Here is a 72,089-nt window from a genome sequence, read left to right on the forward strand (position 1 = left end):
CTCCGGTAGACCAGGGAATGATTCAACATCTCCAACGTAAGGTTTTTCTTTCGTTATAAAAAAAATCGATTTCGAATCCAAGTGAATGTTTTTATTTTTTAGCAACTCCAATCGCCTCCCTGTGGATCGATCTCTTACAACCACTATTCTTCGAGTAGAACAGGTAAGAGTAAAATTAAATTTAAACTTTATTTGTCGGTTCTAACAACGATCTGTCTAGCGTATTTTTAGTTAGACAGAAAAGGACGAACAATAGACACAAGGGATATTGGAACGTACATCTATATCGATGGCATTATAAGCTACTTTAAAGATTTTTTGTTAAGCCTTGTGATTTTGTATGAAAAGGTTACCAGAGAATTATGATAAAATTTATTATGAGGTTTGATACATGATAAAAGGTTGGGCAATCTATGAATCAAGTTATAATTAGTTAGATTTAGATCTAAATTAAGTACAAGATTGACCATGGAATATTATCATGATTGTGATTATTTGTTATGAACTTAAAAACTCAAAAAAATGATATGGAGGTATACTATGATATTGCTTAATTTTGAAGATAATTTTTAGAGGCAAATTAAGATCCATTTATACAAAGTTGTTTAAGATTTGAGCTAAGAAAGATTTTTATGGTACCCAATTGGAATATTCTTCGAGGTTTGAATCTGTATGTAGATTATGAATGAAACTAGCACATAGAAGAAAAATATGCTGGGTGATTTTGCAAAAAGGTTATTTTCTTATTGAAGAATTGTTTTTATTTTGAGATCATACATTATTTATCTTGGTGGAATCATTAATAATTTTGATTACCATATTTGGATCTAAATAATAGATTTTATTTATGTCTATCGGAGACTATGTGGTGTGTAATAAACTTCAAATCAAAATTTGGACTTACAGGTTGATCTAGGGATTTTTTGCCAATGTCATTGAGATAATGTTGTGAGATTGCTGATGAAATCTAATTTTGCGGGCAAAATTTGAATATTTGAGGCTAGCATGATTATCATAAAAGATTTTTGATAAATACTAAAGATCTTGATGCAAGAAACTCTAGGAGAGATGATTGAGTCAATTTTACTCATATCTATTGATTTAAGGTCTTCTAACTGGGTTGTTGCCCAAGGTGACAACCCAAGAGGGGGGGGTGAATTGGGTTTTTCTAAATTTTTGGTGCTTTAAATATTTTCTTAAATTACTTAAATGAATTAAACTAGAGTAAAGATGAAAGATAATGCAAGAATAAGCATAAGAACAAGCACAACACAAACACAGCGATATATAGTGGTTCGGTGCACCCCAAAGCACCTACGTCCACTCCCCAAGCGTCCCCTTGGAAATTTTACTATAACCCCTCGGATTACAGTAGGATTGTTTTCCGGGCTCACAATCCAAAACCTTTACAATTTGGTTTTCCGGGCTCACCAAAAACCTATGTTGGTTTTACGGGCTTACCAACGAACCTTTGTTCGTTTTACGGGTTCACCAACGAACCTTTGTTGGTTTTACGGGCTCACCAACGAACCTTTACACTTTGGTTTTCCGGGCTCACCAAAAACCTATCCCGTTGGTTTTGCGGGCTAACCAACTAACCTTTACAAGTAGTTTAACAAACAAAAAGAAAGATTTAAACTCCTAAATGAGCAAATGAAACAATATGAACTACAAAGAAGAGTTTAGAGAATATTTATCGCTTTGAAGTGGCTTCTCTCTTCTTTGTCAAGGATGCTTCACTCTTCAAGGGAGGATGGAGCTCTTGATGACTCTTTGAATCTGCTCAACCCCTTTCTTTTGATTCTTGAATGAAGCACTTGGATGAAGCTTGCCTTGCTAGGGTTCTCTCTTGAATGCACTTGATGTATTTTCTCAAAAGCTTGCTTCCTCTGATGAATACTCCCTCTTAAATACTTCTCCAACCTCCAAATAGTCCTTTCTGACCGTTGGATTGAAGAAACTAGCCGTTTATAGCCGTTGGGAGTCCAAAAAGCATTTCTGCACAACTAGCCGTTATGTTCAGCCCGTGTTTGGGTCGGCTCAACCTGTCCTTGGGTCGACCCAACTTTCACTTGGGTCGACTCAAACATTCCTTGGGTCGACCCTCTCAGAAAATACAGAAACTTGAAATTCAGCCTTCCTTTCCTTGGGTCGACCCAACCTTTCTTTGGGTCGACTCAAAGTTCACTTGGGTCGACTCAACTTCTTCTTGGGTCGACCCTCTCAGTAATTCCAGAGAACCATTTTCTGTCTGTCTTTCTGTCTTGCCTTTGGGTCGACCCTCTCAGGGTTTGGGTCGACTCAAGCTTGGGTCGACTCAACCACTGTGTGGGTCGACCCTCTCAGTAAATCCAGAGAGCATTCTTCTGTTGTGTTTTGAGGTTCTTTGGAGGTTGGGTCGACTCATGCTTACCTTGGGTCGACCCAACTCACTGTTCATTTGTGCCATTTTTGCAGGAGTGTGCCAGATGACTTCTTGATGTGCCGGGGTCGACCCAATCAACCTATGGGTCGACTCAAACCACACTTTGCTGCATTCTCAAGGTTAGATTCATCCAAATGAACAAGGCCATTTATCCATTTTCAATTAAACAAATATACTGAGAGTAATGAACTTATAAATGAAGTATCAATTTAACTTATAGCATGCTCTAGATAATTGCTTGTTAATCATCAAAATAACACTATCATCCTCAATCTCCCCCTTTTTGATGATTACAAAATAAAGAGTATAAGCCTATTGATACTTGTCTTTAAAATCAGTTTATAAAAGGGATTAAATTGCTGAATTTCAGCTTTTCATATATAAGAGTGAAGTCTCCCCCTATATCATTTAAATGTTGCCAATTTGACTTTTTGAGTTACTCCCCCTTTCATTTATAATTCATTAAAGATGAAACTCCAAAAATTTGAGATAAAACATGAGTTTCAGATTATGTATCGAGGTGTGAAAGGTGCGTGCCAAATTCTGAAATTATGTGTGCCAAATTCTGAAATTTGATATAAATTTTTGAGTTGATCATTTTCATTGTTGCAAATTGCTCCCTCTTGGATGTATATGCTTTCCTATATGATTTTCTATTTGTTTTACAAATTATTTCTCTTTCTTTCTTTACTTCTCCTCTTATTACTCTTTCTTTACTTCTCCCCCTTTTTGTTACTCTATTTACTCTAAAGATATCTTTACTTCTCCCCTATTACTCTTTCTTTACTTCTCCCCCTTTTTGTTATCATCAAATAGGTACATGGAAAAAGATGCAATAAATACCAAACTTCAAACTTCATTGATCAAAATAGGAACATTTTAGTATATCAAAAGCAAAAGCAAATACAATATTCCTCAATCAAAGTTTAAAGATGCATGATAACCACCAAATACATATGAGAACTAGATACATATCCTAGTCTCTAAACAAGATCGTGAGACTCTCCCGGATCGCTTGGCTACGGCTCTCTCGGGTCCCATTTCTCCAAGATCTTGAAGTAATCTACTGTTTGGAGATGATTGGAGAAGATTTGAGAGTGAAAAATAAGGTTTTCGGAAGAGGACAAAGGGTAAACAGTGCCCTAGATAGCTCACGGGTCCCCATTTTAACAGTGGGATCCCGACGTTGGGTCGACTCAAGAAACTTCTTGGGTCGACTCAACGTTGGGTCGACCCTATTCTGGGTTGGGTTGACCCAAGTGCAGAATTTTTCTTTGCTCTTCCTTTTTGCTTCTAAAAATTTTCCTTGCTTCCAATCCTTATAAATTCTTTCTGGGACAATGATACATGAGTAAGGAATCTATAGATAACAAGTTTGACTCATGTTTCATGGATTTTTAGAAATTGGAGGAATGTATCATGAGACTACTTGCTCCCTTTTATATTTCTTCAATAAAAAGGATCACATATACCTAATTCTCTCCTTAGCGTGCAGAATCTATCTTCACTCAAGGGTTTTGTGAATATGTCGGCTAATTGTTTTTCAGTGCATATATGCTCAATACATATGTTTCCATTTTGCACATGATCCCTAATAAAATCATATCTTATTTCTATGTGTTTGGCTTTAGGAATGAGATATTTAGGATATAAGCCAGAAGTGATCTCTAAATGTAGATTCCAAAGATAGTTTTGAAATCAAGTGTAGATGGAATCTTTTTCAAGTTATTTCAAGGAGTATCAAGAATAATATTCAAAGAAAGCACGAATGAAACTTCAATACCCTTTTTTTTAATATATTAAGTATATAGCAACATGAGAGCAATCTAATTAATTTTTAGAGTAGAGTATAAGAGCAGATAAAAATCAAAACTTATATACTCGAAAAACATAAGATTATGTTGAATCCTTAATTCTTAATGACTTCAAAGTTCTTTCATGATATAAAAGTATTGGAGCATAGATACCAAAATATGAATTTATGCAATGTAGGATACATAAAATTCAGGGCTTTGAAAGTTCTTTGAAAGCTCTCTTAAAGACTTTCTTTTACTCCTTTAAAGATCATATCATCAAAATCAATTAAAATGAATTGGCTCATGATTGAAACACTAAAGTGCAAGCCAATAAGAGCTCATTAGTAGATTCCAAAGTAAATTTCCAATACTAATACAAATGGAATCCTTTTCACTTAGTTTTCAAAACAAGTGATTTACCAATTAAGTACAGATGAAAATCCAACTTTCAAAAGATATTCAATGAGGCACAAAGTTTAATACCACTTTACATTTAGTATTCTTTCTCTCATCTTTAGTTGTGAATTTACATGATTAAGTTCTATATGATCTCTCCCTCTGAAATTTTCTTTCTCCCCCTTAATTAATCATTCCATTTGAGAGTTTTAGAATTTATTCAATAAAATTGTCAATCTCGAAAATATATTTTATTTTCATAAGACTCAAGGTTTGAGATAAGACAACCTTTATAGAACTCATCTCAAGGTATAAACTTATTATATAATTAAGGCAAGTCTTGCAATATAAGGAGGTTCATCAAAATCAATCCATAAAATTCAAGGTATGCATCAAATTAAAGTAACTTTAGGATAAGATACTGAATATCTAAAGCTCCCCCTTAAAAGATGCATTCTTCTTTAATTATTCTTATCTTTTGTTGAATTTCAGATTTTAATGATAAACGTGAATAAACTGAAACTTTATGATATCAAGAATGTAGAGTGATCTAGAATTATTCAAAATTTATAGCAATCACTATTTTTAATCTTTTAAGAACAAGTTATGTTTCCTCTTAATCTTTGAGAAAATGTACTGAAATATTAATCAGAAAATAATTCATTTGAAGCTCAAATTCTTTCAAAAGCATTTACATTTTCTTTCTTTTAAGAATCATGTGAGTGAGCTGAAATATTTCTAAACTTAAGATCATTCACTCTTTTAATAATATATATACATATATATTTTGATAGAAGTCTTTAATAATGTAGGAGAGGAAAAAAAATATATAGATGATCATTGAAGTATATATATTTATAGAACTCAATTTCTTAATCAAAGTTTTTCAGCAATGTATATATGAAGCACAATAAATCTTTTCAATATCAAAATAAAATCACATATTTAAAAATATTTGTTTGCAATCAAGATCATCGAAAGACACATCATTCAGACCAATATTAGTACACTTTGAAGATAAGAAATGATATGTTTCAGATGCGTATCGGGGCAAGCAATCAAGGCATCAGAATTATTCTATTTTTCTTAAGCTATAGTTTTATCTAGGAATTCATATTGAGTTTAAACTTTTATACAAAATCAGATTCTGAATTTCATAAAGATTCTCAAGGAGGCTTTCAAGGTTGTAATTTGAGATATGTATCTTCTCATTTGTTGCTCATCTTAAACTATTAAGATTGAAAACACATATTTCAAAAACATTAGAGCACATCCAGAATCTTTGTAATTCATATTGAATTTTGGTACAAATTGGAGGACATTATGTACTAATGTTAGGCAAGTTGAAAGATAAATTAGAATCAATCCATTTTGCCTAATTTGCAAATTCAAATTATTCTTTTCTTTTATTTTTCAAAATATATTCATTAAAATAAAATGATGTTGTTGTTGGTAATAACATGTTTCAATCAAATTTTATAGGCATGAAGCATTACAAGTTATGTTTAGGAAAGATCTTTGCTATTGAATATTGAAAACACATAATTCAAAACATCATGTCACATGCAGAACATTAAGTCATAACATCATGTATTAAAACATTAAGAGCAAGCATGTCAAGGATCAAAATTAATTTTTTTCAAATAAACTCTCCCTATTTAAATATAATCTTGCACTGATTTCATCCTTAAAGTGTGTTTTCAAGTGATTAAAAATTTGACTTGATTCTTCTTATATACTTTCATTTTTACCTTCTTATGCTCTATACTCTATTTGCTCCCTATCCGGTGGAGTTGGAAGGGGCACGAGGTACTACCACTAGCCTCCCTCTTGTGCCGTCCCTAATATACCCTACACCGAATAGTTGGGTCAAATAGTGCCGGGTACTACCACTAGCCTCCCCATTGGCACCATCCCTATGATGAGCAATATAGAAATGTTAAAATGTTCACTTCAAGCTCTTCCTGTTTAAGTGTAATTAATTACGGATTTTATCCCTTTCACTAGTCTCACAAATGTGCCGAATGTATCATGCTTGTTTTGCTTTTCTTAAAGATTGGAGTATTTGCCTTTACTTAGATTTTACTTCCCTTGAATAATTGTTCATTTTCTTTTCTTTATTTCTCTCTCTTTATGTTATTCTCAAGTAATTTACATGAAAGAGCAGAATAAAGAATTAATCTAATATGCTGCATATAAATGTATATCATGCAAACAGCATTTTCATTATGCCCAATGATTCATAGCTTATCACAAGTTACTTTGAATTAGAGATTTGAGGCATAAACTTGTGTATTTCATGGTTATGCATTATATAGGAAAAAGTAAGCTTCAATTTAATCACACCATGAAACAATTATCACTAGCATGAGAATGAAGCATGATATCAAGATGATCAGCAATTAAAGGTTTAATCATGCTACCATATAATTTCAAACTATTGATTTTGCTCAACTAACTTATAAGAGAAGAGTTTAGATTACCAGTGCATTTAGCATTCTTCAAGCCAAATACCTTTTAGATTCTTTACACCCTTGGCTGAAGAAAATCTCTCTTTTTTTTTGTTTGCAAGGGAATGTTTATTGTATCTTTCATCGAGGTGTCCTTCAAGTTGAAATTTCTTGCTCATAAATCCTGTATCATTAATAAAATCTTTTTCTTTCTTGAAGGAAAGTCATTAGTTTCTTCAAGATACAAAACATTCATACAATATATTTCTTAGCTAGATGACTCAACATAAGATATGACAATAATTGAATATTAAGTCACTTTACTCAAGAGATTGTCTAAGTATAAGCAAGCACAAGTCACTTGGACTAAAGAGATAACTTCATTAAGTAAAATGGTTCAAGGACAAGCATGTGAGGCAATAGGAAGATTCATCAAGATCAAATTATTTTTTTTTTGTTTCCAGAATCAATTTAGCTTAGATTCTATTTGTTTAAAATAATTATCAATGAGACATGCTAGCTGAGTTTTAATCAAATTATCTTAAACAATTGTTTTTATCAAAATTCAGATTGTTACATAGAATCAAAATGATAACTTATATTCTTAATAAAAGATCTAGTTTTAATAAGAATAATATAAATTGATCTTTCTACAACTAGTATCTTTTCATTGAATATTCTATATGCATTGCTTAAAGAGTAATATCCAAAGAAATACTTGTTTTATCAGTTTTGGCATATATTTCATGAATAACTGAAAAACCTGAAGGTATGCAACATTTGATTTTCTGTTTTTCATGAGTTCACATGGGGTTTTCTTTAAAAAATAGATTTAATAGAAACCTTATAATATGACAAGCTGTGATGATAGTATTAATCAACGGCTATCACAAAGCATTGTCCTTACACAACAAAGGTTCTATTTTTATATTTTTATAACCCCTATATGCAATAGTGTTCTTGGTGCAAGCACAATTGTATTCAATACCATTTTCTGTACAAAACTTATCAACAAATTGGTTTTCAAAGCTGTGCCATGAATTTTCACAGTTTGCAGACCTTTTTCATTTGAAACCTTTTGTAAGTTTGTGCCAAAGCAGAAAATATTTCAATTTAAGTGCCAAGAATAAAACCAACATTAGCTTTCAAAAATCATCCATAATTACAAAATTAGAGAGCTTATCTCCTAGGTTCACAATCCTAGAGATCCAAATAAGTTCTTATGGAGAATTTCCAATGGCTAAAAGGTGGAAACAATGTTTTCAAATTTAGAAATGATTCTAGTTTATTTTTCTAGATGACATACATAGCAAACTTTGACCTTGCAAAAATTAATCTAAGTGAACCAATGACAAGGTCTTTTGAGATTAAGTCCATACTAGTATGAGTTGATTTTATACGCCAAAAGTGGTTTCTTTAATCTTGGTATTCATAGTGCATATATTTAAAGGCATACCAAGTATACATTCTCATGTCTATGATCAATAAGATAATACCATTGATAAAAACTCTCAATCAAGCATATAGAGAATTCATAGAGTTATTCTTAATAAATTGATTAATCATTTAGCAACTTATCCAGCAGTAAATAAGGCATACTATAAAATGAAGTGATTTGATTATTTTTTTTAAAAAAAATATTACCTATATCACAAAATTGATTAATACCTCCAATTTATGTTTTAATTAGATACTAAGGCAAAGAGTGATGAGATGCAAGGATTACTAATTTCATTATTCTTTTCATTTCAATTATTTTTCTAAAGTATATTTTAAGTTTCATTCTTTAATATATGTCTAGAGCACCCAATTTCTAAATTAGCATCTTTTGTTGGAGCCTTGAGTGCTAGACACACCTATAGAAAATATTCAGATTTTCAACTTAGGAACCCAAGCTCTTTTGGGTCCTTGTAGGTTAGATATTATTGTTCCTTTTGGAACCCATATTTTCTTAATGGCTATTTTGTCTATAGGCTTGCAGATTTTAGGATTATAAGGAATGTATTTCTGCATACTCTTATTAAATTTAACAAACATCGATTTAATATAAGTAGATGATGGATTTTTAATTTTCTGTTTTTGTTCATTAGGTTCATCAGATAAATTAGAATCCGTTTTAGGATAGATAGTGGAGGATTTAATACATATATCATTAAGGAATTTTTGTGTGTACCAAGATTGATATCCTAATCCAGCCTTTTCAAATTCAGCTCTTTGATTATTTATCATTAAGTTCAGTTTTTCAGAGCTGATAGTAAATTTTTCAACTATAGACTTAAATTTGTTAACTTCTTTGGTTAGCCTTTCATTGTCTTCTGAAAGTAATTTATTATTTTTCTGAGTTATATCATAGCTTTCAGCAAGAGATAGATTTTTCTGATTTAGCTTTTTATTCTTTAAACTAAGTTTCTTATATTCTAAGTATAGATCATAAAAAGCATCATGAAGTTCATCAAATGTAAAATCAGATTGAGTTTCAGCATGTACTTTATCTTGGAATGAGAAATCACTTTGTGTTCCAATACATACCTTATCTTCATGTGCCATAAAGCAAGGATTTTTAATTTCAGTTTGCTGCTCTTCTTCTTCAGAGCTAGTTTCAGATTCACTAAAAATGTTAGTGCATTCATATTTACCTTCAAGCATATTCCAAATTTCCTTAGCAGTTATGGAAGAAGATATGCTATTAAGTTCACTATCATCTAATGCACAGTATAGAATGTTCATAGCTTTTGCATTTTGCTGAGCCATTTTCTTATCATGATCAGTGTTTGTGTGTAGTCCATTGACTATGATACTCCATAAATCATAGTCATGTGCTTGAATGAAAATGCGCATGCGTGCTTTCCAATATGTATAGTTTGTGCCATTAAAAAGTGGAGGTCTATCAATTAATTGTCCCTCTCCTAGAAAACTATCTATTTGAGTTGTCATGATCTTTGGCTCTTGATCTTGAGATCAATAATTAATATTAGAGCACCTTGCTCTGATACCACTTGTTGCCCAAGGTGACAACCCAAGAGGGGGGGGTGAATTGGGTTTTTCTAAATTTTTGGTGCTTTAAATATTTTCTTAAATTACTTGAATGAATTAAACTAGAGTAAAGATGAAAGATAATGCAAGAATAAGCATAAGAACAAGCACAACACAAACACAGCGATATATAGTGGTTCGGTGCACCCTAAAGCACCTACGTCCACTCCCCAAGCGTCCTCTTGAGAATTTTACTATAACCCCTCGGATTACAGTAGGATTGTTTTCCGGGCTCACAATCCAAAACCTTTACAATTTGGTTTTCCGGGCTCACCAAAAACCTATGTTGGTTTTACGGGCTTACCAACGAACCTTTGTTGGTTTTACGGGTTCACCAACGAACCTTTGTTGGTTTTACGGGCTCACCAACGAACCTTTATACTTTGGTTTTCCGGGCTCACCAAAAACCTATCCCGTTGGTTTTGCGGGCTAACCAACTAACCTTTACAAGTAGTTTAACAAACAAAAAGAAAGATTTAAACTCCTAAATGAGCAAATGAAACAATATGAACTACAAAGAAGAGTTTAGAGAATATTTATCGCTTTGAAGTGGCTTCTCTCTTCTTTGTCAAGGATGCTTCACTCTTCAAGGGAGGATGGAGCTCTTGATGACTCTTTGAATCTGCTCAACCCCTTTCTTTTGATTCTTGAATGAAGCACTTGGATGAAGCTTGCCTTGCTAGGGTTCTCTCTTGAATGCACTTGATGTATTTTCTCAAAAGCTTGCTTCCTCTGATGAATACTCCCTCTTAAATACTTCTCCAACCTCCAAATAGTCCTTTCTGACCGTTGGATTGAAGAAACTAGCCGTTTATAGCCGTTGGGAGTCCAAAAAGTATTTCTGCACAACTAGCCGTTATGTTCAGCCCGTGTTTGGGTCGGCTCAACCTGTCCTTGGGTCGACCCAACTTTCACTTGGGTCGACTCAAACATTCCTTGGGTCGACCCTCTCAGAAAATACAGAAACTTGAAATTCAGCCTTCCTTTCCTTGGGTCGACCCAACCTTTCTTTGGGTCGACTCAAAGTTCACTTGGGTCGACTCAACTTCTTCTTGGGTCGACCCTCTCAGTAATTCCAGAGAACCATTTTCTGTCTGTCTTTCTGTCTTGCCTTTGGGTCGACCCTCTCAGGGTTTGGGTCGACTCAAGCTTGGGTCGACTCAACCACTGTGTGGGTCGACCCTCTCAGTAAATCCAGAGAGCATTCTTCTGTTGTGTTTTGAGGTTCTTTGGAGGTTGGGTCGACTCATGCTTACCTTAGGTCGACCCAACTCACTGTTCATTTGTGCCATTTTTGCAGGAGTGTGCCAGATGACTTCTTGATGTGCCGGGGTCGACCCAATCAACCTATGGGTCGACTCAAACCACACTTTGCTGCATTCTCAAGGTTAGATTCATCCAAATGAACAAGGCCATTTATCCATTTTCAATTAAACAAATATACTGAGAGTAATGAACTTATAAATGAAGTATCAATTTAACTTATAGCATGCTCTAGATAATTGCTTGTTAATCATCAAAATAACACTATCATCCTCATTGGTGGAGCATTGAAAAAATTTTTCTGGTTGTTGTTGCTTGTAAAAGTTTGACTTACAATCGTCTAGTTGAGTTGATAAGAGAATTAAGATTCAATTTATTTTAAATTATAGTAATTAGCCTATATAATGGTTTTGAACGTATCAATTGACTCGAGGATTAATCTAGATGGAAGTGCTTGAGAGAAGTTAGAGGATGAGAATCAAAGGTTTCTTTTGAGCTTTACCTAAAAATTGAAATTTTGGATCTCTTTAGTTCATAATACAAGGTCGTATTTTGATAAAAAATTATTAGTAAATTCAAAGAATTTTGGTGGTTTGAATCAGAATATCCAGTGAAAACGTAGTAGTCTGAATTATTTTTCTAAGTTAGCCAGAAGTATTATCTCTTTGATTCGGCAAGTTTTAATAACAAAAGACTTAAACTATTTCCTTGTGTAGTAAAATTTCTTTGATAAACAAAAGAAAAATATTGTAATTTTGGGATGTCGCTGCACTATTTTAGGTTCCACAATTTTATGTCATGCTAAGAAAATTCTTAGCACCATGAAACTAGAATTAATGGACCATTGATTTTTGATCTTCGATCTTGAATATTTTGGTGTAGATCTCTTTCCTCCAAATCTGGAGCTTGCACTTTTGATAGTCAACTTTAAAGACCACGCAATAGCACGTATCTGGTAGGATAGTGATTACGGGTATCGATTTACAGGGATTGAGGTACAGTTATTTTCTTAAAAATAAAAATATTTAAAAGGAAGAGTTTGTGAAGAAAATTGAACTAAGGAATTTAATAAAAAAATGCAATTAAAATGATATCAGTTTGAGGGAACCTAGGGCAAGAAATTCACCACTAACATCGGAACAAGGATTAATTGTATTTTAATTTATTCTTGGATTAACATGCAAATTGGCTACAAGCCTAATAAGCATTTAAATAGAAATTCACAAAAGCAATTTGGGAATAATCCATCTTCAGTTGGCATGAAGTGTCTACCCTAATCTAAGGTGGTAGCACACCACATCTTCCTTAAGCATGGATTATCTTATATTTACTTAGTGATCATGAAGAATACTTGCATAAATTTTATACTTAAAATCACAAACCCTAAGCATGAGGTAAAAAGATATTCAATAAGATCAATTAAGTTCATAGAATTCCAAGAATAAAATAAAAAATACAAGAACCGTTGTCGCCTTTGTTAGGGCTTCATCCAGCCCTAGTGGGGAATTTAAGCTTCCATGCAGTGGTGGATGGCAGCAGCAGCACAGCAGCGGACTCCCATCTCTTTCTTCTCTTCTTCTTGCGATTCCCCTGAGAACAACTCCTTCTTAGCTCTTATGGGAAATCATTCCCAAAATACCCAAAATGTTTCTCTCTCCTTTTATTTCTTCTTCTTCCCGTGGGATTTGTCCTGAGAGAGATGGGTTCATGGGGTCCGTCTCCTCCCCTTTTATAGCTGCAAGCTCCCCCTCCCTCCTCCTCTGTTTCTTCACGTAGGTGGGAGGATAAGGTTGTCAAGGGTTGATCTGATCTGCTGCGTATCTGATCCGGATGCTGGGGAGAGCATGAGCTGTGAGCTAATCGCGGAGTACTCAGACGCCGAAGTTGATCTTGCGAACGGGAAGAAGCTTGAAGTTGGTTAGCAGCGGGATAAGGATGGAATTGATCCGGCAAGAGGTTGGGATACTGAGATTTACTGGGATTGGAGCTTATCCGTGGATGAATGAATCAATCCAAACGGGAAGAAGGCCGTGGACGTGGAGGGAACTTGGACGCGAAACTTCACGCGGAACAGGGGATGCGGGTGAAGCTCACGGCTGGCAGCTGCGAGTTGAAGCTTAGATCGAATCCGTAGGAGGTTGGGATGTCGCCGTTGGCTGGATGTGGATGAGAAGAAATCTGGGAGATTTGGAAGCAGGGGAGATGAAGATGGAGAAGATACGTAGGCTGCTGGGTTCATACGGACGGAAGGGAAGATGACTTGGACCTTATCCGTGGGAGATAAGCATGGCTGGAGATGAAGCTAATCCGAGCTGGATGAAGAGAAGATTGGAAGCAATCGGGAGGACGCTTGGCTTGATTTGGAAGTTGGGAAAGATGCGGAGAGGATGGAACTGGATCGTGGATGCAGGAGATTTCGGAACGTTGCGAAGAAACGAGGAGTGCTCTGTTTGCTGGACACAAGGGATGAGGATGAATCGAATTTGATTTGCGGTTGTGGATAATCTCAATCCGGAACACTAGGTTGATAGTTTCGAAGCAGGGGAAGATGCATTAGGATGCCGTGAAGCTCGGGAAGAAAGCTATCGTGGAGAGGATGGGATCTGAACATCGGCTGAAACGAGATCCTTTGATGCTCACGGGATGGAAAGAGATCTTTGGGTGATGCGGACGAAATCTGGGAGGAGGTGACGTGGAAGATAAACACGGCCGCGAGGGAAATTTGGGAAGAGGTGACCGGCTTGATCCGAAGAAGAGGATGTTGAACCGTGAGCTGGGAGATGCTTTTGCATGCATCACGGGAGGCTACGGACGGCTGGAAACGAGCTCTGAGGATGTTGAGAGGATCTCGGCAGGGAGGAGCTGAGATTTATTTGGGAGAAAGGATTTTAGTTGGAGATGATAAGGAAGAAGAGAATCGTGAGCCCTGATGGTCGGCTGGGAAGTCTTGGGATGACCTTGTTTTTTTTGGACATGGAACAGGGGAGGTCATGACGTGGCTGAGACGTGGTGGAAGAATAGGGAGATGATGTGTAAGACTTGACACGTGGATGGCTTGCACGTGGAATTTTAGGAAGACTTTGAATAGCTAATCGCAGATGTGATAATGATGAGATAGTACAACGTAACGAAGGTTTGAACTCGATTGGATGCGAAAGAAACAGGGGAGTGGGGCTGGACCGGGGTGCGTGTCATTCGGGTTCAGGGATCATACGAAATAAGTTTGACTCGACCTGCATATATTAGATTCAATCAGTAAATAAATAAGTGAAACTCGAATTACTTTTAATAATTTATTAAAATGCAATGATGAAGGTAATACATTTTTTTTAGTTAAATTTACAAAATATGTGAATTAAAATAATGATAAGTACTATGAATAAGATATTAATTTATGCATTATTTAGCACTTATCACACCCCCAAACCTACGTTGTGCTAGTCCTCGAGCAAAATAAAAAACTAACTCACTTTCGCAGGAATCGCGATTGCATTTACCGTATGCAATAAGGCTTTAAACCCCTAGGTGGCCCTAGTGGACGAATTTTGTCTCGTGAGGGTTTCCGGCGCAGATACCCACAAACTGCTGTCTAAAGAATTTATTTTATTGTTTTATACAATCTAATTTCAAATGCATTAGTGCCAAGAATTTCAAAAGCACACAAAGTTTTAATTACTAAGTTAACCCAAATCCTAGGTCAAGATGCAACTTAAGTTGAAGTTATTAAGTTTCCGTCAGGGAGTTATAAGACTTATTTATACTTGGGTGCTCGGTGATATGTGGACCATACACAAGCTAAGGCTTTAGATTCTCCAAAATACTGCTAAAGCTAGTAGGTTCTAAGAATTGGTCAGATAAGAGCTATTCACTGATTCAAAATCATCCTATCTTGCAGGATTTCGAGAGTTGTGGATGTTTACTTTAATACCTTATGGGCTTTATCTGTAATATTTCAGTTTACTCGAATTTTTACAACGACGGCTTTCACACTATCGTTTTTTTCAAGGTCAATATTATTTTCTCTTTCTCTATTTTTTTAATAAATAAATTATGCACTTTTACTCTTGTAATGATTCCTCCGTGTAACGAGCATTCAGTCAACACTCCCACACCAGATGGCATAAGGTGTTGGGCATCAAGACTCCCCTACGGACCTGTGCTCGGGTTCATTATTGCAAGTCCGCTGATCTTTAATGATAGGTAGCCCTTTTCAATGTACCTGACTAAATTCACTTTCTTTTTTTTTTAATAATTTTTTTTAAATAAATATGGGATAATAGTGAATTAGATAGGGATGATTCATCAGGACTCAAAGTTGCTACCAGACTTAACAACATAATGTTGAACCTAACCCTTAGAAGTGCAGGCCATGTGTGTTGTGAAATTCCAAAATAAAAATTATCTTACAACTCACTAAAAGAACTCTTAATGAAAAGAACTCAAATTGTCTTACTCCTGACTAATCATTGGGCTTTTTTAGATTTTATATACTTTGTGTATTTATCATTTCAATTCTAAGGCATAGAAATTAGGTTTTTTTTTTGAAAAACTTATTCAAAAATGCGAAAATGCGAAAAAAATTTTGAATCCTATACCCCTCAACCTAGATCAGACATTGTCCTCAATATTTTTTTAATATTAAATTATTATATTTTTTTTTATTTTTTGTTATTTTATTTTGGACGAAAATATGATGCATATGGAGGATAGAAGCATTGTACCTTAGTTGCATCAGTAATATGAGGACACCTGAAAAAATGCGACAAGAAAATGTGCAAAAATAACCTATGAAAATTGGGTTGCCTCCCAACAAGCGCTAAGTTTAACGTCTTCAGCCAGACGCAGTGCATCCTTAATTATCCCGATAAATAGGATCCATTAAATCAAGGGATTCAATCAACTATCCATCTGCAACACACTCTATGTAAGGTTTCAATCTTTGACCATTGACGTTCAAGACACGATCATCACTAATATTCTGAATTTCTACCGCACCATGAGGAAAAACCTTCCTAACTAAAAAGGGACCATCCCACCTAGAACGAAGTTTACCATGGAAGAGACGCAATTTAGAATTGAATAGCCAAACCTTTTGATTAGGCTCGAAAGACTTACGGTTAATGGATTTGTCATGAAAAGCCTTAATCCTTGCCTTGTAAATTTTGGCATTTTCATATGCCTCATTGCGTAACTCTTCAAGCTCGTTGAGTTGAAGTTTCCGGTTAGAACCAGCTGCTGCCATATCAAAGTTAAACTTTTTAATGGCCCAAAAAGCTCTATGCTCAAGTTCTACCGGTAGGTGGCAAGCTTTACCAAAAATCAGTCGATAGGAAGACATGCCAATAGGAGTCTTATAGGCAGTACGATAAGCCCAGAGAGAATCGTTTAATCTTTGAGACCAATCTTTCCTATTAAGGCGTATTGTTTTCTCTAAGATGTGTTTTATCTCCCTATTGAAAACTTCAACTAGTCCGCTTGTTTGGGGATGGTACGGGGTGGCAACTTTGTGGATGATTGAATACTTGCGAACCAAAGCCTCAAAGGACCGGTTGCAGAAATGTGATCCCCCATCACTAATGATAGCTCGGGGTGTGCCAAAGTGACTAAATATATTTGTTTATAAAAACTTAATCACAACCTTATGATCATTAGTCCTAGTGGCAACAGCTTCTACCCACTTCGAGACATAATCTACCCCGACAAGAATGTACTCGAAACCAAAAGAACACGGAAAAGGGCCCATGAAGTCAATACTCCAGACATCAAAGATTTCTATAATTAAAATGGGGTTAAGTGGCATCATATCTCTACGGATGATTGTGCCCATTCGCTGGCATCGCTCACAAGTCTGGCAAAAATTGTGAGCATCTTTAAACAATGAGGACCAATAAAATCCACTTTGTAAGACTTTAGCTGCAGTTTTTCTACCCCCGAAATGCCCCCGCAGGCTTGGGTATGACAAAAATCAAGAATACTCTAAAATTCACATTCAGGCACACATCGACGGATTACTTGATCAGGACAGTACTTGAACAGATCGGGGTCATCCCAAAAGTAGAACTTAACTTGCGAAAAGAATCGATCCTTGTCCTGCTTGGACCAATGATCGGAAATTTGTCCTATGGCAAGATAGTTTACTATGTTGGCAAACCATGGTGTTTTTTCTTGTTGCACTTCAAACAATTGTTCATCTGGAAAGGAGTCATGACGTGGGGAAGTGCTATGAGAAGGCTCGAGAAGGATTCTAGACAAGTGGTCTGCTACAACATTTGTGGTACCTTTCTTATCATGAATTTCTAGATTAAATTCCTGTAACAACAGGATCCATCGAATTATACGCGGCTTGGTGTCCATCTTTGAAAGAAGGTACCGGAGAGCAGAATGATCAGTAAACACAATAACCTTGGACCCTAAGAGATAGGACCGAAATTTGTCCAAAGCAAATACTACAGCTAGTAATTTTTTCTCAGTAGTAGTGTAGTTCAATTGTGCATCGGAGAGTGTCTTACTAGCGAGTAGATGATATGAGGTAACTTATCTAGTCGTTGCCCTAAAACCGCCCCAATGGTATAGTCAGAAGCATCACACATAAGTTCAAATGGAAGGGTCCAATTGGGAGGTTGTATGACAGGTGCTGTAGACAACTTAGATCGGAGTTTTCAAAGGCCTCTTTACATGCTTCATCAAAGACAAAGGGTGTATCCTTGGCAAGGAGATTGCACAAGGGCCTAGAGATTTTGCTGAAGTCTTTAATGAAGCGACGGTAAAAACCAGCATGGCCAAGAAAAGAACGGATTTGTTTCATAGATTTGGGTGGAGGAAGATTAGAAATAAGATCAACTTTTGCTTTATCTACCTCAATACCCCTTTGGACACAATGTGTCCCAAGACTATACCCTCTTGAACAACTTAGTATTAGATTGGTCTCCTTACATCTTTTTAGAACCAGTGCTAAATTACTGAGACAATCATCAAATGAGGGGCCAAAAACTAAAAAATTATCCATGAATACTTCCAGAAATTTTTCTACCATGTCAGAAAAAATTGCCATCATGCATCGTCGAAATGTCGCAGGTGCATTGCAGAGTCCAAATGGCATTCTCCTATATGCAAATGTCCCAAATGGACATGTGAAAATGGTTTTCTCTTGATCATCGGGATACACGGCCACTTGATTATATCCAGAATAACCATCTAAGAAACAGTAGAAATCCTGACCGGCTAGTCTTTCCAATATTTGGTCAATAAAAGGCAAAGAAAAATGATCCTTCCTAGTCATGGAGTTTAACTTTCTATAGTCAATGCAAACACGCCAGCTAGTGGTCGTGCGTGTGGGCATCAACTCTCCTTCTGCATTTTCAACCACAGTAATGCCCGACTTCTTTGGTACTACTTGAGTCGGTCTCACCCAGTTGCTATCAGAGATAGGGTAAATGATTCCGGCATCTAGCAACTTCACTACTTCTTTCTTGACTACCTCTTTCATGTTAGGATTGAGTCTCCTTTGCATTTCACGGGTCGGTTTTGCATCTTCTTCTAGGTGAATGCGATGCATGCAAATGGATGGGTCAATCCCCTTCAGATTAGTTACGGACCATCCAATTGCATGTTTGTGTTCTCCGAGTACACTCAAAAGTTGACTCTCTTGTTTGTCAGACAGGTCAGCCGCGATGATTACAGGTAGGGTATCTTCGGGTCCTAAAAAAGCATACTTAAGGGTTACCGGAAGTGGCTTTAACTCAAGTTTGGGAGGGGACTCGATGGAGGGGCACTGTGGCGTACTAGAAAGGGTAGGAAGAGGTTCATATCGGATACGCCAAGGATGAAAATTTGTGGGAGACGGATTGTCAAGTAGGACATTGACTTCTTCTATGGCCTTGTTTAAATCAAAATTATCAATGTCAAAATGGGCTAAACATGCTTCCAAAGGGTCATCTGCCAGAATGTAGGGAAGGGCTTTTTCTACAAGATCGTCCATTTTGTCTACTAGGAAGCACTCATCTTCCCTTGCAGGTTGATCAGAGGCATGGAATACATTTAGTTTGACTTTCATATTTCCAAAAGACATATCCATCACCCCAGTTCTATAGTTAATACATGCATTGACTGTAGCTAAGAAGGGACGACCAAGAATCATAGGGATATATTTTTTAAGGTTCGGCACAGGTTTCATATCAAGGACGATGAAATCAACTGGAAAATAAAATTTATCTACCTTGACTAGGACATCTTCAATTGTCCCTCGTGGTATTTTAACAGATCGATCAGCTAATTGCAGGGGCACCGAAGTAGGCTTTAATTCACCTAATCCGAACTTCTCGTAAACTGAATAAGGAAGGAGGTTAACACTTGCCCCTAAATCTAATAGTGCTCGATCAATAGAATTGTCTCCTACCACACAAGAGATGGTAGGTGCACCAGGATCCTTGAACTTAGGAGGGGTTTTGTGCTGGAGGATGGAGCTCACTTGTTCAGTTAGGAAGACCTTTTTAGGCACATGTGTCCTAAATTTTCGTTTCTGGGTACAAAGGTCTTTGAAAAATTTGGCATACGATGGAACTTATTTTATGGCATCAAGGAGAGGGAGGTTGATTTTGACTTGTTTGAAGACCTCCATTATTTCTTCCGATGAAGTTCCTTTCATGCCAAAGGGAGAAGGTGCTTTCAGACATTGAGAAAAAGGGGCCTTTAGTGTAAGAGGTGTGGTCGATACTGGCCTAGATGGGTTCTCTTTAGGCACAGTCACACTCATGTCTTCATTTTCTTTATGTTCTTTTTCTCCAACCTTATTGTCCACTACACGTCCGCTTCTTAAAGTAGTCATGGCATTAGCTTGTTCATGGTGAACAACATTCGGGTGAGTCTCTTGAGCCATGTACTGCCCTCTCGGGTTACTCACTGGTTGGCTTAGAAGCTTGCCTTCCTCTCTTTTATTTAGTGCACTCGCTAGCTGCCCTAGCTGGGTTTCTAATTTGGCAATAGACTGGGTGTGGGAGTGCAACAATTGTGTATTGGCTTCGAGTCCTTGAAGGGCAGTCAAAACGTTTTGCTCAAAAGCCATATCTCTTTGGGGTGCTGGAGGAGGGACATGTTGAAATTGTGAATAGTAAGTAGGAGGACGGTTCGGATGAACATTCTGGAACGGTTGGAAGTTTTGGGAATAAGGCTGGGAGGTATTGAAAGTTTGCTGCTTCTAAGAGAAATTTGGACGGTTGCACCACCCCGGGTTATAAGTGTTAGAATACGGATCATTACCCGGCCGGAACTGTGCTTGGGCAGCATTAACTTGTTCTTGCACAAATTCAGGGAATTGAGCTGCCGAAGGGCATTCATGAATAGGGTGAGACGGGCTAGAACAAAGAGCACAAACTTGTGCTTGGAAAAAGTTTGGAAGCTGTTCTCTAGACATTAGCTGGTCCAATTTGCGGGACAGTGCATCTACTTTGTCGGATAGACCTATGGGCTGGCTAACTTCATATATGGTCCCTTTTCTTTGAGAACTCGGGGGGTGCTTGACGAGCGGAGGAGACATGGTGGAGGAAATTTTCATTAAGGTTCTCAAACAATTACCATGCCTCATGTTCACTTTTAAGCATGAAAGTACCCCCACAAGAAGCATCAACCATCTGACGGTTTCGTTCAGACAACCCGTCATAGAAACATTGCACTAATTGCCATTTGGGTATTTGATGATGCGGGCATTTCCGGAGTAAATCTCTAAATTTCTCCTAAGTTTCATGAAATTCTTCCCCGTCAGATTGGGAGAAGCTTGTGATAGCACGCCTAAATTGGTTCGTTCTTCCTATGGGAAAATATTTTTTTAGAAATTCATGTTGCATTTGGGCCCATGAAAGAATGGAATTGGCTTCTAATAAATGGAGCCATTGCTTAGCTCTATCCTTAAGAGAAAAAGGGAATAGCCTAAGTTTCAGAGCATCATCAGTGAAGTTCTGAATTTTGACAGTGGTGCAGATCTCAAAGAACTCATCTAAATGTTTGTATGGGTCTTCATTGTTAAGTCCATAAAAAGAGAGAATGACACTAGACTTAATATCAAACTGTACAGCAGCAGTGGTATCAGGTAGTCGAATACAAGATGGAGAGGTATAAATGGAAGGAGTAAAGTACTCCTTTAACAGCTTGGGTTGTTCTTCAGCTATCTCGACAAGTGGTGTAGATCCTATGGTTCTATAGGTGCGGATTTCGGCTCGAAGGGCCCTAATAGAACGCTCTATTTCAGAATCAAAAGGTATTAATTCAGGAGATCTGGAACGACACCCTAGCATACACTAAAACTCTTCTGATCAATCAAGTGCAGTCAAGCATGCATTAAAAGAAAAACACATCAAATCCTTGTGTTTGCCCTAAAATCACTAGACAGCTCCTAACTGGTTTGAAGAGGGCACCTAAGCCTCCAATCCGGTCTAATGAACTGAGTTGACCAGATAAGCTCCCAGGTAAGTGGGGGGTCATGATGCGTTGCAAAGGTCCCACTTAAAAACCACTTGCCTCGAACAGATGAACTGTCTCCCTTGGGACAAAGCTTGCCTAGACATCAACTGAGCCACAGAGCGAAATTGGTGCAACTTTCGGTGATCTTCGTCCTATTGAGCTCGAATGTCCCTAGGAGCCAACGTCTAATTGATTTTAATTAAAGTGATAGCTATGTACGAATTGGTTCACCTAATTTGGGCAAGAATCTGATGATGAAATCCAGTTCTTATCTTGTTGGGGTGATTGCCCTTACTATGTGCGGATTAATTGGTGTATGTGTATCAAGCATGCATTCACACTTTTGCTGAAATTAAAATCAAACAATCACCACAAAATTTCAAGTTAATTGGGAATTAATTTAAATAAGAAAATTTTAGAGGTTACCAAAGAGAATTTCTCCAGCAATTTTTTTTATTTTTTTAAGCAAACCTCTACAGCATTCTTTTTCCAGCAGTTCCCTTTTTGATCGTCCCAGACTTCCTCTTCGATTCCTGATCAAATAATACCAAGAGAAAAATCAAAAATTAGTAAGAGAAAAAGATAAGTAAAATAGAAAATATTTTTATTTTATTTTAGATATATATATATTTTTGAAAGTTTTTTTTTATGAAAAGAAAAACAACTATGCTAGCAATCCCCGGCAACGGCGCCAAAAATTGATAGTCAACTTTAAAGACCACGCAATAGCACGTATCTGGTAGGATAGTGATTACGGGTATCGATTTACAGGGATTGAGGTACAGTTATTTTCTTAAAAATAAAAATATTTAAAAGGAAGAGTTTGTGAAGAAATTAAACTAAGGAATTTAATAAAAAATGCAATTAAAATGATATCAGTTTGAGGGAACCTAGGGCAAGAAATTCACCACTAACATCGGAACAAGGATTAATTGTATTTTAATTTATTCTTGGATTAACATGCAAATTGGCTACAAGCCTAATAAGCATTTAAATAGAAATTCACAAAAGCAATTTGGGAATAATCCATCTTCAGTTGGCATGAAGTGTCTACCCTAATCTAAGGTGGTAGCACACCACATCTTCCTTAAGCATGGATTATCTTATATTTACTTAGTGATCATGAAGAATACTTGCATAAACTTCATACTTAAAATCACAAACCCTAAGCATGAGGTAAAAAGATATTCAATAAGATCAATTAAGTTCATACAATTTCAAGAATAAAATAAAAAATACAAGAATCGTTGTCGCCCTTGTTAGGGCTTCATTCAGCCCTAGTGGGGAATTTAAGCTTCCATGCAGTGGTGGATGGCAGCAGCAGCACAGCAGCGGACTCCCATCTCTTTCTTCTCTTCTTCTTGCGATTCCCCTGAGAATAACTCCTTCTTAGCACTTATGGGAAATCATTCCCAAAATACCCAAAATGTTTCTCTCTCCTTTTATTTCTTCTTCTTCCCGTGGGATTTGGCCTGAGAGAGATGGGTTCATGGGGTCCGTCTTCTCCCCTTTTATAGCTGCAAGCTCCCCCTCCCTCCTCCTCTGTTTCTTCACGTAGGTGGGAGGATAAGGTTGTCAAGGGTTGATCTGATCCGCTGCGTATCTGATCCGGACGCTGGGGAGAGCATGAGCTGTGAGCTGATCGCGGAGTACTCAGACGCCGAAGCTGATCTTGCAAACGGGAAGAAGCTTGAAGTTGGTTAGCAGCGGGATAAGGATGGAATTGATCCGGCAAGAGGTTGGGATACTGAGATTTACTGGGATTGGAGCTTATCCGTGGATGAATGAATCAATCCAAACGGGAAGAAGGCCGTGGACGTGGAGGGAACTTGGACGCGAAACTTCACGCGGAACAGGGGATGCGGGTGAAGCTCACGGCTGGCAGCTGGGAGTTGAAGCTTAGATCGAATCCGTAGGAGGTTGGGATGTCGCCGTTGGCTGGATGTGGATGAGAAGAAATCTGGGAGATTTGGAAGCAGGGGAGATGAAGATGGAGAAGATACGTAGGCTGCTGGGTTCATACGGACGGAAGGGAAGATGACTTGGACCTTATCCGTGGGAGATAAGCATGGCTGGAGATGAAGCTAATCCGAGCTGGATGAAGAGAAGATTGGAAGCAATCGGGAGGACGCTTGGCTTGATTTGAAAGTTGGGAAAGATGCAGAGAGGATGGAACTGGATCGTGGATGCAGGAGATTCCGGAACGTTGTGAAGAAACGAGGAGTGCTCGGTTTGCTGGACACAGGGGATGAGGATGAATCGAATTTGATTTGCGGTTGTGGATAATCTCAATCCGGAACACTGGGTTGATAGTTTCGAAGCAGGGGAAGATGTATTAGGATGCTGTGAAGCTCGGGAAGAAAGCTATCGTGGAGAGGATGGGATCTGAACATCGGCTGAAACGAGATCCTTTGATGCTCACGGGATGGGAAGAGATCTTTGGGTGATGCGGACGAAATCTGGGAGGAGGTGACGTGGAAGATAAACACGGCCGCGAGGGAAATTTGGGAAGAGGTGACCGGCTTGATCCAAAGAAGAGGATGATGAACCGTGAGCTGGGAGATGCTTTTGTTGGGAATTTACTGTCCCAGAAAATTTTAAATCTATAATACTCTACTTCAATAAATAATAGGCAGAAATAGGCTTACAGAAAATAAATAGAGAAAGTGGAAAAATGGAACCCGAGATGCTGAGGTGTGGTATGTTGGTTACTTTCCTTGAAGTAGATTTCGCCGCCTTACAGTGCACTAGGCTTGGATGGCGTTCTACTCCTGAGATACAACAGCCTCTCGCACTGTTCCTTCTGCCTCAATGATTTGTACGGATCAAAGAAGCTTTCGAACCCAAAATCAGTATGCAGCAAGCCCGTTGATTGAAAGAAAAATAGCAAACAGGGAGAATAGAAGTTCTCTGCTTTCAAATTATATATATTTCCTGTCTAATCCGAAGAGGTCTATTTATAGACTTCTTCGGGACAGATGCGACCCAAAACCGATCCAACGGTCAAAACCGGTAAGAAAGTTTGAAAAAATACTGGGAGTATGGCCAGCGGATGCGAGGTTGGTTGCGAAGAGGTGCTAACGAGGAAGCGACGTGGCTCCTCGTGCTATGGGTGCGAGGCACGGCCCACGCACCTCTTGGCTCATCGTACCCGTTGTCCGACCTCGGCTCCTCTGGGCTCATCACACCTGTGGTCCGACCTCGGCCTCGGCTCTTCGCGCTTCAGTTGAGGTGGGTCGGACGAGCACAGGCGCACAGAACCTCGGACGAGCAGGGCAGGGCCCAGCGAGCACAAGCACATGCGCAAAGAACCTTTGCTCGGACAAGCACAGGCACAGCTCGGCTGCAGAGAACCTCGACTCGGACAAGCTCGGCTGCAGAGAACCTCGGCTCGGACAAGCACAGGCCCAACGAGCACGAGAGAACCGAGCTCGGCTCGGACAAGGAGGGAACATCCCAACGAGCACAAGAAAACCAAGCTTTACGTAATAGAAATAAAAAGGAGGGAATGGGAATCGAACCTGGTATCTCATCCCCACCCAAACAACGCACCAACCACCAAGCCAAACTCCCTTATTAACATATATGTATAATATACATATTTTAAGTATGAAAACTTTTAATCATTATTTAATAAAAATCTAACATTCCCCCACCTGATTAAAATGTTTTCAAAACTTTATAAAATAAAAAATAGTCAAACCGGGCTTGTTTATGTCACGACTTCAATAAAGGTAGCTTGCGGCTTTGAACCTTTACCTAGTGAAAGTATATTTTCATATGAAAGGTATAGTGGTAGCTAAAAAGCTTTGAACCAAATCTTTTGGTTCAGATTTCTATATACTTCACCCATGACAAATGCAAATACTGGGTTCATTATAGGTGGTGCTTTTTCTGGCCTTATGCACCAATATCTCAGTTTCATGAGTGCTCTAGGGGTTAAACCCTTATCCCCATAGACTGCGGCCACACAGTCACACTCACATAGGTGAGTCCTCCAAGGGTGCTCGCAGCACGGCACCTTGCCATAGACTCGGACTCATTCAGAGTTTTAAACTCTTCCGTATACCTCTGCTGTATTTAGCACTCACATCACAGGGAGAGACCAAATGACATAAAGTCATTTTATAATAGTGCTAACTAATCATTAAACAACTTGTTTTTCCCGTTGAACCTTTCATCTTGGGATCTCCAGTCAGAATAGGTTGGGTTGCCATTGTCAATGATTCCTTATGGGTTTCAGTCCCATCCCCTTTGATGTTTCTATGACTTTGCTTCTAGCCAGTCCTTTAGTTAAAGGATCTGCTAGGTTATCTTTAGATCCAACAAATTCCAAAGTTATGATACCATTTTTAATTAGGTATCTAATAGTCTTATGTCTCACACTAATGTGTCTTTTGTTTCTCTTGTTATAGTCAGTATTTCTACAAGTATTAATTGCAGCTTCATTATCACATAACAAAGAGATAGCAGGTATAGGCTTTTCCATAATAGGTATTTCAGACATAAGTTTCTTAAACCATTCTGCTTCTTGACTTGCAGAATCTAAGGCTACAATCTCAGCCTCCATAGTGGATCTTGTGATCACAGTTTGTTTGGATGATCTCCAAGCAACAGCTGCACCACCCAACATGAATATGTATCCACTAGTTCCTTTTCGGTTCACTGAATCAGTGATCCAACTAGCATCACTGTATCCTTCAAGTACAGTGGGAAATCTTGAGTAATGTAAACCATAATACATTGTACCTCTCAAGTATCTAAGTACTCTATCCAGTGCTTCCCAGTGACTAAGACTAGGGCAACTATTAAACCTACTAAGCTTTCCTATAGCATAAGAAATGTCAGGTCTACTTGTATTTGCAACATACATCAGTGTCCCAATAATTTGAGCATATTTCTCTTGGGCCACTGGATCACCTTTATTGCACTTCAAGTTCAAACCATGCTCATAAGGTGTACTCACTGGTTTACAGTTGTACTTATCAAACTTCATCAATATTTTCTCAATATATTGTGATTGATCAAAAATTATACCATCAGGTATTCTGGTAATCCTGTTACCAAGAATTACCTCTGCCTGACCTAAATCTTTCATATCAAAATTATTAGACAAGAAAGTTTTGATATCAGTCACCATATTCATATCAGTACCAAAAATTAAAATATCATCAACATATAAACACAAGATAATACATGAATCATTTTCTAACTTTGAATATAAGCACTTATCTGATTCATTTGCTTTAAAGCCATAAGAAACAATTATTTTATCAAATTTCCTATGCCATTGCTTAGGAGCTTGTTTTAAACCATAGAGGGATTTGACTAACCTACAAACTTTTCTTTCCTGTCCTTGAGCCACATATCCCTCTGGCTGATCCATATAGATCTCTTCCTCTAAATCACCATGAAGGAAGGCAGTCTTGACATCCATTTGATGAATTATCAAATTATGGATTGAAGCCAGTGCAATTAAAGTACGAATTGTGGTTATCCTAGTCACAGGAGAATATGTATCAAAGTAGTCAATACCCTCTTTCTGAGAAAAGCCCTTAGCAACTAATCTTGCTTTATATTTTTCAATAGAACCATCAGGTCTTAATTCTTCTTAAATATCCATTTACAACCTATAGCCTTACTACCAGGTGGTAAGTCAGTTAAAAACCATGTTTTATTAGTCATAAGTGAATTCATTTCACTATTAATAGCTTCCTTCCAAAACATAGAATCTAATGAGTTCATAGCATCTTTATAAGTTTTAGGATCATCTTCAACCATAAAAGTATAGAAATCAGATCCAAAATCTTTCTTTTTCCTAATTCTTTTTCCTTTACCAAGTTCATTAATATCATTAAGTTCATTTTTATTTTCATTATTAGGAATAATTAGAGAATTAGATGGCGAACTACAAGATGCATCATTAGATCTATCTATTACATGCTTTTCTATTTTATCCTTAAATGGAAAAATGTCTTCAAAGAAAGAAGCATCTTTAGATTCAATTATAGTATTCTTATCTATGCCATTAATATCAGAATTAATGACTAAGAACCTATAAGTAACACTATTAAGAGAATAACCAAGAAACACAGCATCAAAAGTATTAGGTCCTAATTTTCTTTTTTTTTGATTAAAGGAATATTAACCTTAGCCAAACAACCCCAAACTTTTACAAAGTTTAGGTTAGGTTTTCTTCCTTTCCAAAGTTCATAAGGAGATTCATTAGAACCTTTAAATGGAACCCTATTAAGCAGGAAACATGCAGTAAGCATTGCTTCCCCCCACCAAACCTCAGGTAAACCTGAGTTGGCAAGCAAAGATCTTACCATATCTTGCAGAGTCCTATTTTTCCTTTCAGCCACTCCATTAGACTGAGGTGAATAGGGAGGTGTAACTTCATGTAGAATTCCATTAACTCTACAGAATTCATTCAAGTCATTAGAGGTGTATTCTCCTCCTCTGTCTGACCTGAGAATCTTTATTCTCTTGTCAAGTTGATTTTCTACTAAAGATTTATAAGTCTTAAACATCTCAAATGCTTCATCTTTAGATTTCATTAAATAAACTTGACAATACTTAGAATAATCATCTATAAAGGTAATGAAATACCTTCTACCCCCTTTAGTCAAAGTTCCATTTAGATCACATACATCTGAATGTATTAATTCTAATAAAGTTGAATTTCTATTTACTATTTTAAATGGTTTTCTAGGTTGTTTAGATTGAACACAAATTTGGCACCTTTCCTTTTCATTTAATGAAACATTAGGCAATAAACCAGAGCTAATCATTCTTTTAATAGTATTATTATTCACATGTCCTAATCTAGCATGCCAAAGAGATGAAGAACATATTGAAAGCACAATTTTATTATTATTATCAGAAGAAAAATCCAAAGATACATTATTTATTACATACAAGCCATCACACTCATAGCCTTTGCCTACAAATGTTCCATTCTTTGTTATAATCACTTTCTTAGATTGAAATAACAAAGAATAACCACTTCTATTTAGAAGAGAACCACTGATCAGATTCCTCCTTCCATCGGGCACATGGTACACATTAAATAGTGTAAGCACATTTCCAGACGTAAGCCTTAGAAGTACTTTTCCAGTTCCAAGCACTCGTGCCGAGGTGGAGTTCCCCATAGTTACTGTTAGGCCGCTCCGGACCTGATAAGTAGTAAAAAGGGTATGATCAGTACACATATGAACATTCGCACCTGTATCCACTAACCAATCGGTAGAGCAAATTGCCAAATTTAATTCTGGGCTTAAAGTTACATACCGATCATCAGTACTAGTAGGAACAGTACTGGATAGCACCATGTTGGTTTGTGGATTTGCAGGTTGAGAAGGCGCATGTTCATAGTTCTGATACTTCTTCTTCTTCATTCGGCATACTCGAGCCATATGACCGAGTTTCCCACAATTGTAGCAAATCGGCTTCCGATCATTCTTATTGATATGATGTTTTGGCTTCATAGGTTTTCTTTTGTTTCTAGGTCCACCCTTTTCAAATTTGGAGTTCTTGAACTTATGGGTCTTATTCTGGCCTTCTACAAAGTTCACCTTGGTTAGAAGCTCAGGATTCATGAGTTGCTCATTATCTTTCTCAAGGTGTTGTTCTTGGATCCTAATGGCAGACAATAGAGTTTTCATTGTCATATCCTCGGTTTTATGTTTCAGGGATAACCCAAAGTTTTTCCAAGAAGGTGGGAGCTTGTCAATGGTACAAGCAACTTGAAGGCTCTCAGTTATTCCCATTCCCCTTAAGCCTAATTCATGATAAATCACTGTTAACTCATGGGCTTGGTCAACTACGGGCTTGGTGTCAACCATCTTATAAGACAGGAATTGACTAGCAGCATACTTGTCCATTCCGGCATCTTGGATACCATATTTCTTATTAAGATCATCCCAAATCTCCTTGGAGGTTTTAAAAGTGCAGTAGACATCAAAAAGGGGATCAGTAAGATAGGACAGAATCCTTCCCCTACATAGGTAGTCTTTCTTCTTAAATTCCTCCAAATTACAAGTTCTAGCTGGTTCATTCTCTTCCTCATTTGGAGGAGAGTCAAAGATTATGGAAAATAACCCAAGTGTGGTTAAGAAGATTTCCATCTTCTGTCTCCAACGTTTAAAGTTATTTCCATTAAATTTTTCAGGAGGAACCGGGTCACTTGCATTGGCCATTGGGGTAACTCTAAGTACTAGCCTATTATATGTAGGAAATAATCTACTTCAAGAATGTTGGGAATTTACTGTCCCAGAAAATTTTAAATCTATAATACTCTACTTCAATAAATAATAGGCAGAAATAGGCTTACAGAAAATAAATAGAGAAAGTGGAAAAATGGAACCCGAGATGCTGAGGCGTGGTATGTTGGTCACTTTCCTTGAAGTAGATTTCGCCGCCTTACAGTGCACTAGGCTTGGATGGCGTTCTACTCCTGAGATACAACAGCCTCTCGCACTGTTCCTTCTGCCTCAATGATTTGCACGGATCAAAGAAGCTTTCGAACCCAAAATCAGTATGCAGCAAGCCCGTTGATTGAAAGAAAAATAGCAAACAGGGAGAATAGAAGTTCTCTGCTTTCAAATTATATATATTTCCTGTCTAATCCGAAGAGGTCTATTTATAGACTTCTTCGGGACAGATGCGACCCAAAACCGATCCAACGGTCAAAACCGGTAAGAAAGTTTGAAAAAACACTGGGAGTATGGCCAGCGGATGCGACGTTGGTTGCGAAGAGGTGCTAACGAGGAAGCGACGTGGCTCCTCGTGCTATGGGTGCGAGGCACGGCCCACGCACCTCTTGGCTCATCGTACCCGTTGTCCGACCTCGGCTCCTCTGGGCTCATCACACCTGTGGTCCGACCTCGGCCTCGGCTCTTCGCGCTTTAGTTGAGGTGGGTCGGACGAGCACAGGCGCACAGAACCTCGGACGAGCAGGGCAGGGCCCAGCGAGCACAAGCACATGCGCAAAGAACCTTCGCTCGGACAAGCACAGGCACAGCTCGGCTGCAGAGAACCTCGGCTCGGACAAGCTCGGCTGCAGAGAACCTCGGCTCGGACAAGCACAGGCCCAACGAGCACAAGAGAACCGAGCTCGGCTCGGACAAGGAGGGAACATCCCAACGAGCACAAAAAAACTAAGCTTTACGTAATAGAAATAAAAAGGAGGGAATGGAAATCGAACCTGGTATCTCATCCCCACCCAAACAACGCACCAACCACCAAGCCAAACTCCCTTATTAACATATATGTATAATATATATATTTTAAGTATGAAAACTTTTAATCATTATTTAATAAAAATCTAACAGCTTTTGCATGCATCACGGGAGGTTTGGGAGAAAGGATTTTAGTTGGAGATGATAAGGAAGAAGAGAATCGTGAGCCATGATGGTCGGCTGGGAAGTCTTGGGATGACACTGTTTTTTTTGGACATGGAACAGGGGAGGTCATGACGTGGCTGAGACATGGTGGAAGAACAGGGAGATGATGTGTAAGACTTGACACATGGATGGCTTGCACGTGGAATTTTAGGAAGACTTTGAATAGCTAATCGCAGATGTGATAATGACGAGATAGTACAACGTAACGAAGGTTTGAACTCGATTGGATGCGAAAGAAATAGGGGAGCGGGGCTGGACCGGGGTGTGTGTCATTCGGGTTCAGGGATCATCCGAAATAAGTTTGACTCGACCTGCATATATTAGATTCAATCAGTAAATAAATAAGTGAAACTCGAATTACCTTTATTAATTTATTAAAATGCAATGATGAAGGTAATACATTTTTTTAGTTAAATTTACAAAATATGTGAATTAAAATAATGATAAGTACTATGAATAAGATATTAATTTATGCATTATTTAGCACTTATCAACTTTTTCAATTAATATCAACTCTCTATCTGATTGAAAAAAATTGAGGTTATCAATGCATTTTGATGAATATTCTATTAGGGGTGGATTAGAGTTGTTTATGATCTAATCTTGGGATAGATCATTTAATCAAGAGCAGTTTTAATATTTTGATATAAAAACTTGATGTTCTTATTCGAAATTAAGATATTGATTTTTGTTTATGAGAGAGAGAAGTTTGATTTACATCATCTACAAAAAGAATTAAGTCTAAAGGTGTTGGACCTTATTCTTCTGATAAGAACTAAAGATGAAGTTGTATTGATAAGTGGAATTATTGATGAGATTAGGACTATGTATCTCAAATTTTTTTTGAAAGCGCAAGAAAGAAAAATTTCGTAGATGAATTTTTTTTTAGGGTGGAGAAATGTGAGAGACCCTGGACTAGGCTCGGTAAGTAATGTATCACTTTTTCTAAGTTTATTAGCAATCATTAAATTATTATATTCATGACTTTTGAATGGTATTAGTCATAATGCATGAATTTGATGCATAGTATATTATTATGCAATATATTATTTTGGAAGGTTACGACGATATATGATCTTATTACGGATTTGATCGATTGATTTTGGCACATCATGATTTTAGAACTGAAATATAGAATATAGAACTATATAAATTTCGACCTGGCTATATTGAGGACCCTGCCAATGAGGGCTAATACGTTAGTACATGATTTATCCTAAAAGTCATGTCCAAGATGATTAGTGACATACCGCCAGTAGACCAGCGGTCCTGAAGGACTTTGCTACAAAATGATGAGCAGCTCACCGCAAGATGATTAGCCGGTGTTATGATCCTGCCACAGGATGATGTAGTCATAGCTCAGGATTGATAAGATGATTGAGTATTTGAAAGAATATGAATTCATAAACAGAATTTAATAAAGATTTGATCCGCATACATGCTTTTCTACAAATTATTATCTATTTGATTGTTTGATTTATTTAGCTAAGTGATCAATGCTTAATGGGCTGTTTAGCTTATTATACGATTTTTTAATTTTTTTACAGATTTAGAGAGCTAGCCTACTAGGGTTTTCAATATGGAAGAGTAATTAGAAAAATAGTGGCACAAGTTATCTTAGATTAGAGTTTATCTAAACTAATGTATTACCTTAGACTAATGTTAGAATTATGAGACATTGTAATTGAGTTAATTAAATAAATAAAGTTTGTAAATTATTAGTCAAATTGTTCCGCTATATATTTATGATATCATGTTTAGATGTTTTGCATGCTTGTGGGGAGAATTTCTTATGAGTATGCGGCGGTTGATGCGACCACCGGCTCGTGATCTCGGGTTAGGGGCATAACAAAATCGAAGAAAAAACTCAAGAGAGAGGAGAAAAAACAAACATAAAATGATGAACAAATAAGTCAGAGATCAATTTAATTTTGGTAATACCTTATAAATTTCAAAATGAAGCATTACACAAATCAAACAAAATATTCCAATAAAAGTGGTACATACTTCAATCTTCAACAAAGAAGGGAGAAAAAAGTGCGAGCAAGAGCCTCAAAATAAGAATAATTCATATACACACAGTTAGAAGTAGAAATTTTTTTTATTTTAATTAGAAAAATTAGAAAGGAACAAATTTTGTTTATTAAAAAAATCATCCAGTTAGTATAAGTAAACAGATATCCAAATAATACAGGAAGATAGAAATCTTGAAGGAAAATACCCTATAAGTATTATTGTTTTCCCTCTTCTTCTAGGAACCTTAAAAATATAAACCGATTTTATGGGAACTAATCTAACCAAATTTTTTCTTTGAAAATATGCAAAGTGCATGCAAAATAATTCCATTTTCTGATATATTTTAAATAAATGTATCAAGCATATCTTACATCAAATGTATTACATATTAAAAAATCAGTTTGAAAAAAAAATCATACCCCGCCGATTGCGCGGGTTATAAGCTAGTTAGCTAGGACAATGTAATACTTGGCGTCATTTCTCCCGTTATGGACTACTTTGGAAACAATTTGGCTGCACTTGAGGGCTGTCAAATGCCCAAATAATGGCTCCCACTAGGGAGAACTGATTTTGATGCCCAGTCTCAGGCGACCGAGTAGGCACTGAGGGGTATTCATTATAGACTTCGCTAAATAGTCGGTAATGCGAGGTCTGCTGATGCTGGAAGGACCTTCGATCTTCTTATCCAGAACAAACCCATTTTCGTAGCTCTTGCAATGGAAGACACAGAATAATACGATGATTGCTGGCTCATAAGATATCGCTAAGCTGAGAGAGTAGTTGGTTACGCTCTTGTACACCAAATCCTCAGCCCACGTATCGCTTACACCACTAATTCAGATTGGAGGGTTTAGCAACGTCTAACCGATGACAGTAAAGTATTGCCGGAGTGCTCACAGTCATATTGAGATGAAGAAACTTCGTACGGTGGCAACATAAGTGGGCTAGGAGGCATACAAGAAACTTCGTGTGGAAGCTTGCATGGAGAAATCGTCTACAAGAACTTTTTGAACGTCCCGTAGAAAACAATTTGGCTAAAAAAAAAACTTTTACTGTAGTTAAATATCTGTTTTTTCTTTTACATATTCCTACGAATACGTTTTTTATATAGAAATACATTTTTTTTTTTGAAACTGCCATTCTAAAAAGGGATGGACTTGCTTTCCTGTGTTCAATGCGTTCCATGCGTTCGACGGGTAACTTCCCTGGGGAAGTCACTAGTTCTTTTTTCAAACGTAGGCAAGTGGCAGTGGCTCCGGATCAGATTGAGGTGGGCGCTTGCCAGGCTCGACTCCCTTACTCAAATGACTCTAAACAAAGACGAGTATAAAAATTGAAGCCTAATGATATCCCATTGACGAACACTCCGAAAATTTTTAACACTAATCTCCCTACCTGTACGACTACCAATCTAATTAAACTCCCTCTAACATAAATCCATGAAACTAATTCTTCTGAATCATGCAAAACATCGATTGCAGGGTATCGACCTGATGCTTATAAATCATGTCTGCCTGTTGAACATATAGGCTGATTAAAAAGCGAGGACGACTTGGAGAGAGGGTTTTACCGTCACATAACTAAATTATCAACGTTGATGCTTTGCGACTGATTGCAATGGCCAGATTTCAATTGAATGCAATCTTTGATGCTATATATTCGATAATTCTGTTTAATTTTCAATTCAAAAGGGAGACCTTCAGCTCCCAATTTCTGTACCTCCTCAGAACATTTTTTCACAGGGTGCTCCCTATAAATAGACCATCATGATGTATACAGTATACTCCAAAGGAAAAGGTACTACAGTTGCTTCTTTCCTCACACAGCATCAAAAATCTGGCAATTCAAAATGCACGTTCTGTTAAGAGTCGTAACACAAAAAAGTTCGCTTGCATAAGTTTGAGCGTGTTAAGAAGGCTCACCACATTGTAATTGCAAAAAAACCATCATTGCAAAAAGGTATTCTTCCCTGTAGGTGAAGACATTCGTCCCTCAAATAGTTTCTCAGCAGAAGGCCCTTCCTCATGAACGAATTTTACAGACTCCGAAAGCCTATTGAGAAGGTTCAGTAGAGAGATGACTTCATTTCGTTGCAGCTGAAGCTGAAATTTCACCAGGAAGCCCATTATAACTTTCACAAAAAAGAACTTCCTCGAAGAATGCATATGAGGAATAGACAGATTAACTGGAATGTATTATACAATACCAAACATTTTTCTAAATGAGAAGAAATAGTTTTACCCATAGCAATGAATGCTAGATTTTAGAAAGGGATATATATTTGTGACTCCATATATATAAATTCCTCTTTAAATATGTTTACTCATCAACTGCATTTTCATTTGTTTCATTCTGTTTCCTCATTAATTTTCTTCAACAGATAAGTTTATTTAAATTACCATTTATATAATAAAAGTATACTGGCACAAATTTTCTCGTGTGTCTAAAAGAGGCAAACATTATAAATGTAGTTTCCTGGTCACTAGATACTACATACTTTTTAATGAGTTGAGAAAAATATGATTATTGATGTACAAAGAAAGATAACCCACACAACAACCCATAATGCCCCCTCAGCACCTAATGAAAATTTACCAACATCTTAGACCATATGGTCAAAGCATGAAGATGGTTCTCAAGGGCTAGCTTAAACTATAGATGACCTTAATAAATTCTTTAAAAGGAATAGCTTGTAATGGAGTATGGGAAAATGAGAAAGGGATTTCTCCACGCATTGTCTATATGGTGCAACAGGTTATAAGATCAGCATAATGTTTAATTTCTCAGGGGAAGGAAGGCAAAGTTTTAGCCTGTACCAGTCAGAGGATTTCAAAGGTAATAGTAACTAATTGAATGCAAATATGTATACACATGTAATGACATGATAATGAAAAATGAAACTCCTGATGTCGATATTTCATTCGATTTATTACTTGTCTGGTAGGACCAAACGGTGCCAGGACTATCTATTCAGGGTGTGCTTACTGTTGCTTCTGCTTTAGAAAGAAGGGAAGGAAGAAGCAAGGTTTTCTAGCTTCTCCTAAAAGTGCTTTCTAGACTTTTCTTCTAATGGAGGCACTTTTTAGATAATGTTACCAAACACTTATTTTTTTAGAGAAGTCCCCTTTTGCCTTTAATTCACAGAAGCACTTTTTAAGACAATATTGAACCTAGTTTAATTTCAATGGAGAAGTAATATTAATATGCTCTTGCTGAGTGTAAAAGGTTAATGAAGAAAGTAACATACAGGCTGATATATGCGGTTTTTTCCATCAACAGAAAAAAGGATCTTTAACGATGTAGCAAGACCAAGGACTTGAAGCTTGCCCCACAAGCGGCACTTTTCACATCCAACGCAGTCCATAATGGCACTGCAATAGGCACAACATATGAAATTGGTTAATTTCTAGGTCTGTAGGTTCATATAGCATGTCAACTTTGTGAAATATACCTGATGTTTTTAAATTGCTTCTGAATCTGCTGTTTCAGCTCTGGCCCATTTTCACCTTGCCAAAGCCTGGCTTCATCGAATGGTAGAGGACAAGCAGACTGTAACTTTTGATTATAGAGTAGCTGTCTTACCAATGATTGTGTCTTCAGGTCCTCCTCAGGGTTGCCAGTGTCATAGTCAGCCTGTTCCAAGTAATCTGCAGCCTAAAACTCACCAAGGAGAAGAGTTACCGAAATACAGAAACCAACAGAACCACAAACCAACTGTTGCACAAGCAGATCCATCATAAGAACTACGTTAATAAAAATAAATTTTCTTGAGGTGCATGCATGTGAAAATGCAGTTTTACAAAGAAATATGATGAATACATAACACCCACATAGAAGGGCAGATATGAATTGATAAACAGAGAACTTTTTGTTTGCACATCTATTTAGGATGTGCATGTAATACTGAATCATCTCCTTCCTTCCAAAAGTAGATGTTTGTTATTTTGGATGCCCGCATTGATCTTTTTAATGATTATACCTAAGCATATTTTTTTATGTGCATATGCAGGTACATGTACAGACCACAGAAAAGCAGCTGCACATAAGCATATGACACATGCATATTGAGGAAGAGTATAAACTTCTAATCTATAGATCCGAGTGGATGAGCATGATTGAAGAATTCCATATGCAAGCGAAGATATTAGATCGAGTTAAAGGATGGGTTTACAGATTTGCATTTAAACTAGTTTTTCTTTCTTGAATTAAGAAAGGGACCATGCATTAGAACATATTATTGGACCATGTAGCAAAGAAATGCACAGCCTTCCAGCACAAACACGAACTTTGTCATGTATCTGCAATTTATAAAGAAAAAGAATCCGGCTTCTTTTCATGTGACTAATATGAAATAATAATATAAAAAATATAAGAATTCAATAACCATCTCATATAGCAATAGAGTAATACCTTCTTCTCCTCCTCCTCACCCCCCCCCCCCTCCCACTCTCCCTCTCCCTGTGCCTTCCCTTCTCGAATTCAATTGTCTATATATTTCTTTAGTCTAAGCACAAGACTCCACTAAGTCATCCACGTCAGATCATCACTTGCACGTTCAGTGAACCGACAGCTCGACTGCTCAATTTTTGTCCACTTGATGTCCCCAGTGAACTTGCTCAAATAATCCATGTTATGCATTCTGGGTGTCTATTCTTATCATTCCACTCGAGCCTGACTATACAAGCATATAATCTCAACTGCTAATGCTGTAAGCTGCTGCTACTCTTTTTCATGTCAACAGCCCATAATTTGATCTAATCATCATTATCAATTCTGTGAATGGCAATTCCTTCTCATAACTATATAAACAGTACAAGAAAAACCCAACTCAACTAAGCCTTAATCCCAAACTAGTTGGGGCCGGCTACATGAGTCCTTTTCCTCCATTCTGCTCTGCTTAGGGCCAACTTTCTGAAAGATGTAGAGATATCAAGTTCTTCCTTACTACTTCATCCTATGCGATTTCTAGTCTCCCTCTACCCCTCTTTCCTTCTACATATATCAAAGCACTCCATATTAGTTCAAAAATTCAATTATCCATAGACAAGAAAGAATCCAAATGATACAATCATTCACATAGATGCTAGATATTTACAGAATCCAGATGTTCCAATGGATCAAGCAGTCCCAAGTGCCAACTAAACCTAAACCATAAAGGAGGAAACTAAATCAAGATAAAATTTAAAGCTTTCTAGGAGAAGATGTACTGGTGCCAATAAAAAATAGTTAACATAGTTAGACCATCATTACCTCTTCTCAAAAACATTCTTACTCTTTTACCACAAGGCAGTTAAGGAAACATAAGCCAAGACATCTAACTCATAGTAAAACCCATCTTCCAGCTGAAGCTTAACATAAAAATGGGTCTGTGAAAAACCCTTTATCTCCCTAATTTATGGACCCACAACCAGAGATTCTACAATCTCATCCAAAATAATGGTGATGGACATTGCATCTGTCCTGAATGTCAAAAGGAGGTCCAACAATGCACCCCTTTAAAAGAAGATTATCAAGAGTTAAATCTTTGTAGTAGCTAATAATTTAAACTCAGTCTCTTTGAGCAGTTTTAGAGGTTAATATTAGCAATCAAGAAAAATTTATGACTGTCCAATTAAAAATTTAAGATTTTACTGCAAAACCCAGACCAAGACCACCTGTTGCATTCTTCTTCCTCTTGAGTACCAAGAAAAACACATCTTAATAAATACTTTCTAACCCAGGCTCTCATAAATTCATTGTCCCTCTAAATAATCCTTTCAGAAACTACCTCTATGAATTCAAGAAAGAGACATTGATCTTGATGCTCCACCAACCAAACCCGTTAATAATATATTCTTTCCTCACTTTGAACTAGAACCCCACAAGGACTATAATTTAGAATAATGGAACCTTTCTTAGGTACCGATACCCGATGCTTGAACATGGCATTGATATGACATTAGGACACAAGACTGCAAAAGAAAAAAAATATCAGAAAGTTGTCTCAGAAGAACCGGGCATTTTCCATGCTATAAGTGAAATTTTTTATGGTTAAGTTATAGAATTTGTCAGAACTTATATGTGAGATATCCAAATGTGTAAGCAACATGTTCAATATTATGTCATTTGCATTGAGAGTGACATGGAAAACAGAAAATGGGAGAACAAAACTACCCTACTTTCCTAGAATATAACTTTATTAAGGCATTAATCACATGGAAATATCAAATCTAGAAATATCTGTAGGGTTAAAAAAAAATACCTTTGTCACTGCTCGCAGAACAAAGAGAAATGTAAAGTAGAGATTTCTAACACGATCTGGATGTCTTAACACGCGATCATACAATAATTCAAGATTTTGGCCCCACTGAAACCGTTGAGAAAAATGGATGTCAGAGACTCATTAACAACAGCATTTTTCTAAAACAAACAGATTTCTGAAATTAATTTTTCAAAGTGTGCGGAAGATACCAAGTTGTTGGATTCATCAATGAGATAATCAGAAGCTATGTGAACTGAAATTGAGGAATGCAATCCTGAAATCAACTTGTATAACACTCTTTTCTCCTGGCAAAGTTCTTCTGAAGGATCTGAAAAAGACCAAGCTTAGAACTAAATGACAGCTCAGACCAATACAGTTATCTACTAGTCATTCAACACATTTTCATTCACATTTCATAATGTTATACGACCGGAAATATGAGTAGAAGAGTTAAGGCCATGAAGAGAAAAGGGTATATATCACATCGATTAGCACAATTCGCACAACCTACCACACTGAACAATGGGCTTCAGATTTTGTGTGTATCTAAGCTTATGCATATGTTTGCTTGTGCATAATTGTTCATACATATGCATGGACCTGAGATTCTATGATGAGAAACTAAAGGAAAGGTAAGGAAAATGATAACCGGGCTTGGTATTCATAGGTCTGCAGATAGTTATGCCTACCCTACTAAGATATAGACCTATTTAATTTCACTTCTTTCATATTCCCGGCAAGCAAGCAGACTAAGAGAGTATACATGAATAAAAGAATTTATACTTTTGACTCATAGATACACATCATTTATAGTTTACTTATAATAAGTGATGACATTTAGAGTCTGGACAGAAGAGTTTGATCGTTGCAGGAACAAAAAGAGGTAAAAAGTAAGGGGGGTGACGGGAGGTAGGGGGATAAGGGGAAGTGGGGTAAATATCATCATTACATAGGCTAGACTTACAAAGTAAAGACAGACCCAGTAAACCAAGGTAAACATGTAACAGGACATCCCATGTCTAGAAAATATATTATTGCTTGTAGTAAGCAGCAATGATAAAATAAAGAAACAGAAGAAGGTGATCAGCTGGGATAACAAACAATTACCTAGCCAACAAGCCATTTTTTTATATGAAAAAAAGAAGAAAATCAACGATAATGAAGTTTAGTGACCCAAACCATCCTTAGATTTCCAAGGAGAAAAAAATGCCGATTGGGAGACTTTCAGAGACATCAGCTTAAAGTGGTAATCAAATTCAAGCATCCACATCCTTCACACTAATTATGACATTCATTGTTTAGAGCTTTAGCAACAAATTTCTACTCTTTTTGTCTGTTAGCAGGTCCAATCAATTCAAGTCCATTGCTTTCAATCTTTATTGCAACATAAGTGGGAGAGGTTAAATCACCATCCTCCTTGAACCCTCACCTATCTTTGGAGCCCTTGAAGATATAGTACTCAGAAAAAAGTCAAAGTATGAAAGAAGAAGAGTAAGATGCGTTTAAGATGTCACACCCAATGACTAGAATATTGCCTAACAATACTTAAACTAAATATGTTCTTCAGATATAGTTATGATGATGTTCTGGAGCTTCTAAACCAACTGATTTCAAAACTGTCAGATAATTAACAGTATTTGCATAAGTATGCCTATAAACAATCAAGTTTTCTCATATGATGCTTCATAAAAGAGAGCGAGACACACACACACACAGAGAAAGAGAGTTTTCTCATTTATGTGTTCCAATGTTTATCTAATAGTATCATTTGTGTCTTAAGTGGTAACATGACCTCTGACTCCACGAACTTATCAATGGCAGATAAGGAAAAAATGAAAAAATCTATTGAAAATTAAACTTGTTAGGAAAAAAGCATTAAAATTGATTATTAACTAGCATTTCAAGCTCAACCAAAACCACTGTTATAAAAAATGCCTAGACAACTAAGAATATGTAATTCACACAGAACTAACATTTTGGAAAGTTTTCTTTCTAAACAGCAAAAAGGGAAAAAAATCTACTGAAAATTAAACTACTAAAAAAACATAAAACTTGATTAATAACTAGCATTTGACCACAACCAAAAGAACCATAAAAAAAATATCTAGATAACTAAGAATGTATAATATGCATAGAACTAACATTTTGGACAATTTTCTTTGTAAACAGCATCCCATATCCTCCTAGCTGAGGAACCTGTATAACCAGTGTAGCGTTCAGGGTTTAGTTGTAGGTTCACATATGTCATCTCGGCTGCAAAATAAAACAAACCATGAGTTACTCTTTAGAAACTCAGAAATATGCAATAACAACATTTAAAACAAAAGGAAACACAAAAGTTATCAGAAACCAAAATTACCATTATCGGTTTCATCATCATATGTCCATGGATTGTCAATTTCAATCCACCCTCTGAATGCTCTAGTATCAAGTGTCCTGTCCACAGCAGCCTGTGGTTTCCCCTCCTGACAAATCATATCATCAGTGGGAAGCCCACCAGAAGGCTTCTTAAATGGTGCTGGAAATTCACTTTCTGGACACTCACAAACAGTGCAATCTCGAAGTTGGCACATCCCATCATCAGGCCAGAATGGACAGTCACACCACAATTTAACCTATCAAAGTAAAAATCCAACACTTTATTCAAAGATGAAAAGCAAATATATAAGATTTCCAAGTGGGGTAACATGCTACAGTTGCAGCATAGCAGCATAACAAGGAAAGAGCATTATAAAACAATACATACATACATACATAAGAAAAAGAAAATAATCAAGTATCATGTTTCAGACAGGTCATAACTATTTCGATCGTTTTAAATGATGTCACAAGTTGATATTGGAGGCCATAACTGCAGAATACTCGGATATTTCTAAAAGATCTTAATGTCATGCTTTCTGTTAAGTCTTGATATGTTTTAGCACAACCAAATAAAAAAGTTAGTTCTTTTCGTACACAAATGGTAACCTAATTATTATTGAGCACAGGTCAGAGTAACTGTTTAATCACCTGAAATTATTAGGAATTTATGATTTGATAGTCAACCATTAAAGTATATACATCTGGAAAAATAAGTTTATCTCCAATATTTAGTATATAAAACTAAGACAATGTAGAATTATTTTATCACACCAACAAACAGAGAATAAAGTGAGTGAGAGAGAGAGTTTTACCTCATAGAGTACAAAAATGCAACTTCCTAAGTGGACAATATTTTGTGCACATTCAAAACAGGCCAAAAGTTCTAATATCTTGACACAAGAATGAGGCAGATACAATATACAAAGAACTTGCATAGAGGACAACTTCAGAGAAGAAGGAGAAGGCAAGTAGGGAAATGTAGAGCAAAACCAGAAGATGTCTCCATGTAATTCCTAGCAATGCTCCATATAGCTTTATTGTGCACCATTACTGACAAACTTAAACTGACAAGATATTCACTAGATTATTCTATTGTTCACAGTCACTGTGAAGTTTGTTAATCTTGCAAGGTGCGAGGACTTTGGTTTCTTGAGGTAATTTGGCTCTTCAGTTATAGTTTGTTTCTGGAAAATGCATGCAATGCCCTATGCCTAAACTTACCTGCTTCTCTCTTTGCCAGGACTTTTTTCAAAGGTAACTCTTGATGCCAGAGTTTCCAAGAAGAGGAATAAGAAGATCGATGGCCAATAAGGGCTCAGAGCAGATAAAAACCATGAGGTGACCAAAATCACTATCAGTTGCATCAGCAAAGGACCATTTGTGAGAAATTAAAGATTAATGATCAGATGAGTTGGGAGAAGAATCTGGGCCAAGGTTTTAAATATTTGCTGGACAGGGCTGTCCACTTTTCCGGTGGAATGGGACAACCCACATACCAACACACGAGGCAGTGGATGTCTCATTCCCAGTCTATTTCTTGACTTATCCCATCCTGACATTCAGGGAGGTGGGATGCTCTGCCATCCAACTAGTATTTAAAACCTTGATCCGGGCAATACACCATCCAATCAAATACTAATTGTTTTAGCATGCTTAGCTTCAGTCTCACCTCGCTTCTGATTTGGTATGAGATATAAGGATTCAAATTTTACACTAAACTGGTCCTTCCTAATCTTTGAAAAGGGAGGCCATCTATATTTCTTTGTTTCTGTCTTTTCTATTCACTATTTTACCTTTTTACCTAGCATCTTCTTTCCAAAAAGGAGGCGGGGGAGGGGGAGAAACAGTTTTCTGTATTCAGCCTTGTTTAGTTTCATTGTGCACATATCCATACAAAGATCACCCTGTAGAGCGTTTCTCCTGATCTCTAGGCTTGCTTTTCTTCAACAGCATTAGATCCTTTTCGCATTCATAGAAGCTATCCTAAAGTGAGATTTAACAATCCCATTCAGTCCTATATTATACTTTGGAACTTCTTAATGACAAACCCATCTTATAAGCCTCTATTTCACTGCATTAAATCCTTCAGTATCTTCTTTTTTAATCTCAACCCTTCCACCAGACCCATTGTCAAAGCATGAGATATCTGCATTTAAGTTCCCTTTTCCCTTATAAAAACTTTTCATTCTTTTCTCCTTTCTCCCTACGTAATTTGCCAGAGTAATCTTCTTATCTCAACTTCCTTGTAACCATCTTTTCCCACCTTTCTAAGCCACAAAAAGTGTGAAATATTAAACTAATAGAACTATGCCAAGTTGGTATTCTGATGATGCATTGTAGGAGTGTAGATCATCTGGAAAGCTAGAAGATTTAGTTCTAGTCTTAATTATGTCATTTTATTTCATTTTATATGTGATTTGGGATGTCTAAAGTTGTATACTGATATTATTGAGTAAAGGGCAGAGGTTAAAAGATCTCGAGCATTATCAAGGGACTTATCAAGCCATGGAACTGTTGCAGTATGAACAGTAACCAAAAGCATTTAGGGTAGCGTGGACGATTTTATGTCAGGTCATGCTTTATTGTTATAAATAGAGACCTAATGCAGTCTTTGGAATTATTATTTAGATTTTGTTATGAATAAAAGTGGCTGTAGGGATTCTTTCTTTTCCCTATCTTCTTCGTGAATTCTTCTTACATGCTTTCCTCTCTACCAGTCACCTCTGCCCTGTTCTCTCTCATTTCTTTGCTTAAACACTGCTGTTAAGCAACGAATAGCTGTTGATGATCAGATCTGACATCAAAACTGAGGTTGTTTGTATCAGCAACTAAAAAGAAGCTTCAAAATTGTGAAGAATTCATACCTAAATTCAGATCTCAGTCAAATTTATTTGCTGTTACTTTTGTCATATCCCTAATGTCGACTGGGGTTACATCATATGAGATGGCACTTCAAGGTGACTAGAATTAAACAAGATCTGACATCAAAACTGAGGTTGTTTGTATGAGCAACTAAAAGGAAGCTTCAAAATTGTGAAGAATTCATACCTAAATTCAGATCTCAGTCAAATTTCTTTGCTGTTAATTTTGTGATATTCCTAATGTCGATGGGGGTTACATCATATGAGATGGCACTTTGAGGTGGCTAGAATTAAACAAGTGTAGACACAATGGAAGCAGACCTTGAAGACATGGATTCTCATTCAGAAGCCATCAGGAAGAGATTAAAGGATCATATCACTAGAAAGGAAGGCATGCTAGAGAAGATTAAGGATATGCTGACCTGGCAACGAAGGCATCTGCTAGAATTGAATATCTCATCACCAACCTCTGATGCTAACTCACCTACTTTGGTAGTTTTAAAGTCAACTAGCCTGAAATAGCAATAACTCCCATTGATGGGTCATTTTACAATTCCCAAAGGATTTATTCATCAACAGAATCATCCAAACTAGAGATCCTAGACAGCTGGGGCTATACCAAAGTCATCCAGGTAACACCTTGTTGATTTTGATTAAGTGGTGCAGTGTTTTCGCTTTTCAATCCTTCAGGACCGTAAACATTTCAATTTGAATTCCGAGGACATCAAAATGTTTACTTAGATGTTACATAGCGACAAACTGGATATTTAAGAATTGATGCGTAAAGATCATTCCCGTAACATTTGACTCTTTTTTTCAGGTAGAGAAAAAGGATTTGGAAATAAGGGTTATTGATTCAATAGTCAAATTAGTGGGGATTTATAGAATCAATAGACAACAATATTATTTCTTCACTTGGTTGACACTGACTAACAAAGTAAGTTGAACCTCTTGGAGGTGTCAACCTTGGAGTCAATTACAAATAAGATGCGGATGATCCAATAGAGGAGAAATCAGTCACTGGTTGCAAATGGAAAAGGAAATGTTCTTGCCAATTGATTAGTTTCACCAAATGTCTTTTTTCATTAGTTCACAAGAAGAATGACTTTGGAACCAGCCTACATAACAGAACTCTTTGAACTAGCCAAAAGTACAAGAATCTATGAGCCAGGTCACATCATGACAGTGTGATAACAAAGTTTAGCTCTGTCACCAGTTGTCCCTCCTAGGACCTTACATCGGCCGGACCATAACCGAGTAATAGCTTTTTTCTTTATTGTACAGAACAAATTATAATGTAATGCTCAGCGTGATCAAAGATTGATACACTTAATCATGGATCTCTATTATTGCATAAAAATGCTTCAGCTGACACATTATCGCAGCCAAATCGTGAATTTGACAAAATGTCGCACGTAAACACACAACAAACCACAAATTCCAAACGTATATCACACTTAAGCACATAATCATCCTGTGTTTATTCATATGTGGTGCTGGATTAAAAAAGAAAGGATCAATTTACCTTAAAATATCGGAAGAATGGAGTGGTCACGAGTTCTTGAAGTATCGGATGCAACATTTCCTTGTTAAGAGAGTCAACAGTTTCATAGTCACAGGAACAGTCCTCCACCATGCCTGTGAACTTCCTCGAATCCTGCACAAAATATATGTTCTCAATAACATCAAAAGAAAAAAAAAACAGAAGACGAAAAGAAAAGAAAATTTCAAGCAAACCCAACCATCCATCAGATAAGCACTTCTTAATTTTAACCAAAGATCGTAAACTAAAACGCATTGAGGAAGAAGATAAAAGTCGATCAAAAATTTACCGAGCATTCAAAGGGCTTCTCGGTGATCCCAAAGAAAGAGATCTTAGGGACGTTTCTCAAGCTCACTGTCACCGCGAGGAGGACGGCGATCAGAGCCCCTGCAGCCCAGAGCCATCTCCGGCAACTGCCACCGCCGACTCCGCCAGTTTCCACCTTTCCCATCGGAATCAAAACCCTAGATTTCTCGGAACAAGGAAATCTCTCTCGCCCACTCACCGCTTGGAAGGAATATGCACCCCACCGGAGGTTTTGAATCAAAACCCCATTAACCAGAAAATGGACCGCGCCGGGAATTTTGAATCGCTCTGTGTGGAGGCTTCTGACGGGAGACAGAGAGAAAGAAACAGGCGGCGGAGAAGAGAAGTTACGGCCGATTACCGTGGGCTGGGTCCTGTAAAATGGCGCTTCCGTCAACAGGTTGGGCAGATTTTAAGAAAAGGAAACTTCTAAGAAAGAGGTTCCATTGTTTCAGGACTTAAACTTTCATGTATTTCCTTGTTTATACTTTAAGCAATCAGAGTAATTTTTTATTTTTTATTAACAAAAAAAAGAGAGATAAGGAATTAATCTCCATCTTTTCTGTTCAATATCTATTCTGTTGACTCCAACAAGAATCAAACTCAATCTCTTGACAACTTGGTAAAAAATGATTACATCCAAATCTCAGAGCCATGGCAAGAGATGTTATACGGTGTTTTTGATATATTAGATTCGGAGATATAGCCCCTTACAATCAGGGCCGGCTCGAGCCTTAGGCGACTGAGGCGGTCGCCTAAGGCCCCTGGCCCAAGGAAGGCCCCGCTCTGCCACCCACTGCACAGTTTTTTTTTTCTATTTAACGCTGCACAGCTTCACATCCGAAAGCTACCGGCTACCGCCTGGCTACGCCGCTACACTGCGTCCCCGATGACAGATAGGCTACGGGCTATAGGTAGCTGAGGTGAGGTAAGGTGGGCGACGGCTATGATAAACAACGGACATTCCCTCACCCCTTCTCTCCCGGTGCTTTTTTTTTTGCTGAACCTTCTCGGCTTCTTCAGTTCTCCTCTCCCCCCAGACTCCAGTGCTTCTTGCCTTCTTCAGTTCTTCAGTTCTTCTGTGGCTCGACCCTTCCCTTCTCGGCTCGATGGTGACACCGTCGACGGCTTGAGGCTTCTCAAATCTTCAGTTCTTGGGCTGCCCCTGCTCCGAAGTCCGGATCTCCTCTCCAGCTCTCCTCGGCTCCTCCGACCTCCAGGCTCTGGCCTCCATGGCTCCGCTCTAAAGTCTCATCCTCCTCGGCAGTCGGCTCCTCTCGATCTCGTCAGTGGTCCACGGTCGACCGTCCTCCGGCTCCAAGAAGGCAAGAACCCGACGACAAGAAGGCATTCGGCTCCTCTCGATCTCTCCACAGCTAGCCAGCCACTAACTCTAAGCCGGGCCCGGGAGCATCCAAGTTCCAACGGGATTACGGGAAGCTTCCAATTTTATCGTCGCTGCCCAACTTGTAGAGCTGTAACCTGTAAGTCTTGATTTCTCTTTTTTCTGATTTCCTGTGATCAAGTGCAAGATATAAAAAAGAAAACCCTGATTCTCTTTTCTCTCCTGCCGTTCTATCTGATTTCTTTTATCTGTTTTCTTCTTTACTTCCCTTTCCCTCTCTGGTCTCTCTGTATGGGTTAGATCGGCTGCATCTCTTGCTTTTTGTTGCTGGTCCATGCTCTTGGAATTGTTATATAGCAATCTACTGTTGGCGCATCAGATGTTTGTTAATTTGCTGCAGTGATTTGTTCATAGACAATATAGCATTGGTCCAATGCATTTCAGGGTCCAATGCGTTTAGATAGGATTCTTGTATTATTTTTTTGTTCCTGATTTGAAGTTCTCTACAAAGTAAAATACATATCATTCTCCATCTAGTGTTTGCTTGTTGTTTTTGCCTAACTCATAATTGGTTTTCACATGCAGAGTTGTAGCTGTTGCAACTCAATTCCAACGGTCTTTTATGAAACTTCTATGTGATGCTCAATTTGAAGAACTATCAGCACAAGATTTGCTGTTGATATATGCATTGAACAATGACTATCTCTTAACATTGCCAATCTATGTTGATTGGAAAAAGGCTTTGGAGTCCAATGCAATAATATTCAGGTAAAGTCATTGGCTTAATTCTAACCTATGTTTTGGTTGAACAAGGAAATCACGTAATTGTGACATTGTTGTTGAACATATTGGTTGTGTGCATAATTCATTGTTTCGTCCTACTGTTTTGGAAGTATCAGTATCATTAATAGGTTAAATGCAGCATGTATCATTTCCTTTGTACCATTCACATATTCAGATTAAGATACAGTTTTCTTTGCTTATTTCCTGCTGTGCCGATGTTACTTTTGTTATTGCTTTTAGTTATCACCCAGTGCATGTTTGTTTCTTTTTCTGGTGAAGCTTCCTAATAAACATCCATTATAAAGAACTACTTAGTAATAAACATACTTAGTCTGGTTTGCAATATATTTATAAACACAGTTTTAAGTTCCATCCAGGGCTCTAAATCTGAAAAGTTGAACTTCTTGGTTTTGCTTGGAGCCAATCCAAAACCTAGGTTGGCTTTGGAGTTTTGGCTTGTAAGACCATATTTAGTTGTATATATGGGCTATTTGTGTTTTTCTCCTTACTCTTCATTTGTTTAAATTCTGAAAAGTACTTCATTATTTTAAATAAATTTTTAAAGCATTTTGCACTTATTAAAATATTTTATCATTTAAAAAAAAAAGGCCTCTCTTAGCGAGTTCACCTTAGGCCTCCAAATGCATTGGGCCGCCCCTGCTTACAATGCAAATCTAAGAGAGAAGACTTGTAATATGGCATTTACATGTAAAATTATAGGTTTATTGGCATTACCCTTCCTCAGTCCACGGACCAGAATTTCAACTCGTTAATTTAAATAAAAACTGAGGTATGTTAGATCCGATTGATCTAAAATTTTTGAGAATTAAAGTAGATAATATTTGAGCAACTTTAGAGTTTAATAGATCAGGGGTTTTTTGGTGAATCAACCGAGTTTTTTTGGATCAATTTCATCTTCATGTTATGCTCAAATGTTTCATATATTATATAATATACTACCAATGTTTCATATATATATATTTGAGCCAAAATGGATTAAACTTGCTTGAGTTACCAAGTTCAATTGTCCAATTCATTTTCTTTTCTTTTGAGAAATCTATCTAATACATTCTTTTATTTTATAAGAAAAAAATAGGCTACGACCACGTAACCCAGTGACATGGGTTTCACAAAGTGCCAAATCCACTATTATTAACCATCGGTGACAATGGTGTAAAAATCTACTATTATTAACCACCGGTGGTAATGGTGTCCAAATACCACTATTATATTCACCGGTGGTGCAGTGTCGAAACTAGTTTCTCACGGATACAAGTCGACTATATATATATATATATATATATATATATATATATATATATATATATATATATATATATAAACAGTTTCCATAAGTTGCCCAGTCATATTTTCTAAATTTCATAATATAACACAAAATATAATTTAAAATAATTACTATCATAATAATAACATGCTTGACCCTTTTAACTAAGTATAAAATATATATCAAAATTAATAATTATTTTATCAAATAACTTAAAAAACACACTTTGAAATATTAGGTTACTTACCTCTTCTCGCTTTAAATCCTACTTCAGGCAGGCGGATCACGTTCACCTGTTTAAATATCATTAAATATAATTAACTTCTTTATTAATTTTAGAGCTAAGTAAAATCAAAAATACTATTGGACACGGCCTTGTAATTGATGAACAGACCCAAGGTGAATAGTCAAAACTCGACCCATAATGGACACGGCCTAATGGGGCCCGAAATCGGCGAGCAATAGACACTCGCCAACAGGCCCAAACTCGGCCCACAAAGGGCACAAGCCCATAATGTGCATGGCCCAACATGCCCAAAGTCACCGAACTGGCCCAGATTTGAACAGGGCCCAAATGACCGTTCACGACACAAAATGGTTTTTTTCATCCCGTTAAGCTCAGAACAGGAAAGAAGGAAAAAAAAGAAGAGGGAAGAGCCTCAGTGGCGGCCGGGCCTGGGTGGCTGGAGATCGACGGCCACCTGACCGCAGTGGCGGCCTACGGCCGCTGCGGTGGCTGGTGGGAAGGAAGAGACCGAGCGCAGTCTCGGTTTGGGGCCGGAATAGAGGAAGAAGAGCAGTTTGGTTCGGCTAGAAATCAAAGAGCAAAGGGAAGGAAGCTTACCGGCGATCAACGGAGGCGGCGGATCTCAGCCATGGGTGGTCAATCCGGCAATCTTGGGATAGGGACGGCGGCGCTTCTGGCAAAGAGAAAAAATGGATCTCGGAACAGAGGAGCAGGGGAGAGAGAGGTCTCGGGTGGTGGTGCTTGGCCGAGGTGGCACGCCGGCCACTAGAGAAGGAGAAGAAGGAGAGAGGAGTTGGAGGAAGAGGGAGGAGAAGGTTCTCGGGTGGTGATCTCAGAGGAATGGGGGGTTTTATAGGCTCCTGGACGGTTATGGCGGTTGCATTGCCCACAACGATCGTGGGCAACGGCATTATGGGACGGCCGGCGGCTGTTCTTAACTCCCCGCGGAGTCGGAGCGTTCACCGCTCTGAGAAAGAAGGAGCGGATGCTCCCCTGCTCTGTTTTGGGCCTAGGCTGAAGTCGACTGGGTTGCCGGCTTCAGCCTATTTAGGCCTATTCTCACAGAGATCCCGCCAGAGATCCGTTGCTTGCGCCGACTGCACTATCCTAGTTTGAGCTCCAGTTCATTTGAAAAGTGATCACTGCGAACCTGTGACTGACTGCTTAGACCTTCAGGTCCTCAGCCTAGGCCGCAACCAGCTAGTGGGGAGGATATCTGATGAGATCAGCAAGATATCCAAGCTTAAATATCTCCGATAACAACATCAAAGGAGTCATCCCACACTGGCTTGGTAATCTTTTATATCTGTCGATGCTGTCTGTACGGACGAATAATCTGGAGGGAGGCATCCATGCAGAAGAACTTGGCCGTCTTGCACGTCTAGAATTCTTAGCTTTGCACGAAAATATGCTCTCAGGTATCATCCCTGCGTCCCACTACAATCTCTCATCCTTGCATGTTTTGGCTGCTGGAGTAAACCAGCAGCAAGGAAGCCTATCCGGTATTAGGCTATTAGCATCAGACTTCCAGATCTCCAGTACCTTTTACTTGGTTCAAACCAGAGAGGACCAATTCCAACTTCACTATTCAATGCCTCGAGACTTTTGAGCATCGATCTCCCGGACAACAATTTTATCAGGTTTATGCCTACTGATCTTGGAAGATTGAAATATCTATCCAATCTGAAAAATTGCAGTTATTTAAAAATATTAGGTCTGGGTGACAACTTGCTAGGGGGTTCTAACCAAATATCATGGAGTATTGCTTTCGGGATGGAAAACCTGTTCAATCTGAAGGTGCTAGGAATGTTCGAAAATCTCCAAACGGGCACCATTTCAGAAGGTGTTGGAAAGCTTAGGCGGTTACGCCTTTTAGGCTTATACAACAACAGATTTACAGGTTTTATTCCATCCTCCCTTGGCAACCTAACTCAGCTGATCGATCGCGAGCTATATGGCGATGGCCTACGAGGACCCACACCCAAGCCTCGGAAACTCTAGCAGCTGGAAGTAGTTGATACCATTTTAAAAATAATCTCAGTGGTAACATACCTAAAGAAATCGTCAGTCTTCATTGGCTGGGCCACTGCCAGAAGAAGTCCGCAACTCGACAAATCTCAAAATATTTGCCGTCTCTGGGAACAGGTTGTCTGGTAAAATACCAAACACAATTGGCAAATGTGAAGTCCTTGAACCCCTATTTATGAACAATAACTTTTTCAATGGAAGCATTCCACCATCTCTCAGTGACATAAAGGGCCCATAGGATTATTTTCTATCATCAAATCACCTGACACGGACCATTCTTTCACCTTTGAGCAACATGAAGGACCTTCAAGCATAGGATCTCTCACACAGTTACCTTTCTGAGCCTGATCCAATTGGAGAGAAAAAAGATTTTCTTCAACTCGCTCAACTCGAATCTCTCAATAGATAATTAGAAGAAGATAGAAGCATTGTGAAAGTAGGACTTAAGTCCTCTTTTTTTGTTGATGATTAAAATAACGAGATACATAGCTTCTATTTATAATGGTAAGTTCCGTTCTTATACAATTTAAGTCTCATTTCTCTTCCTAATAACTAATAACTCTCTTTCCTAAAATGTACATCACTAGTAGATATCGATCTTCTGTTTTATGATAAGCGGTCTGCCCTTTTCCTTACTAGAAAACTAAAATTCTTGAAGAGGTAGATCTCAACATTAACTCTACTTTCTATCGTTCCTCTTGACTCTGCTCAGATAGAGAGCTACACCTAGTTAAAGTTTTATCTAAATTTTTTTAAAAAAATAAAAAATTACTTGAAACGAAAACTTTTGGTTTGACCAGCCTATTTTAGGCCCCAAACAATGAAATTTAGGCTCGATCGCTAGAGGCGCCACCTTCTAGAGGGCGAGGCGTCACGTCATAGATCTCGAAAAACTATCTGATTTTTTTTAAAAAAAATATCATCTCAATCGAACATCGTATGACTAAGTTATGACTTCCAAAATTTTGTCATGCGATTCGGCTTCCCGATGAAACGGATTTTGCTCCTGGACTCTGTCTAGCCCTATTCAAATGGCCAAAGTAATTCACATCGATCTAAGGATCCTCCTGGATCAAAGCCAATCCCATAATCTCTTGAAGACTTGAACTTTTTGTCATTTTTGAGCTACTTAAATTTTGAATTCTCCGGCGACTCAAATCTTGAAGACTTGAATGCTTCAAGTGGCCAGAGATCTTTCTTTCAACCAACTTAAAGGGGAAGTTCCTGTTAGATGTATGCCCTAGAAGCCAATCTGGCAGACACATTATTAATTCTGGAACATAAATTTGTACTTGATTTTATTATTATTGAATAATAAATGGGCATCTTTTCATTCATATTGTTTATGTGTCTATGAATCGTCCAAGAAATTAATAAGATGATGATACATATTTTCAAGAGTTGAGAATTTGAGCCATGTATCATTGGTGATTAATTTCTAAATGCTCCTGATCAATGGATTATCACGAGGACGGTGATCGATCCGATCAGTGCACCGATCGCTTTCCTTATGGATGGAAGAGACTCGAGTTCACAGTGTAGGAACACTGAAGTGATAGTGCAGGTGCTTGTTAAAGAACAAGGGTACTGAGCGTGACCAAGACAAGAAGTCACTTAGATGTCTATCCACTCTTCAGTGACTTGCTTGATGTTGCAGTAGTGTGACTGATCCTTTGACCTGCGATGCTTCGGCTATTCACAGTGAGGCTATTGTAGTTTGACTGCACATATACATGGTCTCTAGTTATATGGATCCTCGTTGTGTAGATTGGCTGCAGTAGGTTCACTGTAGGAGTAGGGTATGCACTTACATGGAATCTATCGACCTTGATAAAAGAGGAGTGATCCTATGTGATTTATTAGACTGAGTTCTAAGACCTTGGCCAAGGTAGTAATATAAAGTGGAAAAAGAATTTTCCACTCTCGAACTCAAATCGAATAAATCTAGACATATGACAGACGACGGGGTTTGATGAGTTATCCATGACCTCGGTCTGTAGGGATCCACGATAGAAGGACTGTATCATACGATAACTGCACCTAGAGGTTCATCATTATATTCTGCTGGGTGGCCACTACATACTGCTAGGTGTCACTGGTGGATGGTGAGACTCACAGGGATCATCTTGATAGTCGATAATCCCTGGTGAGTTGAGTTGAAATTGTTTCAACCCATTGAAAGGAGTTTTCAATGATATTGTGATAGAGATTGCAATATATCTCACTACCAGTCAGAATAGAACCTATGGGGTCACACACATTAGAGGTATTGATCGATCCGATGGTTGAATGTGATTAGGAATCACAAATGATCAATTAGATTGATAAATTGAAAATCCGCTAAGAATTAGTGGTTCGAAGAAGGAATAATTGCAATCGGATTACAATTTACTTTAATTAATTGGATTTAATTAATTGGACTTGATCATGAGTCCTACTTGGAGTGGGATTCATGAAGTCCTAATTGGATTAGTATTTCAAATTAAATTAGAGTCCTACTTGGAATAGGATTTCTAAAGTCCTAATTGTCTTAGGGCTGAAATTTGAACAAGTCCTGATTAGATTAGGATTTTCTTAAGTCCTAATTAATTTTAAATTTAATCTAATTAATTTCATGAATCCTAATTGGATTAGGATTGAAGAGTTCAATAGAGTCATGGTTCAATTAAATCCTAATTAGATTAGGATAAGGAGGAAATTGAAATGGGTTCATAAAAATCCTATTTTGAATAGGATTGGACTCATGAAATGAACCCAAACCATCTTGCCACTTAATTTGATTAAATGGCTAATAAAATGGGATATGAGGGTGGGCCCCTCCCCTAGGGAATTGCATGGAAGAAAAAGGAGGGGCGTAAGCCCCTCCTTGCTGCCGAATAAAAAAGATAAGGGTGAGCTCCTAAAAAATAAGAGCTCATCCTTATCTCATGGGAAATTAAAAGGAGGAGGTGTTTTGGCCCTTCCTCTAATATTTTTTCTGAGGGTTCACGGCAGCAACCTCCCATCTTCTTCCTCCTTTCAGCCGCAAGAGAAAAGGGAGAAAAAGAAAGGGTGGTGTGGCCTTCTTCTTCCTCTTCTTTGGGTCCAGCGCAGGAGAAAAAGAAAAGGCTGCAAAGAGCCTTGTTTCCTCTTCCTAGATCTTTCCTTCTTCTTCCTCCTCTCAAGGCAATCAAAGGTTGATTCAAAAGAGAGGACTTCAGCCATCAATAGCCTTCTCTGCAAGGGAGCTAGCATCCCGGGAAGATCCAAAGGCTTCGATTGACTCAATACTTCGTGTGGATACCTGTAGAGGCCGGACGCGTGTGCGGCTTCCACTGAACCCTCATCGAATACCACGTGAATCAGATTTGCGGAAACCATCTACCCGCACAAGGTGAAGATCTGATCTTCTTAATGATTTTAAAATGGTTTAAAATAATTTAATTCTAATATATCTACAAACGAAAGGTTTTAAAACACGTTCATACGATGAACGGATCCCGCATATGTTTTCCGCTGCAATCTGAAAATTATTTCGAAATTTTCATGGCATATGAGGGATGGTAACAGTGGTATCAGAGCCATGGTTATGTAGATTAAGATTAGAATTAAATTTTTCAAGGCATTTTAGATCTGAAATTTAAGGGATTATGTTTGCTGAAATTTATGTATGCAGAATTTTCAGCTTGCTTATTTTTTTGCATACTAATGAATGGATGCTTAGATTAATAATTCTAATGCTTTGATAATGCGATTACAAATATTTAGAATCAAATCTTGCATAATCAGCAAGTCATGAGATGAAATAATCAATTAAATTACAGATCTAAAAATAATTTTTATGCATATGATGCGTATGGTGATGATCATGGATGGACCCTTTGAATGTGCTGAAATGTTCTGCGATGTTCTGTGATGTATGTAATTTTAATTTTCAGATGCCTGCATGCATCTTAAATTCATGTATTAGAGACCTGCGTGTCTCATGAAAAAGGGTTGTAATTTTATTTTTATTTTTATTTAATTTAATTTTTAAAGCAATCTGGAATGTAATCTGTGATGTATGTTGCACGTCGATGGTTGATCGATATGTACATCAACAAGCTCAACATGCGCGGATCGAGATCAAGGGTTGATTGAAGATGCATCAAGGAGTTGATCACAATTGGACCTAGAGGATCAAGATCGAGTCAAGAGTTGAAGACGATCAAACTAATTGACGTGCATGTGCTTGTAAAATGACCCCATCCTAGATCCATGATCATCACCATTTAATTTTATTTTTGATAAATGCCTGGATGTTTACTTCTTATGTTTATGCAGGTAGATTTATATTTGCATGAGATGTGAATACACGATCGAGTGAGACCTAAATCGAAACCTCCCTAATCAGTCAAGGGTGAACCAACATGAATTAGTCATATTAGATTAATTGATTTAATTGGTGTCTAGGCAAGCCTAAAAGGTGGTTACTTAATTAGGACCTTACTCTCCGAGTAAGGGGAGCCTTCCACCTGCTTACCTGGCCAATTGTTCGATTACCTCTTATGAAGAACTCAAGTTGCAAACACTAAGACATGATTATGCAATATTAAGTCCATAGGTCTTCCACCGTAGTAGAGTTGCTAAGGTCTTTCCGGTGTTGATTTGTCTCGGCTGGACACATTGGGCAAGTTACATCGGAGGACTGGACCTCTCTATTAGACATGAGATGTTGTGGGGTAAAGGTGGGGTTGGGCATCAATAACTGTTAGGTGAGGACCCAATGACGACTTTATTTCTGCGGTTATATGGTGGGTCTGACTTAACTAAGTAATGGGGCCAATAACTGTTAGGTGAGGTCTTCATCACTTAGAGATTAAGTATCACTGCAATATGCTTGAAAAGCATTGTACAAAAGTTGTACACTCATCCATTTATATGTCACCAATAACTGTTAGGTGAGGTGGCATGTAAATCGGTGGACCGCAGTACCCACTAGAAATCCTAGTCACATAGGGTTTTCGTTTGTCCATCAAGGGAGTATGAGGGATTCGAGAAAATAGTGGGAGCATATTTGTTTTAAAAGATCCTAAAACAAATAGAGTTCAAGTACAAAGTCTAACTAGAATCTTTACTCTCTACAGATCACAATGTCAGCTTCAAACTCTTTGACCCGTATTCTTGAGACCAACCGACTGACCGGAACCAACTACAAAGACTGGCTTAGAAACCTGAAAATTATTCTGAATTGTGAGAAACTAGGGTATGTGCTCGAGAACGAAGTCCCCAGGTTACCAGCACGTCCTACTGATGATCAGCGTAAGACGCATCAAAAGTGGACAGATGACGACATTAGGGTCAAGTGCTACATCATGGCATCCATGACTAATGAACTTCAATGCCAGCATGAGAACATGAAGACTGCTAGGGAAATACTGGCTCACCTGCAAGAGTTGTATGGTGAGCAGAGCCGCACTACATGCTTTGAAGTGTCCAAGAGGCTCTTCAAGGCAAAGATGCGCGAGGGGCAGTCTGTCCACGATCACTGTTTGACTATGATCAAGGACCTCGAGGAGCTTGAGAAGCTCGGTATGACCATGCATAAGGAACTGCAGATAGATCTGATCCTGCAATCCCTTCCTGATTCATTTGGGCAGTTTATAGTAAACTACCACATGAATAAGATTGATTGCACTAAGACCGAATTGTTGAACATGTTGGTAACTGCTGAGGGAGCCTTGAAAGGTTCAAGGGGCTCTGTTCTGGCTGCTGAGTTAACTTCTGGTTCCAAGAGAAAATCTACTTGGAAGAAAAAGAAGCCTGCAAAGAAGCAGAAGAAAGACAAGAAGCCTAAGAAGGAAGTTCATAAGAAAAAGGCTGATGATAAAGGAAAATGTTTCCACTGCAACGTCAACGGCCACTGGAAAAGGAACTGTCCTTCATACCTCGAGAGCCTAAAGAACAAAAAGGCAGACACACCTTCTGAAGGTATGTTAAACTTGCTCGTAATTGAAACTAATCTTACGGTTTCTTCTACTTCTAGTTGGGTTATAGATTCTGGTTCTAGTGCTCATTTGTGCACTACTATGCAGGGTCTAAAGGAAAGTAGGAGGCTAGCGGAAGGTGCAGTGACCCTTCGGGTCGGCAACGGGGCAAGAGTTGCTGCTGTAGCTGTGGGCACCTGTCCTCTGCGATTACCGTCTGGATTTAGTTTATTGCTTAGAGACTGTTATTATGTCCCTGCTGCTAGCAGAAATTTGATTTCTATTTCATGTTTAGCACAGGATGGTCATATTATGACATTTGACAAGGACTGCTGTTCTATTTATTTCAGAAATAAATTAGTTGCACGTGGTTTCATGATTGACAGTCTCTATCACTTGCATATTGATGTGTCTGTGAATGTGTCTGAGCAAGTTGTGAGTGCCATAGGATCTAAAAGATTCAGAGATGAGATAAACTAGAAGTATTTGTGGCACCTCAGGCTTGGCCATATTGGAGAGGACAGAATGAACAAAATGGAGAAAGATGGGCTTCTCGGCCCATTGACTTCCAAGTCATATCCAGTTTGTGAGTCCTGTCTTCAAGAAAAAATGGCTAGATTACCTTTTGTAGGATATGGGGAGAGGACCACTGAAATACTTATCCTGGTACATACTGATGTGTGTGGCCCATTTGATGTGTCAGCCAGGGGTCATTATTCGTACTTTATTACCTTTACCGATGACTATTCACGATATGGGTATGTGTATCTTATGAGATACAAATCTGAGTCTTTTGAAAAGTTCAAAGAGTTCAGAAATGAAGTAGAAAAATAGACCGGAAAAACCCTTAAGGTTCTTCGATCAGATCGAGGAGGAGAATACCTTAGTAGGGAATTCCGGGACTATCTCAAGGAGAATGGCATAGTCTCACAATGGACGCCTCCAGGTACACCTTAACTCAATGGGGTGTCAGAAAGGAGGAATTAGACTCTATTGGATATGGTCCGATCCATGATGAGCTTCACTGATCTACCTATGTTTCCTTGGGGAGATGCTTTATTATCCGCAATTTACTTATTGAATAGAGTTCCATCTAAATTCGTTCCTACCACACTGTATGAGATATGGCATGGTAAAAAGCCAAGTCTTGGTCATCTCAAGATTTGGGGATGTCCGGCCCACGTCAAGCGACAACAGGCGGACAAGTTAGAGCCTAGGACCATAAGTGCTCGTTTCATAGGATATCCTAAAGAGTCATTAGGATACAATTTTTAGGTCTCAGAGGATCACAATGTGTTTGTGAGTCGACATGCCGTCTTCTTGGAAAAATAGTTTATCCTTGATAGAGGCAGTGGGAGGAAAATTGAGCTTGAAGAGAGAGTCTCTGAAAAGCAACGAGTCTTGGATCCTATAGAACCTATTCATACAGAGCCAGTACATGTTGTACCTCCTCCATCTCGTAGATCTAGTAGGGTCTCCCATCCTCCCGATAGATACTTAGGTATACTAGTAGAGGACACCGAGAAAATGTTCCTCATGGGAGATAGGGAACATGTACAGGATCCTAATACCTACAACGAGGCAATATCAGATATCGATTCCGAGAAATGGTTGGAAGCCATGAAGTCAGAGATAGACTCCATGTATTCCAACCAAGTCTGGTGATCACAAGGTCTGCAAGCTGCAAAGGTCCATCTATGGACTAAAGCAAGCATCTCGGAGTTGGAACACTCGTTTCAATGATGCGATCAAATCGTTTGATTTCATCAAGAACGAAGAGGAACCGTGTGTTTACAAAAAGATTAGTGGGAGTGCTGTCGTGTTCCTCGTACCATACGTGGATGACATCCTCCTGATAGGAAATGATATTCCCATGCTAACCTCGGTCAAGGTCTGGTTATCAAAAGAGTTCTCTATGAAAGACCTTGGGGAAGCATCCTACATTTTGGGGATTAAGGTCTATAGAGATAGATCTAAGAGGTTGCTTGGCCTATCACAGAAGATGTACATAGAGGAGGTACTGAAGAGGTTTAGTATGGAAAACTCCAAGAGGGGTCTATTACCCCTTAGGCATGGGATTCATCTCTCCAAGAAAATGTGCCCCAACACATCTGAAGAGATTCAATGCATGACCAGGATCCCTTATGCTTCTGCAATAGGGAACCTCATGTATGCCATGCTGTGTACACGACCTGATATAGCCCTTGCTGTGAGTATCACTAGCAGATATCAGTCGAATCCAGGCGAAGAGCACTGGACAGCTGTGAAGAACATTCTTAAGTACTTAAGAAGAACTAAAGATTTGTTCTTGGTTTTTGGAGGATCATCAGAGTTAAAGGTAGAAGGATACACAGATTCAGATTTTATGACTGATATTGATGATAGAAAATCTACATTTGGATATGTGTTCTTGTGCAATGGTGGTACGGTAAATTGGAAGAGTTCCAAACAACTGATCATTGCTGATTCTACCATGGAAGCTGAGTATATCGCCGCCTCTGAAGCTGCAAAGGAAGCCTTCTGGTTCAAAAAATTCATTGCAGAGCTAGATGTAATGCCATCAGATGCCATCATACTCTACTGCAATAATAATGGCGCTATTGTGGAGTGATTGATTATAACCCTATTTGATTTTGATGAGCTCAAAGCATTTGAGTATATCTTTTGTTTACTAATGAATTCAATCTAGTGTTTCAGTGAAAATCTTGTAAATTTGTGGTTAAGTGTCTCTAGATTTGGTTCAAGACATTTTGGATAAGTTAAGAAGTCAATTTGAACCAAAGTCTGAGACTCGAGTCGACTCCGGGATTTTACGAGTCGACTCCAAGCGTATCAGAAGCACTGGCACAGGCTCGAGTCGACTCCGGAACATTTCGAGTCGACTCCGACTGAGAACAGACAGACGAACAGAAAGACTCAACTCACAACCTGTCAGCGAGTCGACTCCTGAAGAGCGCGAGTCGACTCCGATGCTTGCCGAGTCGACTCCGGAGTAGTATGAGTCGACTCCAGGGAGTTACAGACAGATAGACAGAGAAGTCATTTTGGACCCTGAGAGCCGAGTCGACTCCTGAGGAACGCGAGTCGACTCCGATGGTTGGCAGGTCGACTCCAAAGGAAGCGAGAGTCGACTCTTGTTGCCCAAGGTGACAATCCAAGAGGGGGGGGGGGTGAATTGGGTTTTTCTAAATTTTTTGGTGCTTTAAATGCTTTCTTAGTTAAGAGCGGTGAATGCTTTCATAAATTACTTGAATGAATTAAACTAGAGTAAAGATGAAAGATAAAGCAAGAATAAGCATAAGAACAAGCACAACACAAACACAGCGATATATAGTGGTTCGGTGCACCCCAAGGCACCTACGTCCACTCCCCAAGCGTCCTCTTGGGAATTTTACTATAACCCCTCGGATTACAGTAGGATTGTTTTCCGGGCTCACAATCCAAAACCTTTACAATTTAGTTTTCCGGGATCACCAAGAACCTATGTTGGTTTTACGGGCTCACCAACGAACCTTCACAATTGGTTTTACGGGCTTACCAAGAACCTATGTTGGTTTTACGGGGTTACCAACAACCTACGTTGGTTTTACGGGCTTACCAACAACCTACGTTGGTTTTATGGGCTTACCAACAACCTACAATGTTGGTTTTACGGGCTTACCAACAACCTACAATGTTGGTTTTACGGGCTTACCAACAAACCTTACAACAAGTAGTTTGACAAACAAAAAGAAAGATTCAAACTCCTAAATGAGCATATAAAACAATATGAACAATAAAGAAGAGTTAGAAGGAAATTATCGCTTTGAAGTCGCTTTGCTCTTCTTTTTCAAGGAAGCTTCACTCTTCAATGGGGGAAGATAGAGCTCTTGATGCCTCTTTGAATCTGCTCAACCCCTTTCTTTTGATTCTTGAATGAAGCACTTGGATGAAGCTTGCCTTGCTAGGGTTCTCTCTTGAATGCACTTGATGTATTTTCCCAAAGGCTTACTTCCTCTGATGAATACTCCCTCTTAAATACTTTTCCAACCTCCAAATAGTCCTTTCTGACCGTTGGATTGAAGAAACTAGCCGTTTATAGCCGTTGGGAGTCCAAAAAGCATTTCTGCACAACTAGCCGTTATGTTCAGCCTGTGTTTGGGTCGGCTCAACCTGTCCTTGGGTCGACCCAACTTTGCCTTGGGTCGACTCAACCATTTCTTGGGTCGACCCTCTCAGTAACCACAGAAACCTCAATTTCAGCCTTCCTTCCCATGGGTCGACCCAACCATTCTTTGGGTCGACTCAAAGTTCACTTGGGTCGACTCAACTTCTTCTTGGGTCGTCCCTCTCAGTAATTCCAGAGAACCGTTTTCTGTCTGTCTTTCTGTCTTGCCCTTTGGGTCGACCCTCTCAGAGTTTGGGTCGACTCAAGCTTGGGTCGACTCAACCACTGTGTGGGTCGACCCTCTCAGTGAATCCAGAGAGCATTTTTCCTTTGCGTTTTGAGGTTCTTTGGAGGTTGGGTCGACTCATGCTTACCTTGGGTCGACCCAACTCACTGTTCATTTGTGCTGTTTTTGCAGGAGTGTGCCAGATGATTCCTAGATGTGCCGGGGTCGACCCAATCAATCTATGGGTCGACTCAATCCACACTTTGCTGCATTCTCAAGGTTAGATTCATCCAAATGAACAAGACCATATATATATTTTCAATTAAACAAATGTACTGAGAGTAATGAACTTATAAATGAAGTATCAATTTAACTTATGGCATGCTCTAGATAATTGCTTGTTAATCATCAAAATAACACTATCATCCTCAATCTCCCCCTTTTTGATGATTACAAAATAAAGAGTATAAGCCTATTGATACTTGTCTTTAAAATCAGTTTATAAAAGGGATTGAATTTCTGAATTTCAGCTTTTCATATATATAAGTGAAATCTCCCCCTATATTATTCAAAATTTGCCAATTTGACTTTTTGAATGGCTCCCCCTTTCATTTATAATTCATTAGCAATGAAACTTCAAAAATTTGAGATAAAATATGAGTTTCAGCTTATGTATCGGGGTGAGAGAGGAGCGTGCCAAATTCTGAATTATGATAGAAATTTTTGATCTGATGATTTTCATTGTTACAAATTGCTCCCCCTTAGATATATAAGCTTTCTTATATGATTTTCAATTTGTTTGCCCATTTATTTCTCTTTTCGTTTCATAACTTCTTTACTCACTCTTTCTCACAAAGTTAATACTCTTTCTTTAAACACTATCTTTACATATTCTAAACACTATCTTTACTTTTCCCAAAATTAATACTCTTTCTTAACTTCTCAAATGAAATACTCTTTCTTTTCTTAAAGTGAATATTCTATCTTTTCTTCTCCCCCTTTATATATTCTTTTCTTCTCTTCTCCTTTATATACTCTTTCCTTCTCTTCTCCCCCTTTTTGTTATCATCAAAAACATATATATGGGAAAAGATGCAATTAAGAACAAACTTCAGACTTCATTGATCACAATAGGAACATTTTCATACATTAATGCCCAAAATAAAGATAAGTACAATGTTCCTCAATCAAGATTTAAAGATATAAGGAAAAAGCAAGATACATATGAGAAAAAAATACATATCCTAGGCTTTAAACAAGATCGTGAGACTCTCCCGGATCGCTTGGCTACGACTCTCTTGGGTCCCATTTCTCCAAGATCTTGAAGTAATCTACTGTTTGGAGATGATTGGAGAAGATTTGAGAGTGGGGAATAGGGTTTTCAGAAGAGGACAAGGGCAAACAGTGCCCTAATAGAGCTCTCGGGTCCCCCTTTTAACAGTGGGATCCCGACGTTGGGTCGACTCAAGAAATTTCTTGGGTCGACTCAACGTTGGGTCGACCCTATTCTGGGTTGGGTCGACCCAAGTGCAGAATTTTTTCTTTTCTCTTCTTTTTTTTGCTTCTAGAAATTTTCCTTGCTTCCAATCCTTATAAATTCTTTCTGGGACAATGATACATGAGTAAGAAATCTATAGATAACAAGTTTGACTAATGTTTCATGGGTTTTTAGAAATTGGATGAATGTATCATGAGACTACTTGCTCCCTTTTATATTTCTGCAATAAAAAGGATCACATATGCCTAATTTCCTCCTTAGCGTGCAGAATCTATCTTCACTCAAGGGTTTTGTGAATATGTCGTCTAATTGTTTTTCAGTGCATATATGCTCAATACATATGTTTCTATTTTGCACATGATCCCTAATAAAATGATATCTTATCTCTATGTGTTTGGCTTTAGAAATGAGATATTTAGGATGTAAGCCAGAAGTGATCTCTAAATGTAGATTCCAAAGATAGTTTTGAAATCAAGTGTAGATGGAATCCTTTTCAAGTTATTTCAAGGAGTATCAAGAATAATATTCAAAGAAAGCACGAATGAAAATCCAATACCCCTTTTTTTTTAATATATTAAGTATATAGCCACATTAGAGCAATCTAATTAATTTTTAGAGTATAGTATAAGAGCAGATAAAGATCAAAACTTATTTACTCGAAAAACATAAGATCATGTTGAATCCTTAGTTCTTAATGACTTCAAAATTCTTTCATGATATAAAAGTATTGGAGCATAGATACCAAAATGTGAATTTATGCAATGTAGGATACATAAAATTCAGGGCTTTGAAAGTTCTTTTAAAGCTCTCTTAAAGACTTTCTTTTACTCCTTTAAAGATCATAGCATCAAAATCAATTAAAATGAATTGGCTCATGATTGAAACGCTAAAGTGCAAGCCAATAAGAGCTCATTAGTAGATTCCAAAGTAAATTTCCAATACTAAGACAAATGGAATCCTTTTCACTTAGTTTTCAAAACAAGTGATTTACCAATTAAGTACAGATGAAAATCCAACTTTCAAAAGATATTCAAATGAAGCACAGAGTTTAATACCACTTTACATTTAGTATTCTTTTCTCTCTCCTATAGATTTATGTAATTAAGTTCCATAAGACCTCTCCTTCTGAAATTTTCAAATTTTCTTTCTCCCCCTCAATTGATCATTCCATTTAAGAGTTTAGAATCCTAAGATAATGTTCAATAGGATTGTCAATCTCAAAAATATATTTCAGCTTATTTTCATAAGACTCAAGGTTTGAGATAAGACAACCTTTATAGAACTCATCTCAAGAAAATTAAAGCATGTCTTGCAATATAAGGAGGTTCATCAAAATCAATCCATAAAATTCAAAGTATGCATCAAAATAAAGTATCTTTGGGATAGGATACTGAATATCTAAAGCTCCCCCTCAAAAGATGCATTCTTCTTTAATCATTTTAATTGTTGAATTTCAGATTTTTGGTGATAAACGTGAATAACACTGAAATTCTGTAATATCAAGAATGTAGAGTGATCTAGAATTATTCAGAATTTATAGTAATCACTCTTTCTAATCCTTTAAGAACAAGTTATGCTTTCTCCTAATCTTAGAGAAAATGTATAAAAGTATTAATCAGAAAATGATTCAATTGAAGCTCAATTTCTTTCAAAAGCATTTACATTTTTTTTCTTTTAGAGTCATTTGTGTGAACTGAAATATTTCTATCTTTTAGATCATTCACTTTATATATATTCAGATGGAAATCTTTAAGAATGTAGGAGAGAAAAAACATATAGATGATCATTGAGGTATATATATTTATAGAACTCAATTTCTTAATGATAGTTTTTCAGCAAGGTATACATGCATCACAATAAATATTTTTAATATCAAAATACAATCATATATTTAAAAAAATATTTGCTTACTGTTACGGGGGAACTAAGCCGCCATGCCCCACGTGACCGGCACGCGCGCCCAGGAAGACTACGGCTGCCCTTTGATCCAGCAATCCGACCCCGAGTCGGACATCCTCGGCTCCGCAGCCCGACCCCGAGTCGGCTGCCCTTTGATCCAGCGCTCCGACCCCGAGTCGGACGTCCTCGGCTCCGCAGCCCGACCCCGAGTCGGCTGCCCTTTGATCCAGCAATCCGACCCCGAGTCGGATATCCTCGGCTCCGCAGCCCGACCCCGAGTCGGCTGCCCCTTGATCCAGCGCTCCGACCCCGAGTCGGAGATCTCTTGATAACGACAGGCTATTCCCCAGAGGCACGCCGCGGCCTCCTGCTCCACTACTCCCTGCAACGGCTGTATCCGATGCTGCTCCACGATCTCCTGCATCAGCCGTACAAAGCGGAGCCCCACATCCCCTGACGTGGCCGTACCCGGTGCTGCTCCACGACGCCCTGTAACGGCCATGTCAGTGGCCACACCATCGTGCCCCACGATAACGAACCCCCTTGAGAGACCCCCCAGCCAGGTATATATGCGGCTGGGGGGAGAAAGGGGGGGTGAGCAATATCTCCCAGAGCACTCTCTTACTTGCGATTATCACCTCTCCTCCTCCTCCAATCTCCTCTGACTTGACCGTCGGAGGGCCATCACCACCCTGGTGGTGGTGCAAGGCTTGTTTGCAGGTTTCTTGGCGGAAGGTGGAGCGCAACCAACACCAACCAAGACAACTCAGACGGAACCCCGTTCACACCGCAGTGCCAATCGTTCTCGGTTTGGACCACCAGCAACAGTTGGCGCTAGAGGAAGGGCCGAATCTTAGAACGATCGTAATGGCACGGCGAGGTGGTCGTGGAGCTTCCAATGCTTCCGGTCGCGGAGCCTCTCGCGCCTCCGGCCGGGAGGCTGCTGCGTCCCCAACGCACTCTCAGCAGCACTCCACCGCCCCTCCTCCCATTCAGACGGTCGAAGCTGCTCAGTTCGACCAGCTAGCCCAGCAGGTTCGCACCCTCGCGGAGGCAGTGCAGAATCTGCAGGGTGTGATCTCTCGGGTGCCGCAACGGGCTCAGGAGCCGCTGCCCCCCGAGCACTCTTCTCTTCCTCACAACCCGCGCTCCTTCCTCTCCCATGGAGAGGAGCGCCGGCGCGAGGAGGATTCTCGAGTGCGGTCCATTCTGCCAGGACCTTCTCATCGGAGCTGTGCGGGGTACGAGAGGCGGACCCGGGCGCGTTCTTAGACACCCCAGTCCTCGAGGGGCCCGCACTCCAGTCGGTCCCCCTCGCGCCGCTCCTTGTCCCCCACCCACCGGTCGCGCTCCCTGGACCGGCGGGTGGACGATCTCCACAGACAACTCCAGGTCCTGAAGGGCCACTCCAAAGATCCCTTCGCTGACTTGGAGATCTCCTCCCAGCCGGCGCTTGCCTCGAGGATCCTGCGGACCCCGAACCCGCCGGGGTTCAAAATGCCGGCGATCGAACCCTACGACGGGGCGGCGGACCCGCGGGACCACGTGGAGAGTTTCAGGACTCTTATGCTCCTCCATGGAGCATCGGATCCGCTCCTCTGCAAGGCCTTCCCGGCGACCCTCCGTGGCCCGGCAAGGGCATGGTTCGCCGGCCTGGAGGCTAACTCCATCCAGTCCTTCGACCAGTTCACCCGCTTCTTCATCAGCCATTTCGCCGTCAGTAGCAGGCGGCGACTAGTCTCCGACTCCCTCTTTGATGTCCGGCAAAACGAGGGAGAAAGCCTGCGGGATTATCTCACCCGCTTCAACAAGGCTACACTGGAGGTCCGGAACCTGAGCCAGGAAGTGGCTCTCTCAGCCCTGAAGCGTGGCTTCCGGAAGGGCAGACTCACCTTCTCCCTGGACAAACGCCTGCCGCGGAGCTTCCCGGAGCTGTTATCTCGGGCAAACCAGTATGCAGACGCCGAGGAGGCAGCCTCCCACCGGAACAAGGAGGCCGCCGAGGCCCCTCTAAAGCCCGGGAAGAAAAGGCAAAAAGAAGCACCCCAGAGGAGGAGCCCGACGCCTCAACGCCGGCGCAGAAGCCCGTCACCAGCAAGGAACCACGGCGCCACACGCCCTCGTTCTCCGCACCGACGCTTCAACCGGTACACCCCACTCCTGGCCCCCCGGGCCCAGATCCTCATGGAGGTCAAGGGGCGGGAGGACCTCCCGGTCCCGAGGCAGATGAAGAAGATCCCTGGGAGGAGGCCTTCTCGGGCGTACTGTGAGTACCACCGAGACCACGGCCACGATACCGAAGACTGCTTCCAGCTTCGGGACGAGATCGAGGCTCTCATTCGCCGAGGGCGTCTCGGTCGATATGTAAACGACCGACGTCCCCCGGCAGACCCGCGTCCGGCCGACCCGGCCCCTCAGGAGCCTCGGGAGCAGAATCGACCCGTTGCGGGAGTGATCCACACCATCACTGGGGGCTGCTCTCGGCCCGTGAGGAACGCAGGGGGCTCGGCGGAAGCATCAGGAGTGGCCGTCGCGAAGAGGCAGCGGGTCGGAAATGTAATCGCTTTTTGTGATGAAGATGTAAAGGGGGTTCAGACTGAGCGTCCCGGACTGAGCGTCTGGTGCAGAGCTCAATCCCGGACTGAGCGTCTGGTGCAGAGCTCAATCCGAGGGAACCTGGATCTCTTGGAAGAAGCAAGGGAAATGGCGCAGGTTCGGATGGCAATGTATCAGCGGAGGGTGGCCCGATATTACAACTCCAAAGTCTGACCGAAGCTTTTCAGAATTGGAGATCTGGTGCTGAGGCGAGCTAAGGCATCTCAACCTACGGAAGGTGGGAAGCTAGCGCCGAATTGGGAAGGCCCGTATAAAGTTCGTTGGGTAAACCGACCTGGCTCCTACCAGTTGGAAGCCCTAGATGGCCGAGAAATTCCAAGGGGCTGGAATTCCGCTAACCTGCGGATGTATTACCAGTAGAACAACAAGGCCAGAAAGACAATTTGAAAAGGTGCAACACTTTTCATTTCAATAATTTCTGGTTACAATGGCGTGCTCGTGTGATTACAAGGAATTCCCAGAGGGGAATTAGGGAGTAAAGAAAGCAAAGAAGAGGTGGAGAATCCGTGGAGCTGAGGACCGAGGATCCCAAACCCTCAACCCAAAGCAGCTGCAATCCCACCGGAAGTGGGTGCTTCTAACCGGAGGCGCCATCCAGCACCTCACCAAAAAGACGAGGAGCCGCCGCAGAAGAAGCTCCCGCTGCCCCCAGGGGAACGCCGCCTCCAAAGGATATTTCCATCCTCCCCAGTGGTAGGAAAGAGAAGGAATTCGAGGGGGAAGAGCATATGGAGGCGCGGTCCCGGACTGAGCGTCTGGTGCAGAGCTCAATCGGGAGGCTGAACTTCAAGGAGGGGAGATGTGATCCCGGATGAAACGCCTAGAGCGGAGTTCCGCCGAGAAGACCCTCCTTGTTGATCCCAGATGAAACGGCTAGTTGGCTGAAGTCGCAAGGGGAGCGCCTCCCCTTTCCTTCAACAGGAGTCTCTCAGTCATATGCCAAGGAGGAGGTCCGCGATCCATGGCAACCTGAACAGCTCCGGCTTGGCAAACTCCATCGTACCTGCACCTGTATTTATAGCCAAACTGCGGCCCCCTGGTCGTTCCGATGCGGGTGGCTCCAATAAATGCAGGCGCATTGAAACCGGAGCCGTTCCGGCTCCCGAGGTGTATCTCCCCGCGATTTCCTAAGCGTCATTCTCCTTAAACCGCATTCTTTGTGCAGGACAATCCGGGTGTCATGTACCCCTAGATCCACATATCTCCGCTCGCGCCCAGGCCGTATCCTCCTCGAAGAACCCGCGTATCGCGGCCGCTCAACTAACACTCCTCGCAAGCAGCAGCTGGCGATCCGATTTCCCAGGTAACGCATTAATTAGCGTTTAATGCCCTTCTCGTGTTTCCCCAGGCAACGCTTAGAGAAAAGGAGAAACATGATCGCGGCTGGCCACGGAGAAACCCCGTCGGGCAGCGAGCGACAAGCGCACGACCAGCGAGCGGAATTTCCCGAGGCTCGGCCCTCGGATGCCTGGCTAGCCCGATGATCATCCCGGGAGCAGACTAGCCTGAAGCCCCGACCGGTCGCCTCGGCTTGCGCCAGCCTTGGCCGACCAACGAGCGGAATGTCCCGAGGCTCGGCCCTCGGGTGCCAGGCTAACCCGATGATCATCCCAGGAGCAGACTAGCCTGAAGCCCCGACCGGTCGCCTCGGCTTGCGCCAGCCTTGGCCGACCAACGAGCGGAATGTCCCGAGGCTCGGCCCTCGGATGCCAGGCTAACCCGATGATCATCCCGGGAGCAGACTAGCCTGAAGCCCCGACCGGTCGCCTCGGCTTGCGCCAGCCTTGGCCGACCAACGAGTGGAATGTCCCGAGGCTCGGCCCTCGGATGCCAGGCTAACCCGATGATCATCCCGGGAGCAGACTAACCCGATGATCATCCCGGGAGCAGACTAGCCTGAAGCCCCGACCGGTCGCCTCGGCTTGCGCCAGCCTTGGCCGACCAACGAGCGGAATGTCCCGAGGCTCGGCCCTCGGATGCCAGGCTAACCCGACGATCATCCCGGGAGCAGACTAGCCTGAAGCCCCGACCGGTCGCCTCGGCTCGCGCCAGCCTTGGCCGACCAACGAGTGGAATTTCCTGAGGCTTGACAACCCTCGGATGCCAGGCTAACCCGACGATCATCCCGGGAGCAGACTAGCCTGAAGCCCCGACCGGTCGCCTCGGCTTGCGCCAGCCTTGGCCGACCAACGAGCGGAATTTCCCGAGGCTCGGCCCTCGGATGCCAGGCTAACCCGATGATCATCCCGGGAGCAGACTAGCCTGAAGCCCCGACCGGTCGCCTCGGCTTGCGCCAGCCTTGGCCGACCAACGAGTGGAATGTCCCGAGGCTCGGCCCTCGGATGCCAGGCTAACCCGATGATCATCCCGGGAGCAGACTAGCCTGAAGCCCCGACCGGTCGCCTCGGCTTGCGCCAGCCTTGGCCGACCAACGAGCGGAATGTCCCGAGGCTCGGCCCTCGGATGCCAGGCTAACCCGATGATCATCCCGGGAGCAGACTAGCCTGAAGCCCCGACCGGTCGCCTCGGTTTGCGCCAGCCTTGGCCGACCAATGAGCGGAATGTCCCGAGGCTCGGCCCTCGGATGCCAGGCTAACCCGACGATCATCCCGGGAGCAGACTAGCCTGAAGCCCCGACCGGTCGCCTCGGCTCGCGCCAGCCTTGGCCGACCAACGAGTGGAATTTCCTGAGGCTTGACAACCCTCGGATGCCAGGCTAACCCGACGATCATCCCGGGAGCAGACTAGCCTGAAGCCCCGACTGGTCGCCTCGGCTTGCGCCAGCCTTGGCCGACCAACGAGCGGAATTTCCTGAGGCCTAACCCTCGGATGCCTGGCTTAACGCCGGAAGAATTTCCTGGGGCCTAACCCTCGGATGCCAGGCTAACCCGATGACCATCCCGGGAGCAGACTAGCCTGAAGCCCCGACCAGTTGCCTCGGCATGCGCCAGCCTTGGTCGACCAACGAGTGGAATTTCCTGAGGCCTAACCCTCGGATGCCTGGCTTAGCGCCGGAAGAGTTTCCTGAGGCCTAACCCTCGGATGCCTGGCTTAGCGCCGGAAGAGTTTCCTGAGGCCTAACCCTCGGATGCCTGGCTTAGCGCCGGAAGAATTTCCTGAGGCCTAACCCTCGGATGCCTGGCTTAGCGCCGGAAGAATTTCCTGGGGCCTAACCCTCGGATGCCTGGCTTAGCGCCGGAAGAATTTTCTGAGGCCTAACCCTCGGATGCCTGGCTTAGCGCCGGAAGAATTTCCTGAGGCCTAACCCTCGGATGCCTGGCTTAGCGCCGGAAGAATTTCCTGAGGCCTAACCCTCGGATGCCTGGCTTAGCGCCGGAAGAATTTCCTGGGGCCTAACCCTCGGATGCCTGGCTTAGCGCCGGAAGAATTTCCTGAGGCCTAACCCTCGGATGCCTGGCTTGGCGCCGGAAGAATTTCCTGAGGCCTAACCCTCGGATGCCTGGCTTAGCGCCGGAAGAATTTCCTGAGGCCTAACCCTCGGATGCCTGGCTTAGCGCCG

General features: G+C 39.9%; 1 protein-coding gene across 1 annotated transcript; it reads right to left on the reverse strand.

The window, feature by feature from the left end:
* Window positions 1-34,849: 34,849 nt before the first annotated feature.
* Window positions 34,850-46,980, reverse strand: LOC103697814 (endoplasmic reticulum oxidoreductin-1-like). Its single transcript, XM_008779752.4, has 10 exons — window positions 46,534-46,980; window positions 46,227-46,358; window positions 41,839-42,094; window positions 41,622-41,732; window positions 39,689-39,807; window positions 39,480-39,584; window positions 36,690-36,892; window positions 36,486-36,609; window positions 35,161-35,340; window positions 34,850-35,074 (listed from the first exon to the last, which is right to left on the reverse strand). The coding sequence occupies exons 1-9, from the start codon at window positions 46,693-46,695 to the stop codon at window positions 35,185-35,187; spliced, it is 1,368 nt and encodes a 455-aa protein (XP_008777974.2). The 5' UTR covers window positions 46,696-46,980; the 3' UTR covers window positions 34,850-35,074; window positions 35,161-35,184.
* Between the last annotated feature and the right edge of the window lie 25,109 nt (window positions 46,981-72,089).

The sequence above is a fragment of the Phoenix dactylifera genome, unplaced genomic scaffold, assembly GCF_009389715.1.
Source record: "Phoenix dactylifera cultivar Barhee BC4 unplaced genomic scaffold, palm_55x_up_171113_PBpolish2nd_filt_p 000186F, whole genome shotgun sequence".
NCBI classification, from domain to species: domain Eukaryota; kingdom Viridiplantae; phylum Streptophyta; class Magnoliopsida; order Arecales; family Arecaceae; genus Phoenix; species Phoenix dactylifera.

Coding starts and splice junctions, on each gene's coding strand:
- LOC103697814 (XM_008779752.4), bottom strand. CDS start 46,695: ATGGGAAAGGTGGAAACTGGCGGAGTCGGCGGTGGCAGTTGCCGGAGA. Junction 46,359..46,533: donor AGAAGCCCTTTGAATGCTCG/GTAAATTTTTGA, acceptor TATTTTGTGCAG/GATTCGAGGAAGTTCACAGG. Junction 36,893..39,479: donor TTCTGCGAGCAGTGACAAAG/GTATTTTTTTTT, acceptor GGTGAGTTTTAG/GCTGCAGATTACTTGGAACA.